Genomic DNA, 72,089 nt, shown 5'->3' on the forward strand with positions numbered 1-72,089 from the left:
TGTATCCTGATCCCAATTACGGGGGAACCTAATGATTTGCCATTAACTATCTACTGGAACCATATTTTCTGGAGGAGCATTACACAATCTCACAAGTGCTGCAGTTTTACTTTTTATTGTCCAACATTCACCCTTTGTACGCCGTTTTCCATGACAAAGATAATGGGCGTGACTGAGTGGACTTGAGTTACAGCCTGCTGAACGGCATGTTTAGCAGGGTGTGTCTTGGAGCCTGCAGTGCCGAGAAATGTCCTGCTATTCAACGGCTCTTTGCTGTTTCTTCTGGTCTTGGTGAGGAACTATTGTGGCCATTCGTTGATTTATTTTCTATTCTGGTGAGCTCAACTCGCTAGTGCAGGAAGACCACTCATGGATTGGGCACCATTTTACCAGGCAGCCTTGATCTTTCAACCCCCTCCCCCCCCCACCCGCCCCCCCCAACCTCACAGTGCGTGTGGCTTCAGGAGCCCCCCCCCCACCAGTTCACCCAATTTAACTCTTCCGGGGCCCTAGAGCCCGACCCACCCCACCCGTTATGGACAGAGGCCCCCCTCCCACCCACCCAGACACAACTCATGACATGGGTGACCGGGCACCTGGGCACCTTGCCCCTGCCAGCCTGGCAGTGCCACCCAGGTATCCTAGGGTGCCTAAGCGGTAGTGCCAAGGTGTCAGGCTGGTGATGCAAGGCGCCAGGGGGAATGGTACCCTGCCCAGTGCTTGGGTCACAGTCTGTGCGGGGTCTACACCTTCTCCCCATGTCTGTTTGGGTTTCCTCTGGGTGCTCCGGTTTTCTCCCACAAGACCCGAAAGACGTGCTGTTAGGTGAATTGGACATTCTGAATTCTCCCTCTGTGTATTCGAACAGGTGACATAATGTGGTGACAAGGGGCTTTTCACAGTAACTTCACTGCAGTGTTAATGTAAGCCTACGTGTGACAATAAAGATTATTATTATTATACCACCCAGGCACCTCAACTCCCCAGTGAGAGCCCCCCAGGTGCCATCATGACTGGTTCAAGATGTTGTTAACCTGTAGCAAACAGCATCTAATGGAGGCCTTGTGATGGAGGCTGGTGAATCCCACGGTCGGGTGATCTGGGCGTAATCCTAATGGGTCATTTAAAAACGCACACTTGGCTCTCACCCAGCAAGAGCGAGATCCAGATTACAACTGCTCACAAAATTCCGTTGAATCCCATTTCGAGCATCGCGAATATCACGAGAGGCCTCTTCTGAGATTAAATGGCCTTGTCCTGACATTAAGTTGGCCGTTGAATTATGCCCAATATCTTCTCACCCTTGCATCAAAATTAACTTCCAGATTTTTCCTTTTGCTTCTCAGTGGAGGGTTTGTTTCTTCCAATCCACCTACGTGCACGTCTTTGGACTGTGGGAGGAAATCTGAGCACCCGGAGGAAACCCACGCAGTCATGGGGAGAATGTGAAAATTCCACACAGTCACCCAAGGCCAGAATTTACCCCAGGTCCCTGGTGCTGTTAGGCAGCAATGCTAACCACTGTGCTACCATGCTGTCCTTTGAATATTTTTAAGGCAGAGCTCTTGTTAAGCAAGGGGGTGAAAGGTTATCAGACATTTGTGGGAATGTGAAGTCGAAGTTACAATCAGAGCAGCCATGATCTTACTGAATGAGGGAGCAAGCTTGAGGGGCCGAGTAGCCTACTGCTGCTCCTAATTTGTCTTTTCAAACATTCGGGAATACATTTTAACTCTCTCCCCACTGAAATTAGGCACTAAATGAAGATTACTTGTCAAATCAAAGCCATTAATTAAATTTGAGTCATGCTTTGGTTTTGCTGCCACTGTTCATGCAACTGAAGTTTTTCTCTGGCTCGATCAAATTTCATTTCTCTCCACTTGACACCCACTCTTCCTCACACACACTCTCCCTCACTCACACACACACGCTCTCACCACACACACTCTCTCTTACCTACACACTCTCCCTCACTCACACACACACACTCTCACCACACACACTCTCTCTTACCTACACACTCTCCCTCACTCACACACACACACTCTCACCACACACACTCTCTCTTACCTACACACTCTCCCTCACTCACACACACACGCTCTCACCACACACACTCTCTCTTACCTACACACTCTCCCTCACTCACACACACTCTCACCAACACACTCTCGCTCACTCACACACACACTCTCTCTTACCTACACACTCTCCCTCACTCACCCACACACGCTCTCACCACACACACTCTGTCTTACCTGCACACTCTCTCTCACCACACACACTCTCTCTTACCTACACACTCTCCCTCACTCACACACACGCTCACCACACACACTTTCTCTTACCTACACACTCTCCCTCACTCACACACACACTCTCTCTTACCTACACACTCTCCCTCAAACACACACGCTCTCACCACACACACTCTCTCTTACCTACACACTCTCCCTCACATACACATGCTCTCACCACACACTCTCTTACCTATGCACTCTCCCTCACTCACCCACACTCTCTCTCACCACACACTCTCTCTCACCACACACACTCTCTTACCTACACACTCTCCCTCACTCACACACACTCTCTCTCACCACACACACTCTCTCTTACCTACAGTGGCAGACTGGGTCTAAAAATATTGGTTGCCAGGATACAAAGGGGGCCCACCCACAACTACAACTATCATTTAATTTTCATAACGAATAAATAAAATTTTCAAAAAATACATATGGAAAAAAGGGTACAATTAAATTTTTTGTGGAAAAAATGTGGGCGCGATTCTCCCAAACCGGGAGAAATCGTAAGGCTGGCGTCAAACCCGGGCGGGTTTTACGCCAGCACCCCCCTTCCCGACCGGGAACCGATTCTGGTCCCCGGTCGGGGCTAGCAGCCCGACGCCGTAAGCTCCGGCATCACGGGCTTAACGAATTTCGTTAAGCCCGCTTGCCCGAGTTAGCGCCGGCTGACGCGTCATATGACGTCAGCCGCGCATGTGCGGATTGGAAGACTCCAACCCGCGCATGACGTCATCGCGTATTTGCGCGAACCCCGCGCATGCGCGGATGACATCATCGCGTATTTGCGCGAAACCCGCGCATGCGCGGGCCGGGATGCCCCTCAGCCGCACTGCGAATGGATACTGCGGGGCGGCGGAAGGACAAATAGTGCGTGGGCATCGGGCCCGCTGCCCGCGATCGGTGCCCACCAATCGCGGGCCCATGGCACGCTTGGCACGGCCGTGGTACTGCCGTGCCAACCGGTGCCATGGTTATAAAATGCGAGTGTTTACGGCCATTTTTACGAACGGCCAGACCAAGTGTGTTTGCCGTTCGTAAAAACAGCCGTAAAGGGCTGGGAACTCGGCCCATCTATCAGCTGTGAATCGCTGCCGGCCGTAAAAAAACGGCGGCAGCGATTCGTGTCGGGAGTTGGGCGTGGGGGGAGGGGGGAAATAGCGGGAGGGCGTCGGAACAGCGTGGCCGTAAAATGTTACGAGCCACGCTATTCTCCGCACCGTCGGGAGTGCGGAGAATCTCGCCCTGTGTATTTCTTAGTAATTACAGTGTACATGTACTGTACATATTACTGGCAGTAGATACCAAATGTAAATACAGAATGTTATAATTGAATTTTTTATTTATTTTTTCAAGTTTTAAGTAATTGGTTGATATTTTTAAATAGTTTACTGCACAATTTACACATTAACAGATAGTTCAAAAGCACAATAGAGCATCGCATGCAGTCCACTTTTTTAAGAGCAATCGTTTGTATTCGCTGGATGATTGTGCGAATCTGCCAATAATTGCTTCTGCATCCAATTCATCTAACAATTCCTTTTCAATGGATAGCAACATGTATGATTCCAAATTCTCCTCAGACAGCGAATTTCTTAACCTTGTCTTTATGATCTTTAGCTTTGAAAATATCCTCTCACATTGGACTTGAGTAACTGATAGTGTGACGATGACTTTATAAAGTTCATAAAGGTTATTATATACCTTGTCATGAAGTCTGTTGGATGCCAGAATTTTTAGTTCACACGATGGGCAAGTGCTGCAAATTTTACAATTGTTGCAACTGGAATCCATATTCTCATCATCATTAAGCAATAGCTTTAATACATCAAAGTTTGAAGCAAAAGAAAACAATTCCAATATTACTTGATCTTTGCTGATTTGTGGAAACAGTTTAATAATACCTTCCAATGCTTCATCTTCAAGGCCCTTCGCTGCAATAGTTTTAAAATTTGCTGGGTCCAAGCAGGACAAATCTTTATACAACTGTTTGTGTTGTACAAAGCGTGATTCTAGTGACTGGACAATGCGATCCATTATTAAGTTAAACACATTTACTCAAAAATCAGCTAGAGAATCGGAGGAATTTCTTTCATCATCAATAAGCTCATCTGCCATTCTTTTCTTCTTCCTCTGCCTCTTAACTAGCAATGCTGTTTCCAATGCATCAATTTCCAATGTTTGATTTTCATCCATATTCATCTGTGAAATCCTGTCATTACATTTATTTACAAATTCCAAAGCCTTGCTGTGAACATTATCAAATGTTCTTGTCTGTTCCTTCAACTTTGTTGTAGCTGAATCTACCAAACTCCATGCAGTAAACATATCTAAACCACTTGTCTGTAGATAACTTGATAACGGGGTTGTAGTTTCAAATATATACAAGTAAGTAAATGCTGTCAATATGGTTTCAAATGTTAGAAGACTTTGAAGTAAAACATTTGTTTCATGTTTTGTTTTTGCATCAAACTTTTCTGAATCTTGTATCATTGATAAGCATGTCAATAGATTTACGAAAGTACTGGCAGCGGCATCATCAAAACGTCCAAATATAGTTGTTGCTGCATTGGATTTTCCTGACCATCTGGTCTCACCAATTAGCTTTAACCGTTTCATTTTTTATTGTCCTAGATGTTTTCCAACAACTTCTATCCATACAGCCATTCTCTTGTATGATGCTTTCACAAAAGTTGCTATATTCTGGAGCAAATTGAAAAAAGAAACTGCAGGCACACAACATTTTGTTGTTTCAGTTATCACCAAATTCAAGACATGGGCCTAGTACCATATATGAACATGTTGATCAGCCACATCAGCAATTTTATATTGTAAACCATTATACTGGCCATGGTAGCTTGCAGCACCATCTGTGCTATCAGATAAACATTTTTGGGGGTCAATTTTAAGATGCTGTAATGTTTCAATCAATCGATCAGAATGTCCCTGTCCTGTACCATCATTACTTGGTACAATTGAAAGTAGTCGCTCACAGATAATACCTTTAAGCACATACCGAATAATAATGCTAAACTGATCGATGGATGAATTATCTTGTGTTGAATAAACCTGAATAGAATAATGTTTTGCTTGAGAAACTTCATGACTAATTCTTTCTTGTATCATATTCTTCATAATTTTGATTAACATGTTTATAGTTGTTTTACTCAGGTATGTAACAAGTCCACCACGGCCTTTACTTTGAGCCTTTCCTTGTTGCTCTAATCGTTTGATTCTTTGTTTAGACTTGTTTTGCACTGCAGAAACGTGAGCTGCCTTAATGGGGTCATATTTTGCCATCAACTGCACTGTAGCTAAAAAATTGCCATGATTCAGAACCTCATTATCTAGAGTGTAGGCCGATTCATTTCTGTGACCTCGAAAAGGAAGTGCTTGCTTGCCTAACATCTTTATGATGTCTATAATCCTCATGATAATACTTCTCTGCTTCAATACTTCTTTCCTTTTAATTAGTGATGCTGCAAAAAATTTATCTAAGGTGCCATCATTAACCACACTGATATATTGCTGAGCTTTCTGACATGTGTTGTTGTCGATTCATGTAAAGTCAAGCTCTGGCTAATATGCCTGTAGTCACTAAAGCCACATACAAAGGGTGATGGATTACAAGTGTTGGGAAACTCAAAGGCTAAGCTGTATGAACAATATAAGCATTTATTTTCTTTGTTATATGTTAGCCATTTTCTTGGGACTGTGTCATTCATAATTTTCGAGCATCGAATGGCAGATTATCAAGTGGCTGAAGTGGATGTTCAGCAAAAAACTGTTTTAGCTTTGCTCGTGATGGATATTGGAAGATTCCAGTAATTGATCTTTCATTTTCTTGTGTAGGTTCATTTCAGGATGTGCTTCAGAAACCAAGTCATTTATGCTTGAAGGAATATCTGATTCCCTGTCACTAGTTGAAGCTATGTGTTCAGATGTTGCAACTACAGGCAGTACAGATACCGTAACAAGGAAGCCAGAAGAAATATTGGGCCTGGTTTGATTCGTAATGGATGCACTTGTATTTGTCTCTACATTCAAAGTAGCTCTTCTCTGTTCTTGTAACTCGCATGTCATTGCATCATCACCATGAGCATTGTTTCTTGCTTCTTGATTATTTGTTGCAGAACTGGATGTTGATGTGGATTGTGCTTGTGGTATCATAAACTCTATAATAGCCTGAATCGCTTGGCTGATTCCTTCCTTTCTGCTTCTTTTTATTCTTTGCGTTTTAGTGACCCAGGTTTATGCTTTTTCTTTTCCATGCTGGTAGGGGTAATATTCCTGAAATAAAAACTTAATTAAAAATAGCCCACATTGGGAAAAATGAATATTGATGATTGCAAGAATAACTTGACGGAACACCAGATAAACCCCTACTTGATAAAAAATATAAAATAACTTACTTACACTTCAATAGGCTATGTTCATTAGTCAATACTACTGTGGTCTATGCAGCTTCAGAAGAGGAGGCAATCCACTGTCCAGTGTTCACACCAGCAAGCAACTGAGACAACTGTTGAAACTTAGAAGTTTGGTCCGACTATGGTAAGACATTAAGAATGGTCCCACGGCCAAAGTTAACATGTCCAGTTTGATACCAGTGTAGTGTTACAAGTCGCAACCCTTTGAGTTTACCGATCATGGCTTATCACTTCAATATCTTTGACCTCATGATTCACGGTCAAAGGTACTGCTTCTCCTTTTCGGTGACCTCACGACCCTATGTACTGCTTGATATCCTTTCAAGTTGCCGACCATCTCAAATCACGAACTGTAACTTTATCTTTAAATTCACACACTCTTGCTGAAAATGTGGATTTCCAACTATGTCCGACCCAGGTGAACCAGCCCGCCCTCCCCCCCCCCCCCCCACTCCTTTTCACATCCGTTTAACACTGCTTCGTTCCTTCATATACTGAGTGATTATTTGTTTGTTTCTTTATTGCATTTTTATTTGGTATTGCTCTTTTAAAAACAATTATATTTCATTAAGTTAGAATACAAATCTCAGGAAAGAAGTTGGAGATTTATTTATCTAATTAATTATAATTTTTAAGGGCCCTTCAGAGATTCACAGGCCCCTTCTTGGCTCTCCGGGCCCTGGACCGATGTAGCGGCTGAACCAAGACTACTGCTTGATGTCCTTTGAAGTTGCCGACCATCTCAAATCACGAATTGTAACTTTATCTTTAAATTCACACACTCTTGCTGAAAACATGGAATTTCCTTTATTATGCCCAACCCGGGCCCCCCTATTGAACATCCTTTCACTACCTCCCCTGCTTCGTTCCTTTTCATGCACTGCTTATTTGTGTCCTGTTCTCTTTTTTTTCTTATTCCTTTTTATTACTAAAATAGTTGTCTGTGTTTGTTTCTTTATTGCATTTTTATTTGATATAGGGGGCCCACTTCATCAGGGGCCCACTTGCCATCGGGCAAGCTGACACCCTGGCCAGTCCATCACTGATCCTCGATCCTTTCCTTTGGTCCCTGTTTAAGTAAAGTCCAATTTGGGCTACCTCTCCCTATGGCCGTTCACACTGCCATTCCAAAGGTTGCAAAGCGCGGATCCTAGTCTCCCCCACACCTCTGCGTGACCCACGTGCGATCTCTGTATGGTTGTGGCATGCTTGCCCATACTTTGACCTTAACAATAAATTAATATCATCAGTGGTTAACCCATGAGCCTCCCGTAATTCGTCCAGTTTATCCCAAAATGAGCCATTATCATCCTGTCGTTTTAGAGAAGGCAGTTCATTCAGGATCATTTTTTATTCCCCAGCTGTGAAAAGTATTTGGATATGCTGCTCAGTGGTTTGCCCCTCCACCATTTTCCTCACTACACGGGGCTACAGTCAATGGTTCATCCTTTTCCTCATAGAACATAGAACAGTACAGCAGAGAACAGGCCCTTCGGCCCTCGATGTTGTGCCGAGCAATGATCACCCTACTCAACCCCACTCAAGCCAACGTATCCACCCTATACCTGTAACCCCCCCCACCCCCACCCCTCCCACAATTAACCTTATTTTTTAGGACACTAAGGGCAATTTAGCATGGCCAATCCACCTAACCCGCACATCTTTGGACTGTGGGAGGAAACCGGAGCACCCGGAGGAAACCCACGCACACACAGGGAGGACGTGCAGACTCCACACAGACAGTGACCCAGCTGGGAATTGAACCTGGGACCCTGGAGCTGTGAAGCATTTATGCTAAGCACCATGCTACCGTGCTGCCCATAATGAGGGGAGATGCATAATCCTCGTACCTTCCCTCCTCAAAACTGTCCCAGTCGTAAACATAGTCACTCTCCTCCATGATACATGGAGCTGTCGGGGTCACAGTCTCTACAAATCTTCCCTGCGGTTTTCTCTTGTCCCCTTCCTGCGCGTGTCTTACAGCTGCTTCTCTTGCCTCCTGCAATTCCTCAATCCCTTGTTTCTTTAAAATCACAGTTGCAATTATTACCCCCTTTTCATACTTATTCCTGGTTTAGTTTATCCACTAGGCCTTCTGCTCAGCTGCGGGTGCGTCTGGGTTGTATCCTTTCTCCCTCATCTTTGCAATTAACTTACTATTGTGGGTTACAATCATCTGAATGATCGATCCCTCAGGTTCCCATCTATCTTGCTCTAACTTGGTCTTGCTGCCTGTTTTATCGGATCCGGCCATCTCTGCCGTTGACTCTCACAAACACACACACACCATTCCTGCGGGGTTCCTCCTCCGTGGCTCTACCCTCTCACGGTTACTCCTGCGGATACACCTTTCTCACAGCAGGTGAGATCCTTCCAACTCTTTTTCCCGTGGTATTTTGTCCTACGGGTTTTTACTTATGACCAGGCACTTCAATCTCCAAAGCAAGTTCCTTAACAAGTTTTCCTTAACTTAACTATCCGAACCCACACCCCGGTATCCCCCAACGATTTTACTCCACTTCAGGCGGTCAGACTCTTCATCCGTTTCGTTCTTTGGAATCGCAACTTACAGTCGGCCAACGACTAACGTGAAATTGCTCCCTAACTATGGGTGGTAGATAAAAACACTCACCCGATTTTGAGCCACATAGTCGGCCGTCGTCCTGTGCCGATACCCTTGCTCACAGCGCTAAGTGTTTGAGGGAGCTAATACTCAGAGTCTTTTCTCGACCGTGTGGGGTTGTAAAAGTTGCGTTTATTCGGAATCGCTGTATGCACACAGGAGAGGCACGTTCTGCTGCTATCCTTAGCTCACAAAAGTCAGCTCTGATCATGGTCAGAGTTACATGCATATACATTTAAAGTTCTTTCAGAGTTACAAGTAGGCATTGACGTCATCAATTCATTTGTAACAATACAAGGTGATCGGTGTGCATATTTTCTGGGCCCTTTAATGGGAAAATGATCAACTAATACAATGCTTCTTTACAATCTCCTGGAATCTTTTCCACATATTTCCCTTAACCTTAACTTCTTAATGTGTTTTTATCCCCTGCTCTGGGCTAGATAATGAATCTCTTACAGACAGGCTGGAACCATGATTTCTGTGATGTGGGTCCCCTTTCTTATCCTAATGCCCTGTAGTATGATTGAATTATTTCAAGTTTAGGTGACTTTTTTCAAGGTTCAACATTTTAACCCCTTGTCTACTGGTTTTTCCCTTGACCTGTGCTGCTATAATACTTGAGACATCTTTATTATTACTTATATCAATTCTGTGACACACATAGCAATTTCTTCCGCTAACATAGTGTGCTTGACTGCAGTGGTCATGTTACAGAAGGGATTTTGTTTCGTAAAGCCCTGAGAGCTTTGAGGAGCCAGTAGGTGAAATTGATAAAGGATTGTTGGCTTTCAGTCTGGACTAATGCACTGTAATTTGACTGGGGAAAGTCCCGGTGGAGTTAATGTGCTTTCAGTCTGCAGAGGTCATTCGTTTTCCAGCTTGGGGAGATGATGTTGTCGCTGGGTGGAGCCAAGGAATGCAGAGGGTCAGTTTTGGAGAAGGCTTCGGCGTGATCAGAGGTGAGGTCTGATCTGTCTGACACTAAGTCCACAATTCTCGCACAGCAGGACAGTTATGAAAGACTCACAATATTTGAAGCGGAGCAGTCTTGTCTGGGGACAAGGAAGAAGCTGAAACATGCCAGGTAATGTGTTGTTTCAAGGGTAATTATAAGCTGTTCTTTTCGGGTGTGAAGTTAAAAAGTTTAATATTGTATGCATAATAAAGTTCTGCTTTAAATATATCAAAACCTGATTTCTTTGTGAAATTACTCTTTCCACACAGTCTAACGAAACTAAAATATTGGGGTTTCAGTCCAGTATCCTAGCCACTGTTGGGGCCTGGTCTTGAATCGTAATAGTGGTGACAAATAAATACTCAGCACAAACATGAGGTGAAGAGTTTAGCATTTATTGTAACATTACATGGTGTGTGGATGTTACCTGCCTGAGTTGGGACAGTATTGTCTCAGCAGCAATGCCGACAACACCTGGTTTCCAAAGCAGAGATACTTGAGCAAAAGACACCATATTCATGTTTAGAATGTTACAATGGCATTGTTCGTAGGTTTCACTTGATTATATTTCCATCTGTCCTGGAAATCATTTAGAGTCAGAGAGTTATCGAGCACAGAAAAAGCTCCATGGCCCATCAAGTCTTCGCTGGTCAAAAACCACCACCTAACTATTCTAATCCCATTTTGAAGCATTTGGCCCATATACCTTGTATGCCCTAGGTCGCAATTTCACATCTGAATACTTCCACTCTGGGTGAAAAACGTTGTTCTTCACATCCCCTCTAAACCTCCTTCCCCTTACCTTAAATCTATTCCCCCTGGTCATTGATCCCTCCACCAAAGGGAAAGGTTTTTCCCAGTCTCCTGTCTCCATGCCCCTCACAATTTCATACATTTCAATCATGCCCCCCCCCCCCCCCCCCCCCCTCAGTCTCCTCTGCTCCAAGAAAAACAATCCTAGTCTACTTAATCTCTTTTCATAACTAACACTCTCCAATCCAGGCAACTTCCTGGTAAGTCTTCTCTGTATCCTTTCCCGTGCTATCACATCTACCCGGTTATGTGGATTCCAGAACTGCACACAATACTCTAGCAGCGACCTAACTAAACTTTTATACAGTTGCAGCATAACTTCCTGCTCTTAAACTCTATGCCTTGGCGAATAAAGACAAGCAGGCCATATACCTTCTTAACTACTCTATCTCCCTGTTCTGCTGCTTCAAGGGATGGGTGTACATGCACACCAAGGACCCTCTGATCCTTGGTGCTTCCCAGGGTCCTGCCGTTTATCATGTATCCCCTTGCCTTGTTTTTCCTGCCCAAGTGGTAGATATAGGACAGATGTCAGAGGCAGTTTCTTTACTCAGAGAGTGGTAGGGGTATGGAACGCCCTGCCTGCAACAGTAGTAGACTCGCCAACTTTAAGGGCATTTAAGTGGTCACTGGATAGACACATGGATGAAAATGGAATAGTGTAGGTCAGATAGGCTTCAGATGGTTTCACAGGTTGGCGCAACATCGAGGGCTGAAGGGCCCGTACTGCGCTGTAATGTTCTATGTTCTATGTTCTATGTTCTATGTTCTAAGTGCATCACCTCATACTTACCTGGATTGAATTTCATTTGTCACTGATCAGCCCATCTGACCAGATCATCTTTTTCCTCCTGTAATCTAAGGTTATCCTCCTCAATATTTACCACCCCAACAATTTCCCGATCATCTGCAAACTTACTGATCAACCCTCCAACAGTCATATCTAAATCATTTCTATAAGCCACAAACAGCAAGGACCCCAACACTGATCCCTGTGGGCTCCCACAGGACAGATAAACATTAATTCACAATTGATTTACCAAAAGGTTCACCAGAGCCTTTATGTTGAAAAATGTATATATTTATCATCAGCTAACAAGAAATCATACATATGGATAAATGATAATTAAATTCAATTACTCCAAGAAAATCACAATACAGATTAAAAATACAAATATAACACATCAATAACATCACCCCATTGTACATATCAAGTGATATTGCAGAACAGTAGGCTCGTGTGTTGGTGTAAGACACTCCCACACCTCTCCCCCAGCAGAAACTGCTCTTCTGCTGCTATTTCGGATCATTTTCCTCTCCCTTTTTCCAGCCAGCTGGAACTGACATGGTGGTCATCATTCTGACAGTGTTTCATTCACTCTACTGATGAATGTGTTGTCAATACCATGATGGGTGTCGGTGATCTCACCATTGAGTAATGGAAGGTACTGGCTGTTTTGGAGGATACAGAGAGATACACACCCCAGCTGCTCCACATCCACTCTGTCCATGCCCCACATAATCCTATACACTTTGATCAGGACTCCCTTCAGTCTTCTCTGTCCCTGCAAAAATAACCCAAGCCTTTCCAACCTCTCTACATAACTTAAATATTCCATCACAGGCAACATCCTGGTGAATCGCCTCCGCACCCCTTCCAGTGCAATCACATCCTTCCTATAATGTGGCGACCAGAATTGCACGCAGTACTCCAGCTATGGCCTCACCAAAGTTCTATAAAACTCCAACCTGACCTCCCGCCTTTTGGAATCTATGCCTCGATTGGTAAAGGCAAGTGTTCCATACGCCTTTTTCACCTGCCTTTTAACCTGCCCTTTTGCTTTCAGAGATCTATGGACAAATACACCAAAGTCCATTTGTTCCTCAGAACTTTCCAGTGTAATGCCATTCATTGAATACTTCCTTGTCACATTACTCCTTCCAAAGTGTATCACCACACTTTTCAGGGTTAAATTCTATCTGCCACTTTTCTGTCTATTTGACCATCCCATCTATAACTTCCGGTAACCCAGGACATTCAACATTACTGTTAACCATCTAGCCAACTTTTGTATCATCCGCAAACTTACTGATCCTACCCCCAACATCGTCATCAATGTTGTTTCTCTAAATGACAAACAATGGGGACCCAGCATAGACCCCTGTGGTACGCCACTGGACACTGGCTTCCAGTCACTAAAGCAGCCATCTGTCATCACCCTCTGTCTCCTACACTCACTGAGGGTCAAGCACCAATGCTGCTTGGTGGCAGAAAGTGCAGCAAACTTTCTGTTTATCCGGTTAAATAACCGGAATTCTCCACCAACCGAAATTGTTGATGTTCCCCGAATGCAAATTCTCACTTTACAAACTAGAATTTGAAACTATCGGAACGCATTGTATTGTATTATTTTACACTTTATGTTTAAATGCACAGTTGAATGTTAGAAGTAAAAATATAGTTCTTTACTTCATGAGTACTTGCATATTCAGTAATTTACAGGTGTTGTGCTGATAATGAAATTCCTCATTAACCGGAATGTTTGATGGACAAGCAACACCCATTCCCTGATTACGCTGGAAGCAAAGAAGAGCGATATTGGAGTTGAAGCATTAACTCTGTGTCTTCCTCCACAGATGCTGCCAGACCCATTGGGTTTCTTCAGCACTTCTGTTTTCCAAATTCCCAGCATCTGTAGTATTTTGCTTTTTTCTTATTGCGATTCATTGCCTTTCTGAACAAAAGTTAACATATTTCCCCACATTCCCAGAGCTTTTCCTGTTCATGGCTATAAACTTTTCAACAAATTAGGATGGCCTGAATTAGGGACGGTCTGTGTGAGGGATGGTCTGTGTGAGGGATGGTCTATCTGACGGATGGTCTGTTTGAGGGATGGTCTGTGTGAGCGATGATCTGTGTGAGGGTTGGTCTGTATGATGGATGGTCTGTATGAGGGATGGGCTGTGTGAGGGATTGTCTGTGTGAGGGGTGGTCTGTCTGAGGGACAGTCTGTGTGAGGAATGCTCAGTGTGAGGAAGGGTCTGTGCGAATGATGATCTGTGCGAGGGATGGTCAGGATGACTCTATATGACAGATGGAATATATGATGGGGAGTCTGTATGCTCAATGTTCAACAACCGTCTGATCCTGACTGTCTCAATCTTGGATTCTGCTGCTTCTCGGAGAAAACAGGATTTATTGGAACTGTAGAGAATTGATCCCTTTTCAGACAGACATTGTTTGATGCAGCAATGGTTCTAAAGACAGAATTGAGAGGGATGTCCAGTGAAAGTGGTTAATGGTTAAATCGCATTGGGAAATGGGTTTCCTCTTAATAAATCCCTATATCGTGTTCAGTGTATGCTGGAAGAAAGACTGCACAGTTAACCTAGGTATCATACTTGCTGTAAATCACACATATGAGGTCGGAAGCACCGAGCAATTACTGTCAAAAAGGAAATAAAATATATCTTCCCAATGGTTTTCACTCCATTGTAAACCCGTGAATCAAATGGAAAATTCACAGAGAAGGAGCTGGACATGGGGACTGAATCCATCACTATCATTCAGAACACAGAGATTTCTGACACAGGGATGATGGGCTGAATGGGCACGAGTTGTGTCATATGATTCTATGGGAAGGTTTCTCCGCTTGTTCACGGCAGCGGGATTCTCCAGTCCCGCTGCAGGGAATGGGAGATTTGGCAGAGCACCAAAATTACTTCCTCGTCACAGCGGGACGCACTGGCAACGGAGAATCCCGGCCTCTGATTCTAGGGACAGGACAAATTTCCTTGTTATTGTGTTTAATGAAGGGAATCGCATGGGCCTCGTGTGTGATATTAGGTGGGCTCTTTTAAAATTCAGATTACACCGAGACAAAACCTTTCACTAAACACCATAGCATGAAATTCCTTCCACAAAATGGGTCAGGAATATGTCCAGGAATTAAGTAGGTAAAAAGGGAATATGGTAGAAGAATCTGTAATGTCCAGTGTTAGAGATCTTTAATATATCAGTTGCGCCATTGGTTCACTGGGTTGGTGTTTGCTCTGAATCATTTTAGTCAGTCCCAAATGCAGCCTTCACCACTCTCTTTGCATTCACTGTTAGATCATCCAGTACACCAGTCAGCAGTTTGTAGGTCATAAGAAATGATGATCCTGCCCCAAAGATGGAACCAACAACTGGAATGATGTCAAGTGCAATCTCAAGACCAGACATGACAATAGCAGCGGTACCCCAGGCTAATCTGTTTATTATATCGGGAGTTATTTCACCCAACAGGGGAGAGTTCACCACGGCTTTCAGATCTCCCACAGGTTTCCCTGCCATCTTCGCCAGTCTTTGAAGAGAGGCATCATCCAGACCCATATATTTACGGAAATCTATTATTTCTCTAATCAGTATCGCAATGTCACAACCAAGGGAAACTCCAGGAACTGGCACAGCTCCCACAACTCCGGAAAGTGATGCCAACATCCAGACTTGATTCTTTAGCTCTTTCTTTTTCCTCTCTACAATTTCCAAATTTAGGTTTGGAAGGGACAGGATGTAAATAGTTTTCTTTATACTGGGAAGATCACCTTCAAGAGCTTTATTTAACAGATTAAAATCATACCGATTCAGATCAAAGCTTGATATCAGGAAAACCCGGGGTGATTGTATCCCTGCCTCTTGCAGGTTCCTGATACAATAATTCCTGATCTTTTCCAGTTCTTCTTCTTCATTAAAGTCCCCCTTTTCCTTTTTCTTTGCATGGAGATCATTATCAATTTTAGATCGAACGAAGTAGAAATTCTTCTTCAGCCGCTTAATCTCTTTGGCGAGTTTTACATCATTTTCTGTGAATCGACAGCCAGAGATAATGATGAAAAAATCATATTTTTCAAATTTCATTTGTTTCAGGTATTTATTCGCTGGGAATTTAATTGTTCCCATTCCTGGCAGATCCCACAAACAAACATTGGGCAGGGTGGGATGTCTGTATCCGGTTGGCTCCATTGTACCTTCTGTGGTTCCAGTTTCAGCTGCTCCATCATCATCTTTGTCAAGTCCTCTCATTGCATTGATGAAGGTGGATTTCCCTGCTCCTGATTCTCCTGTCACTGCGATGTTAAGCTCGGTGTTCTCCAGATCATTTATTTTTCTCTGTATCAGTAGTTTTGCCTTTTCCATCCCACCCGTTTCATATTCAGATTTCAGATTCCTCAGTTCATCCTCAGTGAAGAATGAAGAGTTTGAAGTTTCAGTAGGTTGATCACTGAAAGGAAACATTTTACATTTTTTACACCAGTGGAAAATAATTCCGATTCATACCGCACATTGTCACATCCTCAAAACCTCCTTACACATCTCATGAATTCCTTTTGGAAACAATCATGTAGCTGATTATGATAGCTAATTTATGCACAGCAAGATACCACAGTTAGCAATTGGATGAAGGAGCAGTAAATTTGATTTTTCTTGAAGGTAACCATGTTATTTCATAGTATTTACAGTGCAGAAGGAGGCCATTCGGCCCATCAAGTCTGCACCGGCTCTTGGAAAGAGCACCCTACCCAAGGTCCACACCACCACCCTATCCCCATAACCCAGTAACCCCATCCAACACTCAGGGCAATTTTGGACACTAAGGGCAATTTATCTTGGCCAATCCACCTAACCTGCAAGTCTTTGGACTGTGGGAGGAAACCAGAGCACCCGGAGGAAACCCACGCAGACACGGGGAGAACGTGCAGACTCCGCACAGGCAGTGACCCAAGCTGGGAATCGAACCTGGGACCCTGGACTGTGAAGCAATTGTGCTAACCACAATGCTACCGTGCTGCCCCTTACATTTTGATCATGAGGTGGCACAGCTAAGGGCAATCATCTCCTGTCTCTCCAGACAGGAGTACTGCAGCCTCATTGATCCACAACTGATTTCTATTCGCCACTCTGTGAATCACCATGTGATCTGTCCTCAATCTGACTGGGCCATCCTGATTGGATGTCACTCACTTAATGTTTGTGAGGCTCAGATGCAGTGATAGGGTTGGTGAAGTGAGGGTTGGCTTAAGCCCAAACTGAGGGCCCTGGTTCTTGAGGCTTCTCCTCCTCTGTTGTAGAGCTGAACAAGAGGACAGGTTAATGGAGGTACATATAGAATTGTTCAGTACACTCTCATTACAAGTGGTTACATTATGCAATGGTCATAGAACATAGAACAGTACAGCACAGAACAGGCCCTTCGACCCTCAATGTTGTGCCGAGCCATGATCACCCTACTCAAACCCACGTATCCACCCTAAACCCGTAACCCAACAACCCCCCCTTAACCTTACTTTTTCTAGGACACTACGGGCAATTTAGCATGGCCAATCCACCTAACCCGCACATCTTTGGACTGTGGGAGGAAACCGGAGCACCTGGAAGAAACCCACGCACACAGGGGGAGGACGTGCAGACTCCACACAGACAGTGACCCAGCCGGGAATCGAACCTAAGACCCTGGAGCTGTGAAGCATTTATGCTAACCACCATGCTACCCTGCTGCCCCAATGATTTGTTACAATGTGTTACATGTGTTACAATGACTTGGTGTGCTGGAAGAGAGGAACTGAAGAGACACAATATGGGGATTTTCTTGACCAACCTGGAGCTGGATCCTCCCATCCTGCTTCTCTGTCGCGGCTTTCCCCGTGTGACTGTCCAGCGATCTCAGAGATTCCTCCTCAGAAAGGGGGAGAGGGCAGAGGCGTGTGGTTCTCTTCTTTCTCTTTGGTTGTGTTGGGTTTTCTCCTTTGAGAGGAAAGTAGAGAGTGTGAGTGGCAGCTCTTTATTTACCATCAGATAAAGTACAATGCTCCCGTGTATCCCTCTTAATATTTCAGCGAAGTAGCACCTCATGTGGATCAGTGAGAGAGTGCAGACTGAGTGTAAATGGAAAATGTGACCTCCCATGATCTTCATGAAGTTGTTACATTAATTGGCCATTAATCAAACTACAATTGAAATTGGGAAATGGCTGATTTGCTAAATACTCATTTGACATCACAACAGAGAATAAAGTACCAGAAATAGGATGAAAGTTAAAAGCAAATCAAAGGAAAAGCTTTATGACTTAATGGAAGTTTGAAATAGTAATAGAAAAATAATGGTACTAAAAAAAGAGAGAGAGAGAGACAAAGTTCCAGGACTTGATGGTCAGGTTATCAAAAGGGTGAGACTTCAGCAGAGTGAGATTTGTGCATCTGGGAATTTTCTATCTAGGAATTGTGACTGAGAGCAGTATGAATGAACACACTTTATCAACTGAATACAGCTAATTTCTCATATTTATACTGAATATTTCTGTGTCACTGTGTACTGTATAATTCTTTGTATTTATCTGTGTTCTGCCATTGCCTCTAGCATCGGTATATCTACTATTTGATATAGTAGAGTTTCTCCAATATGTTGTGCAAATAGGAATTACAGGTTCCATATCGGTAGGGATAAAGTTGGGGAATTAAAGGGTCATCTTTAAACAGTGTGGGAAGTAAGTGAGCAGTGAACTGGCTGAAGTTTGAATTTGCAGGTCAATCAAAAGGACCAGGATTTATGTAATTCCCACTGCCCTCTTAATCGGAAGGAATGGAAAACCTGGGTCTTAACGAAACAGCTTCAATGAGCTGTGTCCAACTGCACCTGTACAGTAACATTAGATTAACAATGGTGTCGAGCATTATGAGACTTTCACTTCAACACATAATATTCAGGATTTGTCTCTCAAGTGGGAATCTGTCTGTGTAAAACAGCTTAAACAACTAGCTAACGTACTTCATGAATATTGACGGCCTCCCGCTCCTCCCCCGACAGCTTAATTTTTCTCAAAGATGTCAATAAACAGCTGCCCCTCCAGGAAAACCCCTGCACCGAACCCCTCAAGGCAAAATTAATTTTCTCAAGTCTGAGAAACCCATCCATGTCCCGAACCTACACCCCCGGCTTCGGGGGTTCCGATTCCCTCCATCCTGGTACGATCCGTCTCCAGGCCACCAGGAAGGCAGAGGCCAGGGTGTCATCCTCTCTCACCCCCTGGGCTCCCGGGCCTTCCAACACATCAAAGGCCGACACCTTTGGACTCGGCACCACCCTCACTTGTAAGACCTCTGACATGATGTCAGCAAAGCCTTGCCAGAAACCCCTCAGCCTCGGATATGCCCAAAACATATGGACATGGTTCGCAGGTGGTTCAATTCAAGGTGGTTCACACCGTCCACACCTACCCTCCACACCCTCAAAGAACCTGCTTATCCTGACCACTGTCATGTGTGCCCTTGAATTGTATCAGGCTGAGCCTGGTGCACAACGAGGAAGTGTTAACTCTCATCAGGGCCTCCTCCCTTAATCCGGCCTCCAAGCCCCCACCCAGCTCTTCTTCCCACTTTCTCTTCAACCATATTACGGCTCCCTCCCACTCCATCAGCTCCAAATAGATCTCTCAGACCTTCCGCTCTCTTACTCCTGTTCTCAACACCATCCTGCAGTCCCCGGTCGGCAGGTGCGGCAAGGTGGAAACTTGCCTCCACACAAAATCCCTCACTCGTATATACCAAAACCCATTCCAACCTATCAACTCAAACTCCTCCTCCAGCTCCACCAAGCTTGGGAAACCCTCATCAATAAAGAGGTCTCCAAATCTCTCAATCCCTGCCCGCTGCCACTTCCGAAACAACCCCTCCTGACAGTAATATTATTGGATTTTTCATCTCTCTGAATCCTCTTGCTTCTTCAGATAGCTTTGCCCTGCTTCTGGATCAAACACTATATTGATATCAAAGAAATAGTAAGGGAATGGTCAGAAGGACATTGTTTGGGGTCGTCGAGATTGATAGAATTTTGGAATGTTTGGGGAGTCAAGGACTGAAAAATAAGTTGTAGTCAAGTTTCAGCCATAATATTGAAGAGCAGAGCTGGTTTGAGGGACTGTATGGTCTACTCCTATTTCTTGTGTTATGTTCCAAGCGATCAAGTTGATCCCCTCAGCCTTCTCTATTAGAAAACAGCCACAACCTGTTTGATCTTTCCTGCAGTGTATTTGCTCTACTTTGGTATCAACCTTGTGGATCTATTTTGCACGTTCTCCAGGGCCAAAGTACTGGAAAATGGGATTGGAATGGTCAGGTGGAATGGCCTTTTCTGAGCTGTATTATTCTATGATCTCTATAATTTTTCAGTGTCCAGTGCTTGTAGTGTAATCAATCCAAGGCGCTCAATATAATTACCTTGCTTTTTAATTCCATTCTTCAAGAACTTGGCGATTCTCCGATATAGAGCCCAAGCCGTCGTGAACATTGTTGCGTTTCATGACGGCGCGAACCAGGCCCTGGCACGACCACAGGGGGCCAGTATGGCGCTGGAGTGGTTCACGCCACTCCAACCTCCTTTCGCGGCGATAAATGGCCACCAACGTGCACGTGTGCGGGGGACTTCTTTCGCGCTCTGGCTCCAACTCAACATGGAGCCAGTATTCAGGGGCCGGCACGCCAGAAAGTTGGCCCCGGGGGGGGAAAGAGGTCGGCCCGCCGATCTGTTGACCCCGATTGTGGGCCAGACCCCATCGGAGGCCCCCCCCCACCAGTGAAGGAGACCCCCTCCACCTCACCACTGCCCCCCCCCACCCCTGACCATTCCCACAGGCAGCGACCAGCAGCTCGGCCCATTCGGACCGGAGAATCAGCGGCCCTACCAAATCCAGCGGCCCGCGGCCGGCACCGTGCCAAATGCACCAGCGCAAATAGCGCCAATTCTCCACACTTCAGAGAATCGCGCTCCACCGTTGGGGTGTTGTGGCGTGGTTGCGCCGATTCTCCGGCCTCGCGCGGGGCTCGGAGAATCTTCCCCTTAATGTCAGTGCATCATTTGCTTTATTATGATATAATTAACTTTATAATAATAACAATCTCTGCTATCACAAGCAGGCTTACATTAACACTGCAATGAAGTTACTCTGAAAATCTCCTCGTCACCACATTCGACCACCGTTCGGGTACCCAGAGGGAGAATTCAGAATGTCCAAATCACCTAACAGCACGGGAGAGATTCTCCCCTACCGGGCGGGGTGGGGGTCCCAGCGGTGAGGAGTGGCGTGAATCACTCCGGCGCCAGGCCGCCCCAAATGTACGGAATCCTCCCCACCTTCAGGGGCTAGGCCGGCCCCAGAGTGGTTTGCGCTGTGCCGCTCGGCTGGGAAGGGTCTTGGCGCCATGCCAACCGGTGCCGAAGGGCCTCCACTGGCCGGCATGAGTTGGTGCATGTGTGGGAACACCAATGTGCGCTGGCATCAACCCAGTGCATGCACGGGGGAGGGGGGATCATCTCCGCGTCGTCCATTGCAGAGGAATAGCAGCCAATGCGAGGAATTGCTGGGCGCGATTCTCTGCACCCCACGCTGGGTGGAAGAATCGCAGGAGGGCTGGGTGAATCATGTCACCCCCCCAAAAATGGCGTGTCGCGTTTTTCGACAGGCGCTCGGAGAATCACCGCTCACCGTTTCTCACGGCGACCGACAATTCTCCGGCCTGGATGGGCCGAGCGGCCTGCTGAACCCGACTAGATCATGCCGGCGCCGACCACAGCAGGTTGCTGCTAGCATGGACAGCGCACGACCAGTGAGTGTGGGGCCTGTGGGGGGGCGGAAGGAGGATCAAGCACCACGTGCATGCTCAGCAGATGCCTGGCCCGCGATCGGTGCCCACCGATCGTCGGGCTGGCGTCTCTTTTCCCTCCGCCACCCCGCAAGATCAAGCCGCCATGTCTTGCGGGGCAGCGGAGGGGAAGCTGGCAACCGTGCATGCATGGGTTGGCGCCGGCCAACCTGCGCATGCGCGGCTGACGTCACTTCAGCGCTACTTGCCGCGTCATTCCTGGTGCGCCGCATTGACGCAAGCATCAAGGCCATGCGCTTCGAATTCACGCGCCGCCGCTCCTAGCCCACCCGGGGGAGTGGGGGGGAGAATAGGGGCGAGGAGTGACCTCCGACGCCGGAGTGAAACCCAGAGTGTTTCACTCCGGCATCGGCACTTAGTTTCCCATTGGGAGAATCACGGCCAGAGTGCCCCAATGGCACAGGCCCTCCCGCGGATCGGTGGGTCCCGATCGCGGACCAGGTCTCCGTAAACAATAAACAGGACAAATGCAACAAAAGCCAATTACCATCAGTCTTTTCTCAATCATCAGCAAAGTGATGGAAGGAGACATCAACAGTACTATCAAGTGGCACTTACTCAGCAATAATCTGCTCATGGACACTCAATTTGGGTTCTGCCAGGGGCACTCAGCTCCTGACTTCATTATAGCCTTGGTTCAAACAAAGAGCTGAATGCCAGAGGTGAGATGAGAGTGGACTGTCTTTGACATCAAGGCAGCACTTGACTGAGTGTAGGATCAAGGAGCCCGAGCTAATGGGATTCAATGGGAATCAAAGGGAAAATTCTTTGCTGGTTGGAATCATACCTGGCACAAAGTTGGAGGTATACCTGGTTGGAGGTCAATCATCTCAGCTCCAGGACATCACTGCAGGAGTTCCTCAGGGTAGTGTCCACACTCAACCGTCTTCAGCTCCTTCGTCAATGACCTTTTTTCCTTTAATGGTCAGAAGTAGGGATGTTTGCGGATGAGTGCACAATGTTCAGCACCATTCACAACTCCTCAGATAATGAAGCAGTCCATGTCCAAATGCAGCAAGGCCTGGACAATATCCAGGCCTTGGGCTGACAAGTGGCAAGTTAAATTCGTGCCACACAAGAGCCAGGCAATGACCTAGAAGATGATCTCCTATAAGAGAGGATCTAACCACCATCCCTTGTCATTCAATTGCATTACCGTCGCTGAATCCCCCACAGTCAACATCCTGGGGGTTACCATTGACCAGAAACTGAACTGGATGAGCCACATTAATACTGTGGCTGCCAGGGCTGGTCAAAGACTAACAGGGCAGGTTAAAGGCCAATCAATGGACACAAAACCAATTGGCTGAGGCACATGGCATACCTGGGCCAATGGGCAGCGAGTCCTCTGCACCAATGGCAGCTCACACTCCCAGGTACCGTAATACCCCTAGTCATACTACCACATTCACCCCCTGTTGAGAAAGGAACCGGGGGGGAGGGGGTGCGTGTCCCGTGAATGCGTGAGAGACTGGTAATATGACGAGAGATGTTAGATCGTACCATTGCATTGATGTCTGCCCACTGGCCCGCAGCTATTTACAAAATACAGAACAGTAACTATGTACAGTTTGGAAAAAATGGGGGGGGGAGACAAAAAATGGAGACCAAGCAAAACAAGAGTCCATCAGCAGTTCACATGGATTCGATCAGCCGATCGAGTGCCTTGGATTTCCTGTGCGACCTGCGTAGCTGTGCCGGCGACGTTGGAGCGTTGGTCGTCCGTGACTCTGGGAGCAATGATCCTGGTCTTGTGTCCGTACCCCTAGTCGGAGCTAGCGGGGGCCAGGCCGGGGGAGGATCTTCCTTTCCACTGGGCAGCTTGTGCGTAAGTGTCGGTGGGGCCGGGGAGGGGGCGCCTTCCGGGGGCAGTTGGGGTTGGGGGGGGGGGGTTGGGGGTTGCTGGCACCGAAGGGAGGGGTGGCCGGGATCCGGCGGGTGCCAAGTCCCGAAGGGAGACCGTGTCCTGTCGGCCGTCGGGATACTCCACATACGCGAATGCGGGTTTGCGTGGAGTAGCTGGAACTCTTTCGACCAACGGGTCAGACTTGTGCACCCACACGTGCATCCGGAGCAGGATGGGCCCGGGGTTAGCCAGCCAGGTCAGGAGCGGGGTCCCTGAGGAAGACTTCCTGGGAAAAACAAGATGGCGTTCGTCAGGCATTTGGTTAGTGGAGGAACAGAGGAGTGACCGGATAGAATGGACGGCGTCTGGGAGGATCTCTTGCCAGTGGGAGACTGGGAGATTTCTGGACCGCAGGGCCAGCAGGACGGTCTCCCAGACCGTACCGTTCTCCCTCTCGACCTGTCCGTTACCCCGGGGGTTGTAACTGGTCGTCCTGCTGGAGGCGAGCAGGAATTGACGCAGCTCGTCACTCATAAAGGAGGACCCCCTATCGCTATGTATGTAAGCGGGGAATCCGAACAGGGAGAAAATGCTGTGCAGGGCTTTAATGATGGTGGTGGTGGTCATGTCAGGGCACGGGATGGCGAAAGGGAAACGGGAGTACTCGTCAATCACATTGAGGAAGCACGTGTTGCGGTTGTTGGAGGGGAGGGGAGCACTGAAGTCCACGCTGAGACATTCAAAGGGGCGGGAAGCCTTTATCAGATGCGCTTGTTCGGGGCGGTAGAAGTACGGCTTGCACGCCGCGCAGATGTGGCAGTCCCTAGTGACTGTCCTGACCTCCTCGATGGAGTAGGGCAGGTTGCGGGTCTTTATAAAGTGGAAAAAGCGCGTGACCCCCGGATGGCAGAGGTCCACGTGGAGGGTTCGAAGGCGGTCCACTTGTGCGTTGGCACAGGTGCCGCGGGACAGGGCATCGGGAGGCTCGTTTAGCTTCCTAGGACGATACAAGATGTCGTAGTTGTAGGTGGACAGTTCTATCCTCCACCTCAAGATCTTGTTGTTCTTTATCTTGCCCGTCTGTGCGTTGTCGAACATGAAAGCCACTGACCATTGGTCTGGGAGGAGGGTGAACCTCCTGCCGGCCAGATAGTGCCTCCAATGTCGCACAGCTTCAACTATGGCCTGTGCTTCCTTCTCGACCGAATAGTAGCAGATGTCGGAAGCGTGGAGGGTACGGGAGAAGAAGGCCATGGGTCTGCCCGCTTGATTGAGGGTGGTTGCCAGAGCTACATCGGACGCGTTGCTCTCGACCTGGAAGGGAAGGGACTCGTCGATAGCTCGCATCATGGCCTTTGCAACGTCTGCTTTGATGCGGCTAAAGGCCTGACGGGCCTCCATCGACAGGGGAAAAGTGGTTGATTGGATGAGTGGACGGGCTTTGTCGGCATAATTGGGGACCCACTGGGCGTAATGTGAAGAGAAGCCCAAACAGCGCTTGACGGCTTTGAGGGAGTGGGGGAGGGGAAGCTCCATCGGGGCGCATGCATTCAGGGTCGGGGCCTATTACTCGGTTACGCTCTACGTAGCCAAGGATGGCTAGACGTTCGTTGCTAAACACGCATTTGTCCTTGTTGTTGGTCAGATTAAGGAGTTTTGCGGTTTGGAGGAATTTTCGGAGGTTGGTGTTGTGGTCCTGCTGATCCTGGTCGCAGATGGTGACATTATCGAGATACGGGAAGGTTGCCCGTAAACCGTATTGGTCGACCATTCGGTCCATCTCCTGTTGGAAGACCCCGTTTGTAACACCGAAGGGGACCCTTAAAAAGTGGTAGAGTTGCCCATCCGCTTCGAACGCATTGTACTTTCGGTCACTCGCGCGGATGGGGAGCTGATGGTAAGCGGACTTGAGGTCCACCGTGGAGAAGACCTTGTACTGCACGATCCTGTTGACCAGGTCGGAGATACATAGGATAGGGTACGCCTCCAGCTGCGTAAACCTGTTGATGGTCTAACTGTAGTCTATGACCATCCTATTTTTCGCCCTGGTCTTTACCACCAGCACTTGTGCTCGCCAGGGGCTGTTGCTAGCCTCGATGACCCCTTCCTTCAGTAGCCGTTGGACCTCAGAACTGATGAAGGTCCGGTCCTGGGCACTGTACCGTCTGCTCCTGGTGGTGACGGGTTTACAATCCGGGGTGAGGTTTGCAAACAAGGATGGGGGATTGACCTTGAGGGACGTGAAGCTGCAGGCAGTAGCTGGGGGTGTAGTCTTGGTTCACCGGCCGTATGAAATGTCTTTTAAGTAAGTCCATGGCAGCATCGTAGTCTGTTGTGTCCTCTATGAGCGTGTACATGGCGGTGCCGACGCACGAGTGAAGGACGTGCAATTTCTGTTCCCTCGTTGGGACGTTTGCGGCTGTACTCAGGTAGCTATTGAAGCAAGCCAGCCAATGCTTAAATGCTGCTGTTGCATTCGCTGCGTGGGGGCTGAGTCGAAGACACTCTGGCTTGATGCGAAGCTCCATCCTTTAAAATCTTGTGTATTAAATTGATGCACAATCAATGGACACGAAACGTAAATAAAGTCCGAATGGTAGACTTTAATACACAAGAAGTGGACCCAGCAGCAGACGTACAGAACAATGGCAGACTGCCGGGGAACACGGGTTCTGATACCCCGCCTTGTAGGCGGAGCTACCTACCTCTCAGCCAATCGGCTGAGAGGCACATGACATACCTGGGCCAATGGGCAGCGAGTCTTCTGCACCAATGGCAGCTCACACTCCCAGGTACAGTAATACCCCTAGTCATACTACCACAACGTGTAACTCACCTCCATCGCCAAGGTGCAATGGGGAAAGGCCACTGTACAAGGCCTTTCAGCAAATGTACAGAGAGCTGGTAACGATGTAAAACCCTTCGGACTGTGCACTTAACTCTAATCGTATATAACTGTATTAAAGCACTTCATTGAGTTCAATGTGACTGATGTACATAGTTTGAATAGAATTACATTCTTTGTCATGAAAATATTGAAATGCTTGTCCTGAATTGAAGCAACTCAGAGAACATCTTAACCTCTGGTGGAGGGGGTAGGGCTTCAGATATATGGATCACCGGATGCCTTCCAGGGAAGATGGGATCTGCACAAGTAGATCGGGTTGCACCTAAACTGGAGGGGCACCAATTTCCTGGCCAGGTGGTTTGTTCATGTAGTTCTAGAGGGTCTAAACATCGAATGGCAAGGGAGTGTGAACTGGAGCATCAGACCAGCAAGTGAAGGTACTGGGGAAGAGATTGAGACTCAGACAAATATAGCTGAGAGGGAGAATACGCAGAGGGTGGTCACTGAACACAGTGGGTCTGGGGGTCTGGAGTGCATTTGCTTCAACACAAGAAGTGTAACAGGTATGACAGATGGAGTTCAAGACAAGGGAGGTTATGCTTCAATTGTATAAGGTGTTAGTGAGGTCACACCTGGAGTATTGTGTTCAGTTTTGGTCTCCTTACTTGAGAAAGGACGTACAGGCACTGGAGGGTGTGCAGAGGAGATTTACTAGGTTAATTCCAGAGGTGAAGGGGTTGGATTACGAGGACAGGTTGAGTAGACTGGGATTGTACTCGTTGGAATTTAGAAGGATGAGGGGTGATCTTATAGAAACATATAAAATTTTGAAGGGAATAGATGCGGGCAGGTTGTTTCCACTGGCGGGTGAAAGCAGAACTAGGGGGCATAGCCTCAAAATAAGGGGATGTAGATTTAGGACTGAGTTGAGGAGGAACATCTTCACCCAATGTGTTGTGAATCTATGGAATTCCTTGCCCAGTGAAGCAGTAGAGGCTCCTTCATTAAATGTTTTTAAGGTAAAGATAGATAGTTTTTTGAAGAATAAAGGATTCAGGGTTATGGTGTTCGGGCCAGAAAGTGGAGCTGAGTCCACAAAAGATCATCCATGATCTCATTGAATGGCGGAGCAGGCTTGAGGGGCCAGATGGCCTACTCCTGCTCCTAGTTCTTATGTTCTTATGATGGATGAACTTAGAGCCTGCATTAATGTGGGGAATTATGATATTGTTACTGTTACGGCGACATGGTTAAAGAGGGACAAGTCTGGCAGCTTAACGTTCTAGAATATCAATGTTTTAGATGAGACAGAGTGGTAGCAGAAAAGGTGTAGGAGTTGCATTCCTGGTTAGGGAACATATTACCGCTGTGGTGAGGGAGGACATCTTGGACGGATCCTGCAGGGAGCATTATGGGTAAAGTTCATGAATAAGAAGGGTGCAATCACAATGTTGGAATAATACTATCGGCCTCCCAACAGCCAGCAGGTTACAGAGGAAAAGATGTGAAAATAGCATGGTTCTTGTGATTTTAATTTCCCCCATATTGACTGGGACTCCTTGAGTGCCAGAGGTTCGGATGTGTTAGGTGTGGTAGGCTTTTTTGAAACAGTTTGTTGATAGTCCAACCAGGGAAGGGACTTTACTGGACCTGGTATTGGAGAATGAGCCCAGCCAGGTGACCAACGTTTCAGTATGGGAACGTTTTGGGAATAATGATCATAATTCCGTAAGTTTTCGAATACGTACAGATATGGACAAGAGTGGTCCTCGAGTGGTCCTCGAGTGAGGGTGATAACTGGGGAAAATCCAACCACAATACAATTCCACGTCCTTCCTATAATGAGGCGACCAGAACTGTACGCAATACTCCAAATGCGGCCGTACCAGAGTTTTGTACAGCTGCAACATGACCTCATGGCTCCGGAACTCAATCCCTCTACCAATAAAGGCCAACACACCATAGGCCTTCTTCACAACCCTATCAACCTGGGTGGCAACTTTCAGGGATCTATGTACATGGACACCGAGATCCCTCTGCTCATCCACACTGCTAAGAATTTTACCATTAGCCAAATATTCCGCATTCCTGTTATTCTTTCCAAAGTGAATCACCTCACACTTATCTACATTAAACTCCATTTGCCACCTCTCAGCCCAGCTCTGCAGCTTATCTATGTCCCTCTATAACCTGCAACATCCTTCCACACTGTCTACAACTGCACCGACTTTAGTGTTGTCTGCAAATTTACTCACCCAACCTTCTGTGCCCTCCTCTAGGTCATTTATAAAAATGACAAACAGCAACGGCCCCAGAACAGATCCTTGTGGTACGCCACTCGTAATTGAACTCCATTCTGAACATTTGCCATCAACCACCACCCTCTGTCATCTTTCAACTAGCCAATTTCTGATCCACATCTCTAAATCACCCTCAATCCCCAGCCTCCGTATTTTCTGCAATAGACGACCGTGGGGAACCTTATCAAACGCTTTACTGAAATCCATATACACCACATCAACTGCTCTACCCTCGTCTACCTGTTCAGTCACCTTCTCAAAGAACTCGATAAGGTTTGTGAGGCATGATCTACCCTTCACAAAACCATGCTGACTATCCCTAATCATATTATTCCTATCTAGATGATTATAAATCGAATCTCTTATAATCCTCTCCAAGACTTTACCCACAACAGACGTGAGGCTCACCGGCCTATAGTTATGCGTAGTCAGAGGAAGTGGGTGAGATCTTTAATGAGTACTTTGCATCGGTATTCACCAAGGAGAGGGATATTGTGATGATCTTGATGGATGGCCTGATTTATCACAAGAACACTTTTAGATAAAGTTATGAATGATTTATTAACATTAACTGTTGGTGAACTATAACATCAGATGTATAACAGTAAAATCATCGACAAGCAACCTCTGTCTTCAGCTTCCTCCAGCCAGTCTGAGGTCAGCTGACTTTAACATTCACTTATATACTAGTTAAGCCCCTAGTAGTCAGTCAGAGAATTACAACACAACCATGATATCCCTTCCGATATGATGGATATTAAGTTGAGAGATGGGTGTCTGAATACTTTAGGACATGTCAGCATAATGAAGGAGGAAGTGTTGGATATTTTAAAATGCATTAATGTAGACAAGTCTCCTGGGCCGGATGGAATCTATCGCAGTTTCCTTTGGGAGGCAAGAGAGGAAATAGCTGGGCCTGAACAGATATCTTTGTTTAAGAAGGGAAATGGGATCATCCAGGTAATTATAAACTAGTGAGCCTAACGTCAGTGGTGGGGAAGCTGTTGTAGAAGATACTGAGACAGGATTTATTCACATTTGGAAACATGAGGCAACAAGGTTTTGTGGGGGGAAGATCATTTCTTACCATCTTGATAGAATTTTTTGAGAAGGTGACAAAATTAATTTATGAGGGAAAGGCTGTGGATGTCATCTGGTACTGTTGGATGGTATTCGGAGTATGCTAGCTAGATGGATAAAGAACTGGCTTGTCAATAGGAGACAGAGAGTAGCAGTGGAAGGGAGTTTTTAAGAATTGAGATCTGTGACTAGTGCTGTTCCAAAGGGCTGGCCTCTCTGTTGTTTGTAATATATATATAAATGATCTGGAGAAAAATGTAGATGGTCTGATTAGCAAGTTTACAGATGACACTAAAATAGGTGGATTTGCAGATAGTAAAGGCAACTGTCAGATAATACAGCAGAATATTGATACAGATTGGTGAGTTGGGCAGAGAAAAGGCAGATGGAATTCAATCTGGACAAAAGTGAGGTGGTGCAGTTTGGAAGATCAAACTCAGGTGTGAATTATGTCGTAAAAGACAGAATCCTTAAGAGCATTGACATACAGAGTGATCTGGGCATTTAGGTCCATAGTTCCATGAAAGTGGAAATGAACATGGAAAAAGTGGTCAAGAAGGCATACAGCATGCTTGCCTTAACCAGTCGGGACATTGAATACAAGAGTTGGCAGGTATGTTACAGTTGAGTAGAACTTTAGTTTGGCTGCATTGGAATATTATGAGCAGTTCTAGTCGTCACACTACCAGAAGGACGTGGATGAAAAATGAAAATCACTTATTGTCACGAGTAGGCTTCAATGAAGTTACTGTGAAAAGCCCCTAGTCGCCACATTCCGGCGCCTGTCCGGGGAGGCTGGTACGGGAATCGAACCGTGCTGCTGGCCTGCTTGGTCTGCTTTAAAAGCCAGCGATTTAGCTCAGTGATCTAAACCAGCCCCTCTTTGCTTTGGATGCTTTGGAGAGTGGAAAAAAGGTTTACCAGGATGTTGCTTGGTCTGGAGATTCTTAGCTATGAGGAGAAGTTGAATAAACTGATTATTTTCATTGGCAAGATGAAGAGTTAGGGGATTCCTAATTGATGTCTACAAAATTACGAGAGGTATAGACAGACTGAATAGTCAGAATTTTTTCCGAGGATGGGAGACTCAATTATAAGGGGGCATAGGTTCAAGGTGACAGGGGGAATGTTTAGGGGAGATGTGTGGTGAAAGAGGGTGGTGGTTGCCTGGAACGCATTACCAGTAGAGGTAGTGGAGGCAGGCATTACAGCAACATTTCAGATGGATTTTGATAGACAGATGAACAGGGCAGAAATGGAGGGATACAGAGCGTTTGGACAATAAATAGCAAGTCTAAATCAGGAATCTCAATCAGTGCAGGCTTGGTGGGTCAAAGGACCTGTTCCTGTGCTCATAGAATTTACAGTGCAGAAGGAGGCCATTCGGCCCATCGAGTCTGTATCGGCTCTTGGAAAGAGCACCCTACCCAAGCCCACACCCTATTCCCGTAACCCAGTAATCCCACCCAAACTTCTTGAACACTAACAAAAATTCAGCATAGCCAATCCACCTAACCCGCACACCTTTGGACTGTGGGAGGAAACCGGAGCGCCCGGAGAAAACCCATGCACACACGGGAAGAACGTGCAGACTCCGCACAGACAGTGACCCCAGCTGGGAATCGAACCTGGGACCCTGGAGCTGTGAAGCAATTGTGCTAACCACTATGCGGCCGTGCTGCCCCAATGCTGTAATGTTCTTTGTTCTGGAGAAAATCTGAATATCATTGCACTTCCTTGTTTTGATGATTTGAAATGTTTTGAAATTTCACTTTCAGATATTTTATGAAAGAAGTATAATTTTGCCAAAAGACAGTTGTGTGTGAGACCTGGGTGGATGGGCTGTGTCAGTGATTTGCTGTGGCTCTGGTCAGAGCTAGTCGAGGGTCAGTGATTTAGTGACTGTTGCCCATAGATGTAAGTACGTGGCCATTTTAAAACTTTTGAAAACAATTTTCAAAAAAAATGTTAACAAGAGGTTTAGACATCCATGCACTAATATCGAACAGTGCTTTCTCACATAGAAATAGAAATAGAACATTACAGCGCAGTACAGGCCCTTCGGCCCACGATGTTGCGCCGTCCTGTGAAACCCCTCTAAAGTCCCTCTACACTATTCCCTTATCGTCCATATGCCTATCCAATGACCATTTGAATGTGTTTAGTGTTGGCGAGTCCACCACTGTTGCAGGCAGGGCATTCCACACCCTTACTACTCTCTGAGTAAAGAACCTACCTCTGACATCTATCCTATATCTATCTCCCCTCAATTTAAAGCTATGTCCCCTTGTGCTGGACATCACCATCCGAGGAAAAAGGCTCTCACTGTCCACCCTATCTAATCCTCTGATCATCTTGTATGCCTCAATTAAGTCACCTCTTAACCTTCATCTCTCTAATGAAAACAGCCTCAAGTCCTTCAGCCTTTCCTCATATGATCTTCCCTCCATACCAGGTGTTGCTCGTTCTACTGTTAGTGTGATTAACACGCCTCCATTTAAAGGACATGTGCTTAACACTGGTTTGGCTCTGTATCTGTATCTATGCTCAGGAGTCGCCAGGTGCCGTAACAGAGACACCGTCACAAGTTATCAAGGTCAAGTTCAAAGCAATAAGTCTTAACACCGATCAGTAAGTCTAAACAATTAGTGTTTATTACAACAGATATAATAAATACTCATGCACACGCTGAAAGACTAATACTTATTTCTACTATTAAACGACTAAATACTTATCTAAGTAGGAACCAGCAAGGTCAGGGAACAAGGCCTTTGTTCCTTTCTGGACTTGAGTGGGGTGATCATGGCTCGGCACAACATTGAGGGCCGAAGGGCCTGTTCTGTGCTGTACTGTTCTATGTTCTATGTTCTATGGACTGCACCTTCTGTTCACTAATAGTCGGCAAGAGTATAAGCAATGCCGGGGTCACGTAGCGATCGTTGTTTTGGCACTTACTGAAAGATGGCTGATGCTCAACGGCCGGTGATGAAAGACAGGATCTGGAGGCTGGGTTCGGAGTCAGGATGCAGCAGCCTAGGCTGGAGTCTGGAAGCAACAGACCGAATCATGTGCTTGACCTTCGTTTTATAGGTCCTAGAGGTCCGTGCCCCTTGGGGCGGGCTCTTTCACCTGCTAGGTATCGATTGGGTCTTTCCCAATCGATATCATTCGAATTCCCCATCCTGGAGTCGTTCCTCGATGGCGGGGGCGGTTCCTAGGGGTCATTGACCTGGGTTCTCTGGCGCCATTCTGGCTGGGTAGCTATAGAAAAGTATCCATTGATACTTAAACTGTTTCTATTGTATCTGGGACTGGGCCGGTATCATCTCATTAATATGCAGATCGCTTTCCTATTTGCACCTTTGGCTGAGTCTCTGCACCTGCCTTAAAACCGTGTCTCACTGTTGAAAGCTTCTGCAAGCTGTTTGTCCTTACTATGGTTGTTTTTCCCTGCAGTCTTAGCAGTTCTCCATTTTGTAGATTGGTGTCCATTTTAGAGGGCTACATTCCCTCCTTGTGATCCTCACGAGAAATTGTGAAGGATCACCTATGTATGTTTTTTCTATGTTACTTTGATTTCCTTTGGGTTCCTTTTCGCGTTCCCTGACCTTAGCAAGTTCCTGGGCGTCTACTCTGTCCTTAACTATGGCAAGAAAATTTTAACTCACATTTTCTACTTGGCCCTATGTCAAAGGGGACATGCATTACCCATATTCGGGAACCTCTACCTATCACAATTCCTATTCTCATCTTACTTTAAACATTTCATCAGATTCTAAAGTCTTATCCATTCACACCACATTACATGTCGCTTTCTGACTCGGCAGTCGAGTTCAGAACCATATAATACATCAGTGTCTCATTTTTATTTACATATCGCTATCAATACACCTATGCATCAAGGGGTTGGGGGGATTGGTGAAAACCGAAAATAGGGGATTGAACTCCGTAAATGGTTGAGGGGCAGGAACCGGAGGCTCTCCTTTTCCATTTCCTCAACCTGAGGGTCTGTACTATGATGCAGAGAATTGCAATCACCAACAGTGATTCAATCACATACGACATCGAGTACCAGGTCATGAATTTCGTGCACCAGGTCTGAACCTCACTGATCAGTGCTAGGCACGGAGAAGTCGGTGTGTGGGAAACATTAACGGCGGGGGTCGTGGGGGAAACATGATTTGCTTCTACATGCAAAAATACAACATTTAATAGTAATAGGTAGGCTTCCATCATGGTCTTCTTTGTTCTCTTCCTTCTGTTCCTTTGTATGGCCGACCCTTGCCGTGAACCCTCCTTAGACTTTTCGAAAGCTATGGGATCAAGCACAGTATCTGTCAATACACAGTTTAATATCTGTACTGTTAGTGTATCTGTCCTCTCATTCCAATTGACCCTTAAATGAATGGCCAAGTCACACCCTGTGACTCCCCTCATTTTTTTTTCAAATGCGAATTTAGGAGCAGATATACACCTAACAACTTTTCTACTGCGAGCCGTCTCGCAGGCTTTGCAATTTACCATCCAAATGTTCCTGGATGCAAATAGCATGTGGGATGGCTGCCGGAGGGCTACCTAAAGAAAAATGAAACAAAGTTTGGAACGAAAAGGTCGAATGAGTTGCATATGGGCCGCTACGGGTAAGATTTGAATGGGATCCCCGGGTAAGGCGTGCTGTGCCGTACCCGAGCTTGGCTGACCAAAGGGGGGTTCTCAGACAGGGCGGGTCCTCAATGCCGTTTCTCCACTGCCTGAGCAACCTGAGATGAATGGGTAGGAATGTATTCATCGTGGGATTGCAGCCACTATTCACAGAATAGAGGGGCACCTGAAAAACAAGGGAGGAGCCAAGATGCTCCAACATCTGAAAACAGGGGACAAGTCGTGAACTTTGTCGGTTCACCAGAGGATACCTAACAGAAGTTCTCAGAGGTATCTGCAGACAAGCTAACGTGCGTGCAAGGCGGTCACAAGCTTTTCAGCTGAAAAGAAGATGGCCAACCTCCAATCAAACTGTTAACAAACAACAAAGTGATCTGATCTCCAATCAAACCCTTAATATATCAACAAGCAAACGAACAAACACAAACAAACAAAACATACGTGCAGGTTCCATCAGTGGTGGCATGGGGCTCTGAAAAGCTGTTTAAATTTAAACACTGAACATTTAACAAAAACAGACAAACAAACATGCAACGAATATTGTACAGGTTCCATCAGAACAAGGATACTGTAAATTACATTTGGCTTGGGGTGTAACTAGCATATGGAGTCAGTGAAGTGTGACCGAAGAAGAGGGGAAGGAGAGAAACAAAAATGAACTGGCATTGCTGAGGTATCCCTGCCATGAGAAGTGGTGGGTAAGCGCTCATAGTTTGCATGGGGCAGCTGGGACCTTGTAGCTGCTGTGGGTGGTGTTCTCTTTCCTATCTGGGGGCAGGTCTAGATGGTGCTGGGGGTCTCCTGCAATCTCGGGCGAAGTGTCCTGGCTGCCTACAGTTGTAACATGACCCCTGAGGCACATAAGGCGGAGCAGGCACTCTGGTGCATTGTTCCCTTGTGTATTGTTCCCTGAGAGGGGGGTCTGGGCTGTTGGTTTCGTTGCTGCTTCGGGGGGCATTGGTGAGCTGATTCTGTTGCTGTTTCGGGGGGGCTTGACATTCTCGAGCGTAATGTCCTAACTGTCCAGTTAAAACATTCCTGTGACTTGGTCTGCTGTGGGCTGTTCCTTCCCTCATTTACACATGCAGGGTTCTGATGTGTTTTAACTGGATGCATGTCTGCATCTGCCTGCTCTTCGGGATTTATAAATGCTGTTTTATTGTGGACGGATTGCTGCCAAACGCGGGACAATCTTTTCAAGACCCATTTTTCATTATGGGCCTCTTCTGAGGGGTCATAATTGCTGCAGACATTCTGTCCTGCATCTGTGGCATGGGAGATTATGGTGCGCATCCATTTAACCATGTTGTCACGGTTCAAATACGCTCGGTTTAATTCGCCAAAAACTGCAGTGAAATGGATCCACAGCCTTCCTGCAAATGCTGTGGGATGCTCTGTTCTCTTTTGTCTGCATTTATTTAGTCCTTCAACTGGGTCTCCTCTGTTATACCCTATTGCATCTAAAATGGAGGTGTGCATTTACTCTAGTGTGCCTCCTCCAACGTTCTGTGGGTCGGGGAGGGCTGCTACTACGGATGGGTCTAAGCTCAGAACCGTGAACTTAACCTGCTCTCTATCGTCCAGGCCGTACATGGTAGCCTGCTGTTTAACACTTGCGAAAAATTGGTGGGGGTCTGCAGTGGGCAGAAACGGAGTGATTTTCTCACACGCGTCCCTGAGTTGCGTTACAGTTAAGGGGGTGGTGTAGGTGATTTTGGGTGCGCCGTCTGTGGTTGCCTTTCTTTGGGTGGTGACTGGATTCATGGGTACAGGTGCTATCTGATCTGTGGGGGGTTGGGGTGCTTTCCTTTTCTGTTGCGCTGCTGGCGCACATGTTCCCTGAACACAGCGCTGCGCTGTCTCACTCAGTTCCTGCCAGTCTGGGGCATTCTCCTCATCTAACTGCGTTCCAAAGGTGCTTTGGAACCCATTTTGAACTGAAAGCAGCGATTGCAGCTCCGCAATCTGCTTCCTACATTTTGCATGGTCTACTGTGCTCTGTCTTTGCTCAGTAGTGGCAGCGTGGAGTGCTCTTAAAGCTGCCTTTAGGTCAGAGCATTGCCTCTGCAATGCCTCTACCTGCTTTTCCGATTCCTCTCTTATCAGGACTGCACGTTGCACATCCTGATAGGCTTTTTCGTATTGTGTCTGGGAACTGCTCAGATGGGCTAGACACGACTGATGTGCCCTCTTGGCATCATCCACCTCTCTACCCTTCTCTGCCAGCTTCCTTCTTAGTTCTAAGTTTTCCTTCTCGATGTCCCTGACATCCACTTTGCTCATTCTATTGCGTTCTTCTAATTCTGCTCGGAGCGTCCGAACGACCTCCTCAGTGCCTCGCAACTGTGCCAAACAGGACACGATTGCCATCGGCTTGCGTGATTTACTTAAATTCTTTTTATGAATTTGAGAGAGGTTTTCCCACCAAGTATGTCCTATACTCCCGGGACCTGTCTCCTCATTCATACTGAACTTGTTCTAAAGGGGCCATCCCTTTCCTTTCAGATACTTGTGTAGTTCCAGCTCCCACACGGGACACTGACCTACTCTGCTACTGCTGGTCGCTGCGACCAAGAACTGCTCTGGATTCATGAGGCGTTCCATTGCCTGCATGGCCATTTTCTCTTTCTTACTTAAATTTGGAACAGGGGGTGTTGAAGTAATGTTTTGAAAGACGGGTAAGACTTTCGCTATGTTCCGCTTACAAAACTCCCGACAGTTCGTCGCAACAAAAAATCTCTCAGGTTAACCTTACAACCCTGTTAGTACGCATGCACAAAACACACTTCCGAATTATCGTTATTGGTTTGAACACCTTGACCACTTGTGATTTTTTCCTTTATTTTTCCAATCAGATTTCTAATTCAAATTTCTAGGGTTCTCACGGAGTGGGGGTGCCACTTCTAATCGCGTCCCGTCAGGATGTCGCCACTAAATGTTGCTCGTTCTACTGTTAGTGTGATTAACATGCCTCCATTTAAAGGACATGTGCTTAACACTGGTTTGCCTCTGAATCTGTATCTATGCTCAGGAGTCGCCAGGTGCCATAACAGAGACACCGTCACAAGTTATCAAGGTCAAGTTCAAAGCAATAAGTCTTAACACCGATCAGTAAGTCTAAACAATTAGTGTTTATTATAACAGATATAATAAATACTCATGCACACGCTGAAAGACTAATACTTATTTCTACTATTAAACGACTAAATACTTATCTAAGTAGGAACCAGCAAGGTCAGGGAACAAGGCCTTTGTTCCTTTCTGGACTGCACCTTCTGTTCACTAATAGTCGGCAAGAGTATAAGCAATGCCTGGGTCACGTAGCGATCGTTGTTTTGGCACTTACTGAAAGATGGCTGATGCTCAACGGCCGGTGATGAAAGACAGGATCTGGAGGCTGGGTTCGGAGTCAGGATGCAACAGCCTAGGCTGGAGTCTGGAAGCAACAGACCGAATCATGTGCGTGACCTTCTTTTTATAGGTCCTAGAGGTCCGTGCCCCTTGGGGCGGGCTCTTTCACCTGCTAGGTATCGATTGGGTCTTTCCCAATCGATATCATTCGAATTCCCCTATCCTGGAGTCGTTCCTCGATGGCGGGGGCGGTTCCTAGGGGTCATTGACCTGGGTTCTCTGGCGCCATTCTGGCTGGATAGCTATAGAAAAGTATCCATTGATACTTAAACTGTTTCTATTGTATCTGGGACTGGGCCGGTATCATCTCATTAATATGCAGATCGCTTTCCTATTTGCACCTTTGGCTGAGTCTCTGCACCTGCCTTAAAACCGTGTCTCACTGTTGAAAGCTTCTGCAAGCTGTTTGTCCTTACTATGGCTGTTTTTCCCTGCAGTCTTAGCAGTTCTCCATTTTGTAGACTGGTGTCCATTTTAGAGGGCTACACAGGCAACATTCTTGTAAATCTCCTCTGTACGCTTTCCAATGCTTCCACACCCTTCCTATAATATGGCGACCAGAACTGCACACAATACTCCAAATGCGGCCGCACCAGAGTTTTGTACAACTGCAACATGACCTCATGGCTTCAAAGCTCAATTCCTCTACCAATAAAAGCTAACACACCGTACGCCTTCTTAACAACCCTCTCAACCTGGGTGGCAACTTTCAGGGATCTATGGACATGGACACCGAGATCTCTCTGCTCGTCCACACTACCAAGAATCTTACCATTAGCCCAGTACTCTGCCTTTCTGTTATTCCTTCCAAAATGAATCACCTCACACTTTTCTGCATTAAACTCCATTTGCCACCTGTCAGCCCAGCTTTGCAGCTTATCTATGTCCCTCTGTAACTTGTAACATCCTTCTGCACTGTCCACAACTCCACCGACTTTAGTATCATCTGCAAATTTACTCACCCATCCTTCTATGCCCTCCTCCAGGTCATTTATAAAAATGACAAACAGCAACGGCCCCAAAATAGATCCTTGTGGCACACCACTAGTAACTGGACACCAGTCAGAGCATTTTCCATCAACCACCACTCTTTGTCTTCTATCAGCTAGCCAATTTCTGATCCAAACTGCTAAATCACCCTGAATCCCATGCCTCTGTATTTTCTGCAATAGCCTACCGTGGGGAACCTTATCAAACACTTTACTGAAATCCATATACACCACATCAACTGCTTTACCCTCATCCAACTGTTTGGTCACCTTCTCGAAGAACTCAATGAGGTTTGTGAGGCACAACCTACCCTTCACAAAACCATGTTGACTATCTCTAATGAAATTATTCCTTTGCAGATGATTATACATCCCATCTCTTGTAAACCTTTCCAAGACTTTTCCCACAACAGAAGTAAGGCTCACTGGCCTATAGTTACCGCGGTTATCTCTACTCCCCTTCTTGTACAAGGGGACAACATTTGCTATCCTCCAGTCCTCTGGCACTATTCCTGTAGACAAAGATGACTTAAAGATTAAAGCCAAAGGCTCAGCAATCTCCTCCCTAGCTTCCCAGAGAATCCTAGGATAAACCCCATCTGGCCCAGGGGACTTATCTATTTTCACACTTTCCAGAATCACTAACACCTCCTCCTTATGAACCTCAAGCCCTTCTAGTCTAGTAGCCTGTATCTCAGTATTCTCCTCGACAAATTTGAATACTGACGAAAAATACTAATTTGGCACCTCTCCCATCTCCTCGGACTCTACGCACAACTTCCCACTACTGTCCTTGACTGGCCCTACTCTTACCTTAGTCATTCTTTTATTCCTGACAGACCTATAGAAAGCTTTAGGGTTATCCTTGATCCTACCTGCCAAAGACTTCTCATGTCCTCGCTTGGCTCTTCTTAGCTCTCTCTTTAGAGCCTTCCTAGCTAACTTGTAACTCTCAAGTGACCCAACTGAACCATCATGTCTCATCTTCACATAAGCCTCCTTCTTCCTCTTGACAAGTGGTTCAACTGCTTTAGTAACTCATGATTCCCTCACTCGACCCTTCCTCTCTGCCTAACAGGTACATACTTATCAAGGACACGCAGTAGCTGTTCCTTGAACATGCTCCACATTTCCATTGTGTCCATCCCCTGCAGTTTTCCTCTCCAGGCGATGCATCCTAAGTCTTGCCTCATCACATCATAATTGCCTTTCCCCCAGCAATAACTCTTGCCCTGCGGTTTATACCTATCCCTTTCCATCGCTAAAGTAAACGTAATCGAATTGTGGTCACTATCACCAAAATGCTCACCTACCTCCAAATCTAACACCTGTCCTGGTTCATTACCCAGTACCAAATCCAATATGGCTTTGACTCTTGTTGGCCTATCTACATACTGCATCAGGAAACCCTCCTCCACACATTGGACAAAAACGGATCCATCAAAAGTACTTGAACTAAAGTGTTTCCAGTCAATATTTGGAAAGTTAAAGTCCCCCATAACAACCCAGTTATTTTCGCTCCTATCCAGAATCATCTTTGCAATCCTTTCCTCTACATCTCTGGAACTTTTCGGAGGCCTTTAGAAAAGCCCTAAAAGGGTGACCTCTCCTTTCCTTTTTCTTAACTCAGTCCATACTACCTCAGTATTCAAGTCCTCATCAAATGTCCTCTCAGCCACCGTAATACTGTCCTTGACTAACAATGCTCCCCTCCCCCTCTCTTACCACCTTCCCTGAACTTACTGAAATATCTAAACTCCGGCACCTGCAACAACCATTCCTTGCCCTGCTCTATCCATGTCTCCGAAATGGCCACAGCATCGAAGTCCCAAGTACTAACCCATGCCGCAAGCTCACCCATCTTATTCCGTGTGTTCCTGGCATTGAAGTAGACGCACTTTAGATCATCTTCCTTCCTGCCGGTACACTCCTGCAACTTTGAAACCTTACTCATGACCTCACTGCTCTCAGCGTATTGTGTACTGGAGCTACAATTCAGGTTCCCAATCCCCTGCTGAACTAGTTTAAACTTATTCCAAACATTTCATCAGCTCTGCAGTGGAATGACAAAACGCATCAGCTGATTTGCATGTACTGAAAACAATGAACAGTCTGTTGAACTCCTCTATTCACTTGATCACTACATCATGTTATTGCATCATTTCACAACCTGATAAACAAATGACTTGTTATTCCCTGAAGTTTTGTTTCTCTTTTCAGTTTTGTTTACACTTGCCCTCTGAACAATGAATATAAAGCTTGCTTTCAGTAATTTTTTGAGTTTGAACACAGCCAGAGCTTAAAAACAAAAGGAGACGGACAGAGTCAAACGCGCGAGTGCAATCTTTAAAGTTGTGCGATAACTCTCATTAAACCGGCGCAGTGGGTTAGCCCTGCTGCCTCACGGCGCCGAGGTCCCAGGTTCGATCCCGGCTCTGGGTCACTGTCCGTGTGGAGTTTGCACATTCTCCCCGTGTTTGCGTGGGTTTTGCCCCCACAACCTAAAAATGTGCAAGCTAGATGGATTGACCACGCTAAATTGCCCCTTCATTGAAAAAAATTAATTGTGTTCTCTACATTTATTTTTAAAAATGTCTCGTTAAACCTGTTGAATAAAATTCACCCTGAATTGTGACAACCGCTTTGTTTCAATTCTCCATTCTTACCTGTACAGCTCCCTGGCATGAGCAGAGTGTTTACTCAGTGAAGTTTTCGCACTGCTGACTTCTCTATCCAGAGTGAGTATTTCAGTGTCGAGTGAGTATTTCCATGTCGAGTTCGCACAGGGAGTGCCGTCACAATGAACAGATTGACAGCTTTTGAAAAAATCATTGGGTAGATTGCTGCATACTATCCAATGACAATCAAAACCCTGTATGGTCACTTGTTACTGGGGAGATTTTGCTTTTCTATTTCAAAACTGGGAGTATAAATCACAAAAGGTGGTTCTCACTCACAATGTTGGGAAATTGTGGGTGCAGAGTCTGAATTTCTAGCTATGGCGAGATACATGTTTCAAGCAATTCCTACCTCCCAAAGGTTTTGTTTAAAAATTCTCCTTGTGTTATAACCCTCATGAAGATCATGGGGTATGTACTACTCGGTTCCCTGTGAGCTCGTCAGAATACGAAATCCACCATTAAGGGGGTGGGGCTTCCCCTTAACAAGGGTGTAACAATACGTGTCTTGTAAGGAATACAAATGGTTAACAATAAGATAGTAATACTTCTCACCGCCAGATGGTGTTCTGGGAAATTTACATTAGAGGTTATTCATTTAATCTCTATTTTATTATGTTTAATTATTAGCTTATGCCTGCAATAGTGTAGACTGCTGAGACATTCGACACTAGCTTATGCCTGCAATAGTGTGGACTGACAACCACGGCAATCTAATTCTGCAATGACCTGGTAAGTTGGCTTAGTGGCGAGTCATTCTCTAACTGACCTACTCACACATCTGTAATGTTCCGATTAATTGCTGAGTCATTCTGTAGCTGACAAACTGACCGTTATCAATTGAGACACCTGTTATCCTTGTGTGGTCAATGTGATTCACACCGGATTATAATCTGTATCTACATGTGTCTGTATTGTAAGTGCAGTTGCACTACTTGTCCTCCAGGGGGAGTAGCTCTGGGAATGCTCGAGTTGTACACGGCTTCTCCCTTGGCTCTGCCCAGGACTCCTCCCCCTTGAGCTGCTGTATAAAGATCAGTGCCACATGGTCAGCCGGCCAGTTCACCGAAAGTTCAAAGGCTAATAGGCTGGCTCTGTTGTGAGTATATTAAAACCGCTATTCTAATCCTACAAGCACGTGTCCGTAGAATTGTTGGTTCCAACAATTTAATATACTCAGGAAACAGTTGAAGAAATCATGGAAGCAGCCCTCAAGCCCGGATGCCTGGAACTCGACCCAGAGGATGCAGATGTTAAGGAAATATTTTCCCATTGGCTGAGATGTTTTAAAGCCTACCTGGCAGAAGCCAGCACCGCCGGAACAACGGAGGAACAAAAACTCAGCCTACTGCACGCGAGGGTAAGCCACAGAATATCCACACAGCTGAATCTGGCCGGATCTTACACCGCAGCGCTGGCAATATTGGACAAAATGTACGTTAGGCCCATTAACGCCGTCAGCGGCCTACAGAAACGCTAGCCGAGTTTGTACGGGAATTGAACAATCTTTCCAATGACTGTAATTATCAAGCCGTTACCGCGGCTGAACATAGGGAGCTTGCTGTGCGGGACGTTTTCGTGGCGGGCCTTAGGTCTAACTATGTGCGCCAAAGACTGCTAGAAAAGGGGGCCAGGACTTAGACACTACCGTGGAGGCTGCTACCACTATGGAAGTTTCCTTCCACAGCCTCACCTCGTTTCCCGCGGACCCCGCAACCTCATCGTGGACCCCCCGACCAACAGTCCCCCCAAGCCTGTGCCGCACGGCCCCCCAGCTACAGCGCTGCCACAGCCAGTTACTCTGCTGCCCCAGCCAGTTACTATGCTGCCCCAGCCAGCTACTCGGCTGCTCAGGCCTGCCATTTCTGTGGCCAAAGCCAGCACACACGGCAGCACTGGGAATGCTCGAGTTGTACGGGGCTTCTCCCTTGGCTCTGCCCAGGACTCCTCCCCCAGAAGCGGCTGTATAAAGGTCAGTGCCACATGGTCAGCCAGCCAGTTCACCGAAAGTTCAATGGCTAATAGGCTGGCTCTGTTGTGAGTATATTAAAACCGCAATTCTAATCCTACAAGCACGTGTCCGTAGAATTGTTGGTTCCAACATCTTGTAACTTTGAACAAGGAGTTGCGAGCATTAGATAACGAATGGTTTCAGAGGAATGTGATTGGAAGCTAATTGTTGCTAGGGGGGCCTAATTGGTCATGTATATAAACCCCCAAGCTAATTAGGAACTAACCCATGTACATGTCTAACAGAGGCTATTAGCCATTGTACAATTGAAAAGGTGACCATGAGCACTGCGGAGTGCCTGGCTTTCTCCCAAAAGCTTTAACCAATAACTCAACTCTTTGGTATGAGCAAGTTATTTTCCACTTCAATGGAGATAAGGAACAGTGACATAAATATCATGTGACTTCTGGGAGAAGGTTGTAAGGCGTTGGAGCGATTAGGTGCCTTGCATAGAGTTCTGTTGTAAGATATATCATCTTGTTTTATTTAATAACTTATTCCTTGTTGAGTGGTTGGAATATTTAATTTAGTAGTGTAAATGAATCAGCTTTCTTCAATAACTCAGCTTGATATTCTTTGTGAACACTCCTGAATAGACCCAGAGACCATCACAAAGGGAAGCCTGGCAGATATAAAAATCCTGATCCCCACGGGGTCAGTTAGGACACTTTGCACGAGAGTGCAATGCGCCACAGAAACCACAAAGAGCCCAACAGACAGGCACCCTAAATAGGAATAGGGTAAAGCCTATTCATAGTGTTAGCAACCGTTCAGACCAGGGAGACATGAACGGCACAGACTGACGGTGTTCGGGCTGCCTAACTTGGGTCTGCTACACCCTTTGGGATAAGTCCGGCCGACCGGTCGTAGCAGCCAAAGTCCGAGGTCAGCCCGTTGAATTTCTTTGGGACACAGGAGTGTCCCGCACCACACTCAATTCCTCCACAATCTTTCAGAGGGACACGTGGCCCACAACAGACACCATCACCCTCAGCGGCTTTACAGGCCACTTACAGCAGGGACACATCACAGTCCCTGTATCCGTACAAATCGACAACATCACCACAAAGCACCCCATAGTGTTAGTTGATCTGTCCCACACAGCAGAGCACATTTTAGGAATCGACTTTGAGCTCCCACAACCTTTCCTTTGATGCAGTCAACAAATGTGTCTGGAAAATGGCAAAAGCAGCACGAGCCCCCGCCACGCTCACAGTAGGAGAATATGCAGATAGAATCAGCTCAGTTGGAGACTACTGGTTTGACCCGAGAACAATTAGTACAGACAGACAGGTTAGGGCAGTCCTGCAAGAACACAAAGCAGCATTTGCACAGCACAAGCATAACTGTGGCCGAATGGCTGGCTCTGTGCAGATTACAGGTCCTGACCCCAGACCCCAGAAACAGTACGGATTTCCCCAGGAAGCAGAGGGAGAAATCTCAAAAGTGATAGATGGCTTGTTAGAACAGTGCGTACTGAGATCAGTAGCCTCCACTAATAATGCCCTGATTTGGCCCTTCAGGAAACCAGCTTGGATCATGGCGACTGACCATTGATTACTGGGAACTGAATAAAGTAATCCCAGCAGCAGCCCCCACCATAGCCACAAGTCCCGACACCATGCTCAAGCAGAGACTCCAGTCACGATTCTTTATGGTTTTGGACATTAGTAACTGCTTCTGGTCCATTCCATTGGCTAAAGCGTGCCAGTACAAATTTGCCTTCACCTTTAAAGGACAGCAGTACAGGTGGACGTGCCTTCCACAAGGCTTCCACAACTCCCCCTCCATTTTCCACCGACAGCTGGCAAATGGATTAGCTAAATTTTCCCGCCCCGAATGTCTGGTCCAGTACGTAGACGACCTGCTACTACAGACAGATACAAAGGTAGAGCACATTTCACTTCTAGCAGAACTCTTAGGACTCCTAAAAGAATTTGGATGTAAGGTTAACCCCAAAAAGGCCCAGATCTTGGAAGAAAAAATGATATACTTGGGAACAGTTATCACACATGGTAAACGCGGAATCAAGCAGAAAAGGATTGACTCGATCATCAAATTGCCCCTTCCCCACAACGTCTCAGCCTTCCGGTCATTTTTAGGACTGGTTGGCTACTGCCAAAACCACATTGATGGTTTCGCCACTAAAGCAGCTCCCCTATCCGACCTTCTTAAGAAAAAGGCACCTAGGGAATTGCTTCTCCAGCATACAGATGCCGTGGATGCTTTAAAAAGAGCACTCAGCACTGCCCCCGCACTACACGTCCCAGACCCACTTTCCCCGTACGCTATCGAAGTAGCAAGCATCGACCGAACCCTTTCGGCCGTTCTCCTCCAGGAACGCCATAACCAGTTACGACGTGTAGCATATGCATCCCGAGTATTAGACCCTGTCGAGGAAGTATTTTCTGCCTGTGAAAGGCACCTGCTCGCAGTTTTTTGGTCAGTACAATACTTTTCATACATAACCGGACTCAACCCCATCACCATCCTCACAGAACACACCCCAACACAGCTTTTGTTAGACGGCCGACTTAAAGATGGCACAGTCAGCCAAATCCGAGCAGCCCGCTGGACCCTTCTTTTACAGGGACGGGACATCACAGTTAAATGAACAAAGACACACACTTTCCTTGCAGACAATTTACAGTACCCAGGCACCCCTCATGAATGTGAGATTATCTCCACCCAGCACAACACAGGCCCATTCATTCCAAAGACATCTCCCAGGAAGATAAGTAGTTCACCCCGGAGACCCCAGCCCACAGACACGTGCGCACCCCTGAAAATCTATGTGGATGGCTCCTCCACAGTTTTAGATGGCAAACGCATAACAGAAGGCGGTATTTATGGGGCTGGTTTAGCTCACTGGGCTAAATCACTGTCTTTTGAAGCAGACCAAGCAGGCCACCAGCACGGTTCGATTCCAGTACCAGCCTCCCGGACAGGCGCCGGAATGCGGCGACTAGGGGCTTTTCACAGTAACGTCATTGAAGCCTACTCGTGACAATAAGCGATTTTCATTTCATTTCATTTCATAGAAGAGATTTCCCTAAAGTTGCCAGGGCACTTAGGCTCACGCAGCAATAGTGTATCTAGTAGACCACCCCGACTCGTTCCCCACTCCAGCAGACATCTATTCAGCCAGTCTGTATGTCTGTAATAGTTTAACCGAATACCTACCCCTGTGGAAGACAAGAGGATTTGTTTCCACAGATGGAAAACCCATACCATCAGCCCCGTTACTCAACCATATTTTAAAGCAGGCAAAGGACAGGAAATACCGCATTGTGAAAGTTCGCAGTCACCACCGTTCTTCCCCCCTTGGAAATGTTAAAGCAGATGCCCTAGCAAAGGCAGGTTCTAGGCATGGGTATTTTTCTAACCCCCCTGAAAGCACCCCAGTATACGCAGTTCAGGTCTCACAGACCAACATACAGGATTTAGCCCAGGCACAGAAACAGGATGAGAAGCTCAGGGAAGTTTTAAAGGGAACGTTCCCAGCCCCTTATGACAAATTGAAGAATTCCATAACCACACATGACGGTGTGATTCTAAAAGACAGCCTTTATGTAGTTCCAGAGCAGGATAGGAACCAACTCATTTGTTTGTTCCATGACAATCATGGACATCAGGGAATTGAACCCACTTTAGCCCACCTCAGACCGTTCTGTTTGTGGCCAAATTTAAAAGCTGACGTGACACACTACGTTGAGAATTGCTTGATCTGTGCCCAGAACAATCCGGACAGATACGCAAAGAAGGCTCAATTTAGCCACACCCGCCCGTTAATGGCCCATGGACTAACCTCCAGATAGACTTTATTGGACCCCTAACCCCTTGCAGAAACGGATATAAGTATGTGTTGGTGGTCATCGACACCTTCACAAAACGGGTGGAAGCTTTTCCATCGCGCACCAATACGGCAAAGACCACAGCCAAAATACTAACCCAACACATCTTTACAAGATGGGGACTCCCCCGCAGTATAGAATTCAATCAAGGCTCCCACGTTACAGGACGAGTTATGAAAAACGTCCTCACAATTTTTGGAATTACTCAAAAGTTTCATATCGTGTACCAACCCCAGTCAAGTGGTATTATCAAACGCATGAATAGGACACTAAAAGCCACCCTTAGGAAAATGGTTCAGCAGAACAATAGCACCTGGGATTCAGTCCTCCCATTTGCATTAATGTTTTTGAGAAACACAGTATCCACGTCCACAGGATACACCCCCCACACACTCATCACCAGACGCCCCATGAAAGGAACGGAATATTTATTAGGCTTAGACTTGACCAGCCCCGCAGTGACAGCCCTCACACACGAAAACGCTGTACAGCAGTTAATAGCAAATGTGAAGGCGGCCCAACTCGCAGCCGCTTTGAGAATGGGCACAAGGAAAAAACAAAGCAAGGCTTGTTTCGATAAGATGGTGCATGCCACTGAGTTTGAAGTAGGGCAGCAAGTACTGCTTTCCCTATACAATCCCCTCACATTCCTGTCACCAAAATACTCAGGTCCGTACTCCATTTCGGACAAAGTAAGCCCCTCTGTCTGCAAGATAAAATACCCTAATGGAAAGTCTGCATGGTTCCACATAAACCAGCTCAAGGCTTATGGATCGCAGAACAACCACACACACCACATCCTGCTCGCAGTAGCAGACAAGCTCGCCCCACCCACAGAAAACACATTCCTACCCTCCGCCAGCCAGTCCAGCCCGTCCTCTGACTCAACTTTGACTCCACCCCCTGACCCATGACTCTGCCTCTCCCTGCCCCCAGACAGCAGCGACAGCGACAGTGACTGCGAAAGCACTGACGGCAGCCACAGCACACCATGATACTATCCCCGTGCACCAAGCCCCACTCCCAGCGACTCCGAGTACAATTCAAGTGATCCCTTTGAGATCACATACGTTACAGCCCCTGACCCAGACCCATCGCCCGACGATTACGGACTGAACTCCAGTAGCTCCAACCTAGACACATGAATCTGGCACCGCAACAATTCATTCAGGTTCATCAGGAACGATGAGATGGACCCCATGTCACCCCACGCAGCTTTGGCAGGACTTCTGCAGTCAAGATTATAGCAGCCGGGAGAAGATGATGACATTGAGTCTGACTCCCACCACACAAATCCCTTTGCGACCCTGTTTACAACTGAAAACTAAGGTGGCCAGATGATGTTAAAAGGAACCGTTAGAGAGATACGGTGTCCTTTCTGATGGAACCTGCACGATATTTGTTGCATGTTTGTTTGTATGTGTTTGTTAAGTGTTCAGTGTTTAGAATTTAAACAGCTTTTCACAGCCCCACGCCACCACTTCTTTAACGCCCCCTGGCAGTTAATGGAGCAAGTTTGTCCACGGACAGCTGCCTAGTTTGTCCGCAGAAACATCGGAGAATTTGCCCAGACGCCAATTCGTAACTGCTCTTCTAATTTGAGGGTAGAAGAGACATTACTGCAACCCACCACAACGACTACATTCTTGCCGGTTACTCAGGAAGTGGAGAAACGACACTGGTCCCCGCCCTGCCTGAGGACCCCCCCCCCTCCCCCACCCTCTGGTCAGCTGAGCTCGGGTAGAGCACATCCCGTCCTACCCAGGGATTCCATCCAAATCGTACCTGCTGCGGCCCATACACACCTCATTTTGGCTCTTTCATTTCAAAAAAGTTTTGTTTTGTTTTATAGTGACCCTTCGGTTGCTTTCCTCATGCTATTTACATCCTCAAATATTGGGATGGTAAATCGCACAGGCTGCGAGACTGCTTGCACTGTGTCAGTATTTTTCAAGAATGTCTTGTCCAGAAATTCGGTTTTTATAAAATAATGAGGGAGTCACAGGTGGTGACCAATTATAAAGGGTAATTGGCAATAAAGAACAGACAGACAAACACACGAGATCTTAAGCAAGATGACAGATATTATGCTTGTGTTCACAAGATTCCAGAAGAAGACAAGAAGAGAAGGAAGACAAGAAGAGAAGAAAGACAAGAAGAGAAGAAAAGATGAAGATGGCCTCCATCTTTGCTAAATAGACTAACAGGGTCACATTGGTTGCGCGTGAACGCTAACCACCTCACCCCCACCCCACAGGCCATCAATGATTCACTCCCCCACAGTACACAGAGCCCAGTAACAGTCAACAGTACCCCGACCTGGTGTGATAAATTTATCACTTGGTATTCCCTCTCATATGTCATTGAAGTACTTGTAGCACTGGCGATACTGTGCAGTATCGTGCAGACCATTCGAATGAAGAAATGGTGAAGGAGAGCCTACCGCTCTAGCACCCCGGTATACAGAATTAGATCCCCTATTTTCGGTTTCCATCAGGCCACCGAACCCCTTGACATGGATTAAAGTACATTCGTTTTTTTGTTTTGTGTGTTTTCGTTTGTTGAATAAAGAAATGTGAACTCTGTGTTTGACTGCCAAACCAAAGAAATTTGAATGCTGCTATTTTTGTACAGTTAACATATTAGGATATTTTTGAGTGATGATAGTTTATAGAGAATAGTTAGAGGTTCCACTTTTTTATTTTGTAATGCATGTCCTTAATGACATAGCGCCCCCGTAAGGTGATGTGTGTATGTAAAATTGTTTAGTTCAAAATATGTTGCATAGTTAGGGTCAGAGTAGAGCCTAGTCATGGGTGCCCGCTTGGTCAGGGAACGAAAACATCACAGTAAGGTGATCCTTCACGCTTCGCGTTGAGGATCACAAGGAGGGAGTGTAGCCACCTGGGGTGGCCACGTCCCGATTCCAAAATGGACACTCGCAAAGAGTACAGGGAAAAATGGACAGCACTAGAAAAATGAGAAGGTACAAGGATTCCTGTGGATTAGAACTTGCAGAGCCCAGACAGAACTAAAACTACAAGCCATTAGCATAGTAATGAGCTATCTCCGGGGACAAAAGTAAACATTGAAACAATCGGAACCAGGACAGACTCCCCGGCGCCAGTGGAGACTAAAACAAAGGCAGGCCAATGGTTACCTAGAGCCCGCCCAGCGATTGGGGAACGACCCCATTATTGAAGAGAATCGATACAAACGATTGGGACATGGTCCAATTAATTGGGGCCAAGTCCAGGGTCCGCCCAGAAGGGCGTGAAACCCTGGGGACTGTAAAGCAGAGTCCCCAAGGTCAGTTCGCTCTCTTATTCTTCTTCGTCACCTTCATCTTGGCCTTTGTCTCTCAGCGATGAGAGGCCCGCCAAGCACCAGCCAAGTAAGTCAAAGGTCAACGCACGCTACGAGATAGGCACTCCTAGCTACTATTCTATACCAGCCCGAAGCCAGCTGTATCAGAACCGGACAACGGCCATTGTTCCTCTGACTCAGTGTGCCCCCCCGAAGCTAAGTATAGGCTTTTAGTAGTAGTTGTAGTTTAGCGAATAGAGTTTATGCATGAGTAATAATTGACTGTGTATGTAAATAAATGTGCATTGATTTCAAACTTACTAACTGGTGTATCGAGTCATTGATCAGTATTCGGTTTTGAACCTTGTGGTGGTATCAGAAAGATACCTGGCGACTCTTGAGCAAAGGTAATTAAAACAGAGCAAATTAAGGGAAGGCATAACGAGCAACAAGATGTATGGTGAAAGAGGGTGGTGGTTGCCTGGAACGCATTGCCAAGTCTAAATAAGGAATCTCAATCAGTGCAGGCTTGGTGGGTCAAAGGACCTGTTCCTGTGCTCATAGAATTTACAGTGCAGAAGGAGGCCATTCCACCCATCGAGTCTGCATCGGCTCGTGGAAAGAGCACCCTACCCAAGCCCACACCCTATTCCTGTAACCCAGTAATCCCACCCAACCTTCTTGAACACTAAGGACAATTTAGCCTTGCCAATCCACCTAACCCACACATCTTTAGACTGTGGGAGGAAACCGGAGCACCCGGAGGAAACCCACGCACACACGGGGAGAACGTTCAGACTCAGCACAGACAGTGACCCAAGCCGGGAATCGAACCTGGGACCCTGGAGCTGTGAAGCATTTGTGCTAACCACTATGTGGCCGTGCTGCCCCAGTGCTGTAATGTTCTTTGTTCTGGAGAAAATCTGAATATCATTGCACTTCCATGTTTTGATGATTTTGAAATGTTTTGAAATCTCACTTTCAGATATTTAATGAAAGTATATATCTTCCAAAAGACAGTTGTGTGTGAGACCTGGGTGGATGGGCAGTGTCAGGGATTTGCTGTGGCTCTGGTCAGAGCTAGTCGAGGGTCAGTGATTTAGTGACTGTTGACCCATAGATGTAAGTACGTGGCCATTATAAAACTTTTGAAAACAATTTTTTTTAAAAATGTTAACAACCTCCATGCACTAATATCGAACAGTGCTTTCTCACTTATTCCAAACTTTTCATCAGCTCTGCAGTGGAATGACAAAACACATCAGCTGATTTGCATGTACTGAAAAAAATGAACAGTCTGTTGAACTCCTCTATTCACTTGATCACTTCATCCTGTTATTGCATCATTTCACAATCTGCTAAATAAATGACTCGTTATTTCCTGAAGTTTTGTTTCTCTTTTCAGTTTGCCCTCTGAACAACGAATATAAAGCTTGCTTTCAGTAATTTTTGGGTTTCAACACAGCCAGAGCTTAAAAACAAAAGGAGACGGACAGAGTCAAATGCGCAAGTGCAATCTTTAAAGGTATGCGATAACTCTCATTAAACCAGGGCAGCACGGTGGCGCAGTGGGTTAGCCCTGCTGCCTCACGGCGCCGAGTTCCCAGGTTTGATCCCGGCTGTAGATGTCATATATATGGACTTCAGTAAAGCATTTGATAAAGTTTCCCATGGCAGGTTGATGGAAAAAGTGAAGTCGTATGGGGATCAGGGTGTACTAACTAGATGGATAAAGAACTGGCTGGGCAATAGGAGACAGAGAGTAGTGGTGGAAGGGAGTGTCTCAAAATGGAGAAAGGTGACTAGTGGTGTTCCACAGGGATCCGTGCTCGCTACCACTGTTGTTTGTGATCTACATAATTGACCTGGAGGAAGGTATAGGTGGCCTGAATACCAAGTTTGCAGATGATACTAAGATTGGGGGAGTTGCAGATAGCGAGGAGGACTGTCAGAGAATACAGCAAAATATAGATAGATTGGAGAGTTGGGCAGAGAAATGGCAGATGGAGTTCAATCCAGGCAAATGCGAGGTGATGCACTTTGGAAGATCTAACTTGAGCGCAGACTATATTGTCAATGGAAGAGCCCTGGGGAAAATTGATGTACAGAGAGATCTGGGAGTTCAGGTCCATTGTACCCTAAAGGTGGCAAGCAGGTCGATGGAGTGATCAAGAAGGCGTACAGCATGCTTGCCTTCATCGGACGGGGTATTGAGTACAAGAGTCGGCAGGTCATGTTACAGTTGTATCGGACTTTGGTTAGGTCACATTTGGAATACTGCGTGCAGTTCTGGTCGCCACATTACCAGAAGGATGTGGATACTTTAGAGAGGGTGCAGACGAGGTTCAATAGGATGTTGTCTGGTATGGAGGGTGCTAGCTATGAAGAAAGGTTGAGTAGATTAGGATTGTTTTCATTAGAAAGGTGGAGGTTGAGGTGGAGAACTGATTCAGGTATACAAAATTATAGAGGTATGGACAGGATAGACAGCAACAAGCTTTTTCCAAGAATGGGGGTGTCAATTACAAGGGGTCACGATTTCAAGGTGAGAGGGGGAAAGTTTAAGGGAGATGTGCGTGGAAAGTTTTTTACACAGAGGGTGGTGGGTGTCTGGAATGCTTTGCCAGCGGAGCTGGTAGAGGCGGGCACGATAGCATCATTTAAGATGCATCTAGACAGATAAATGAATGAGTGGGGAACAGAGAGAAGTAGACCTTGGAAAATAGGCAACAGGTTTAGATAAAGGATCTGGATCGGCGCAGGCTGGGAGGGCCGAAGTGCCTGTTCCTGTGCTGTAATTTTTCTTTGTTCTTTGTTCAGGGTCACTGTCCGTGTGGAGTTTGCACATTCTCCCCGTGTTAGCGTGGGTTTTGCCCCCACAACCTAAAAATGTGCAAGCTCGATAGATTGGCCACGCTAAACTGTCCCTTCATTGAAAATAATGAATTGGGTACTCTAAATTTATTTTTAAAAATCTCTCGTTAAACCTGTTGAATAAAATTCACCCTGAATTGTGACAACCGCGCTTTGTTTCAATTCTCCATTCTTACCTGTACAGCTCCCTGGCATGAGCAGAGTGTTTACTCAGTGAAGTTCTCGCACTGCTAACTTCTCTATCCAAAGTGAGTATTTCAGTGTGAATGTTTGCACAGGGAGTACAGTCACAATGAACAGATTAACAGCTTTTGATTAAGTCATTGGGTAGATTGCTGCATACTATCCAATGACAATCAAAACCCTGTATGGTCACCTGTTAATGGGGAGATTTTGCTTTTCTATTTCTATTTGCCTTTTATCCTTCATCTCTTTTGCGCCCTTTTGGGCAGTCCTTACTCCAGGTCCAATGGATCAATAGGGTTTAGATCACCCTCATCGATATTAGCCAATTAGGGGCAGATACCGTGATGGCTGGGCGGGTCCTAGCTAACATTGTCCCAGGCACATAGGCCTTTCCAAATAAGGTGAGTGGCGCCGGTTAGGCTGCTATTGTTGATGGTTTTTAATGCGAATGCTATTGTCTGGCGGGAGCAAGTGATCAGTCTTTAATGAACTGTGAGTTTCTCCCAGGTCTGGTTTCTTTGCACAACACACAGAGGCTGTGTACCTGTCTGTGTCCTAAATTGACCACAGTTCCCATTGTCCTTTGCAAGTGGCCATTTTACATGGCTGCACAGGCATCTGCAACGCGGCAACCCAGAGGAAAATATTGGCCAACCCACAATTGGACCTGAAGAAGCCCATTGAAATAGTTCTTTCCCGCGTGAGTGCGGAACAAGGAATACAGGAGCTACAGGGCAAGGTGGTCCTCAATCTGAGAGGCCCAACCACCCACAGAGCACCGCCTTCTGGAACCGATTATTCCAATTTCCGCTCTTGGCAGAATTAGGATGCCCGGCAGGCGCATTCCCCCAACCCGCAGAACATGGATCGGAGTGACCGGTATATGTATGGCTACCGGGACTGGGCAGAGAGGCACCAGAGAGAAGGCCCATCCACCTGCCAGCACGCCAGCCAGCCAGACACGACAACCCCGCCATCCCGCACCCCCACCCGAACCAGACGTATTTTTTGGATGAAGTTGTTGACTGCCAGCAACTGCACTGCATTGCTGCACCAAAGGTAGCACGGATATAGGGACTGGTTTAGCACAGTGGGCTAAATAGCTGGCTTTTAAAGCCGATCAAGGCAGGCCAGCAGTGCAGGTTCAATTCCCGTACCATGGTTGACCTTAGCTGATCTTGGAACCGGTATCAAGAAAATTTGTGACAGTAAATACGCACCGTGGGTTGTATGAATATACGAGACCACCTTTTGGGGTATCATTGGCTTACGCAATATTCTAATGTGTCAAGGAAAACATATTACAAGGGTGGCCTTGCGACGTCAGACCAGGAACACTTAAGGAAACTTAATGAGCTTCTCACCGCTGCTTTTCGGCTGCAGGGTGTTGCTCGTTTTACTAAGTGTGCTTACCACTTAATTTGCTCTGTTTTATTACTTAGTTCTGGAGTCGCCAGGTATCCTTATGATACCGCCACGAGGTTCAAGTCCAAGATCAGATCAATAACTCAATACACCAGTTAGTAAGGTTCAATCAAACACATTTATTATTTACACAGTAAATCGATACTCATGCAACTAATACGAGCGGACTAAACTATTCCTACCACTATGAGCCAATACTTATCATCGATAAGGGAACCCACTGGATCAGGGAACAATGGCCTCTTGTTCTGTCCTGAGACTGCAGGCTTCCCAGTTGGTATAGGCTAAGCGGTCAGGAGTGTCTATTCTCGTTGCATGAGTTGACTGGACACTTACTTGTCGATGTACCTGTTGGCCACGCCTCTCCTTCTCACGGTCAAGTTTTTAAAGAGCTGCTAGGATGTTCTGCTGGGAGGGCTGGTGAAGAGAGAGAGTGCTGGGATTGGGGTCTCTGCCTTATAGGCTTTAGGGGTTTCGCACCCTTCTGGGTGAACCCTATGCTTGCTTTCAATCGATTGGATCTCATACCAATCGATTGGTTTAAATCCCCCAATACTGGGGTTGATGCTCGATCGCTGGGCGGTTCTTGGGGCCTGTTTGTAACTTATTGTCCGGGACTCCTGCTGGCGCCGAAGAGTCTGGATGTGTTCCGATTATTCGCGATTGTTTCCATTGTGCCCGGGAAATCGCTCAATTAATATGCGCAACAGCCAGCTTCAGTGCTGTCTGGTTTCTTTGCAGTCAGAATACACAGGGAGATTCTGCAACCTGCTTGTCTTCCTTACATTGTCCAATTTTCCCTGCATGCATTTTAATCCACCATTTTGTGTTCGGGCAGTGGCCAACTTCGGTGGCTACAAGGGAGACGTGCGTGTTCCACATCCGGGAAATTACGTACGTCGGTTCCCGTATGGAACACCGTGGCCTTCACCGGGTTGTAACGGGAAACTATTACAGGAAATTTATCCCGACCCTCGCAACACTGCTGGCCCCTCTTACACCAGTTTCTGAAGAAGGTTCAGGAATGAACATGGCGTCCACCATAGCAGGCCGTGTTTGCCGAGGTAAAATAGTAACTCTCATCCTTGTGGTTGCTCACCTACTTCGACTCCGCCAAGCTACTGATGAGCCGGATACTTACTGCATCGGAGCACCCTTAGCCCACAGGATGGACAACGGCACAAAACGGCCCATCACCTTCACTTCTCAGACTCTTGCAACAGCCGAGCGAAATTACGCCCAGATTGAGGAAGAGGCTTTGACCATAGAGTTTTGCATTGAAGAAATTCCATCAATATGTCTCTGGCCACGCCTTCAAGATTCTGACAGATCACACTCCAAGGAAGACAGGGCAATCCCTCCCGTCGCACCCGCACAAATTCAATGATGGGCTTTGCTGCTGGAAGCTTATGAATATATAATGGACACCGGCCTGGGATGGAGATCCCTCATGCAGACGCTCTAAGACGTCGTCCCCTGCCGACCAGGCCACTGATGCCCACTTGAACCGACAAAATCATTGTTACTTTGCATTTTATGGAAACATTGCCTGTTACCACATCTCAACTCAGGATCTGGATCCACACGGATCTCCAGTTAGCCCGTATCCGGCACATCACATTGGACAGGACTCAGCACCGCGCTTTGCCTGATGGTCACGGACCTCATCATAGAGGACAGGGTCTTCCTATGGGGGACATGCATCTTGGTTCCAACAAAAGGTTGCGGCACCATTTTGAAGAATCTCCACAGTGACCATCCTGTGGTCTGGAAAATGAAGATTCTGGCTTGCAGCTATGTGTGGTGGCCTGGTATTGACAAGGACATCAAAAAACTTGCCCAGCAGTGCGGCCTGAGCCAGCAGCACCCGAAATTTCTGCCGGCAGTGCCCCTCCACCTGGTCGCGGCTTCATGCCGATTTTGTCGATTTAGGGCGGCACAATAGCAGAGTGGTTAGCACTGTTGCTTCACAGCACCAGGGACCTGGGTTCGATTCCTGGCTTGGGTCACTGTCTGTGCAGTGTCTGCACGTTCTCCCTCTTCTGGCGGTGAATTGGACATTCTGAATTCTCCCTCAATATACAAGAACAGGCGCAGAGTGTGGCGACTAGGGGCTTTTCACAGCAACTTCATTGCAGTATTAATGTAAGTTTATTTGTGACACTAATAAAGATTATTATTATTATTATTATTATTATTATTAGTTTTCCAGGCCATTCTAGGGATTGATGTTCTTGATCCTGGCCGACACCTATTCCAAGTGGATGGATATGAACCGAATGATACTGACAACGTCCAAGCCCACAATCGGGCGACTCCGCCAGACGTTCATTACACACGGCATACCAGAAATCATTGTCCCCGACAATGAGAGGGCGTTCACTAGCTCGGAACTTGGGACTTTTTACGAACCAAATATCTGGTGTTAGAGTCTACATCGATGATGTTATAATATGGTCAACTACACCAGAACAACATTATTCAAGACTCATGTAAACAATGATGAGAATTGACTTGCATGGCCTGAAATTAAACAAAGACAAATGCCAATTTGGCATAGAGAAATTGAAGTTGGAATTTCGAAAGATGTGTACAACCAGATCAAGATAAAGTAAATGCAATTGGTCAAATGCCACATCCAAAAGCAGACACCCAGAGAGCAGAGATAACTCACCACACTGAGGGTCTATGAGCACGTCTCCTATTTGCACGTGAATGAGAGGCAGTGCAGGGCTAATCTGTGATTACCCTGATATTTTGCACACCCCCTCTGCCACATTCTCCGAGAAGACCTGACGCCATGTGAGTTTGGTGGCTTCCCTCTGTTCGTGGCCCTGAAGGTGATAGCAGCACTCAATTTCTTTGCCTCTGGGTCTTTCTAGGGATCAACAGGGCACCTGGTGGGAATTTCACCATCAGAAAGACATTGATGCATCCAGGAGGGCTTTACAGGAGGTCCCATCATTATGTGAACTTTTCTCTGGATGAGGATAGCTAGGCTCAGACATTTACAGACTTCACAGTTATCTCTGGGTTCCCATGTGTGCAGGGTGCAATAGACTGCACCCATGTGACTTCAGTGACTCCATGGCAACAGCCCATGATGTTCAGCACCTGAAAGGAGACCATCAAAAGCGCATCCTGCAAGCCTGTGCTCTGTTCCCTGGGAATTTCCATGACTCCTACCTTCTCAGTCACTAATGGATGGTATGTTCGATGAGGCAGGTGTGATGATATGCATGAAGCAATTCTGTAGATAATATTGTACATGATCTCTGACCAGCAGGTGGCAGTGTGGCAGGGTAAGTCTATCATGTGGTTCTGTGCCCCGAGACAATCGGGAGTAAATCGTGTTGGTTGATAGACTTATTTTGCAGTAGCTCTATAACAGTTAGTTAGTGTCAGTAGTTTATTGGTTATTTATTCCAGGTATCTTTACCACACAGTTGTTTCATAATAAATTATGTAAACTAGATATTCTATAGTGCATCATTCATATTAGCCAGTCTACAAAACATGACATGGTAAATTAAAAAAATTACCCATTGTTAAACTAATTAAACATAATTACTTAATTATAATTTGGAGGGTATCTAAGAGAGAGATTGAAGTGTACTGTATTTAGCTTTCACATTTATAGTAGAGATATAGTGCCAGGAAACATATAGTTAACAGTAACTTAAAAAAAAATTTGAAAATGTAATTTACGAATTAATTGACACAATGTCAATTAGAGGGGTGCAGTGCTCTGACTGTGAGATGTGGCAGGTCCGGGAAGCTCCCAGCGCCCCGGATGGCTTCATCTGTAGAAAGTGCACCCAACTAGAGCTCCTCACAGACCGCATGGTTTGTTGGAGCATCAGTTGGATGCACTTAGGAGCATGCAGGAGGCGGAAAGCGTCATAGATAGCAGTTATATAAATGTGGTCACACCCAAGGTGCAGGCAGAGAAATGGGTGACGACCAGAAAGGGCAGGCAGTCAGTGCATGAATCCCCTGTGGTTGTCCCCCTCTCGAACAGGTATACCCCTTTGGATACTGTCGGGGGGGGGGGGGGCGGGGGGGGAATAGCCTATCAGGGGAAAACAGCAGCAGCCAGAGCAGTGACACCACGGCTGGCTCTGATGTTCAGCAGGGAGGGTCAAAGCACAGAAGAGCAGTAGTCATGGGGACTCTATAGTCAGGGGCACAGATAGGTGCTTCTGTCGACATGAAAGAGACTCCAGGATGGTATGTTGCCTCCCTGGTGCCAGGGTCCAGTATGTCTCAGAACTGGTAGCAGGCATCCTGAAGGGGGAGGGCAAACAGGCAGAGGTTGTTGTACATATTGGTACTAAAAACATAGGCAGGAAGGGGCATGAGTTGCTGCAGCAGGAGTTCAGGGAGCGAGGCAGAAAGTTAAATGACAGGACCTCTGTGGTTGTAATCTCGGGATTACTGCCTGTGCTACGTGCCAGTGAGGCTAGAAATAGGAAGATAGAGCAGCTAAACACGTGGCTAAACAGCAAGTGTAGGAGGGAAGGATTCCATTATCTGGACCACTGGGAGCTCTTCCGGGGCAGATTTGACCTGTATAAGAAGGACGGGTTGCATCTAAACTGAAGAGGCATAAATATCCTGGCCGCGAGGTTTGCTGGTGTCACACAGGAGGGTTTAAACTAGTATGGCAGGGGGGTGGGGACCGGACCAATAGGTCAGAAGGTGAAAGCATTGAGGGAGAACTAGGGAATAGGGCCAGTATAGAACATAGAACATAGAACATTACAGCGCAGTAAGGGCCCTTCGGCCCTCGATGTTGCGCCGACCTGTGAAACCATCTGAAGCCTATCTGACCTACACTATTCCATTTTCATCCATGTGTCTATCCAGTGACCACTTAAATGCCCTTAAAGTTGTCGAGTCTACTACTGTTGCAGGCAGGGCGTTCCACACCCCTACTACTCTCTGAGTAAAGAAACTGCCTCTGACATCTGTCCTATATCTACCACCCCTCAATTTAAAGCTATGTCCCCTCGTGTTGGTCATCACCATCCGAGGAAAAAGACTCTCACTGTCCACCCTATCTAACCCTCTGACTATCTTATATGTCTCTATTAAGTCACCTCTCAGCCTTCTCCTCTCTAACGAAAACAACCTCAAGTCCCTGAACCTTTCCTCGTAAGACCTCCCCTCCATACCAGGCAACATCCTAGTAAATCTCCTCTGAACCCTTTCCAAAGCTTCCACATCCTTCCTATAATGTGGTGACCAGAACTGCACGCAGTACTCCAGGTACGGCCGCACCAGAGTTTTGCACAGCTGCTGCATGACATCATGGCTCCAAAACTCAATCCCCCTACTGATAAAGGCTAGCGCACCATATGCCTTCTTAACAGCCCTATTAACCTGGGTGTCAACTTTCAGGGATTTATGTACCTGGATGCCGAGATCTCTCTGTTCATCTACACTACCAAGAATCTTGCCATTAGCCCAGTACTCTGCATTCCTGTTACACCCTCCAAAGTGAACCACCTCACACTTGTCCGCACTAAACTCCATGAATAATGAATAATAAAAAAAATGAATAATAAAAATTTTTTTTTAAAAAGATGCTCGGAGTTAATCATCTGACCTGATGAAGTCCCAGGGGGTTTCGGTCAGTTAGATGATTTACTGCATCATTCGGAGAGTTAGTATAGGTGTGATACTGATTGGAATATATCAGAGAGTTAGTATAGGTGTGATACTGATTGGAATATATCAGAGAGTTAGTATAGGTGTGATACTGATTGGAATATATCAGAGAGTTAGTATAGGTGTGATACTGATTGGAATATATCAGAGAGTTAGTATAGGTGTGATACTGATTGGAATATATCAGAGAGTTAGTATAGGTGTGATACTGATTGGAATATATCGGAGAGTTAGTATAGGTGTGATACTGATTGGAATATATCAGAGAGTTAGTATAGGTGTGATACAGATTGGAATATATCACAGAGTTAGTACTCAGCGCTGATGCTAGCCCCTCACCGGTACCGGAATCGGTGGTGAGGGGTTCGTTACGATTTTCCTGTCATGAAAACCCACACATGCGCTGCTGGCGTCCACACTTAGTCTCAGAAACAGGGCAGCACGGTGGTGCAGTGATTACCACTGCTGTCTCATGGCACCAAAGTCACAAGTTCAATCCCGGCTCGGGGTCACTGTCCGTGTGGAGTTTGCACATTTTCCCGTGTTTGCGTGGGTTTCACCCCACAACACAAAGATGTGCAGGGTAGCTGAATTGGCCAAGCTAAATTGGCTCTTAATTGGATAAACAGAGAACCAAGCCCAGGGTTTTTACACTGTATTGGCGAATAACAATGTCCTTGCTCCTTATTAGCTGATAATAAAGAATAGATCGAAGATCGGAGAGGGTATAAACCCAACTGACTGGCTTTCTCTTTCCAGGAAATGTGCCTTCCTGGGCCAGCAGGTGTATTGCACAGGTGAGTTTGAAAGCAGTGATTTTTTTCACTGCCTCTCTCTGGGCTGTTCTCTAGCTTTCAGGAAGGGGGTCACTCTTTTGGAGATGGAGTCACTAGTGTGAGTATTTCTGATTCCAGGGTCTCTGGTGGGATCTCTCTAATTAGGTGGTCTCCAGTAAGGGCCTCTCTAATTATGGGGTCTCTGGTGGGGCTCTGTTTAATTAGGGGGTCTTTGCTGGGGGAGCGGTAATGTTCTGGTGAGGGTGAGCCGGGCATGTCTTGCATTGTGGGAGGGTTAGTGTAAGGGTTAGGGTTACGGTTGGGTGAGGGTGATGGGCTTTCGGAGCAACTTGCTAAAAGAGTTACCCCCTTGGCCCACTGCGAGGTCCATCACATCAGGGCCATGCTTGTCGAGACCTGAACCAATTCTCGCTCACGTGATTCCCGGCCCAGAGGGCCGGAGATTCACGAGGGCCCAGAGAACATGGTGACCCATTTATTTTCCTGCTAATGAGGGGCCTGAACCACAATCCAGACACCAGCAAGAGAACTGGAGCATCGGATAGGGACCAGTGCTGACGTGGTATTCTCCACTGCCGGCAGCAGGGCTTCCTATGCGGCTGAGAATCCAGCCCCCTGGTTCCATATCCCTTTCCTTGACGTATCTTTCTCTCCTATTTTTAAATGTCGACTTGGTTTTAATTATCAACTCATTGTGCATTCCATAGCCTCACAAATCTTCGTAAAATAAATGTCTCCCCCTCTTTATAGTACAGACAAATTAGGAGTAGAGATCGGCCATTCTTCCCCTCAAGCCAGCTCAACTATTCCATAAATCTGGCCTCATTGTCTTTCAAGTTCCACATTCTCATCTACCCTCATAACCTTTGATTCTCTTGACTAACGAAAAACTATCTACCTCCACCTCAAAAAAATTTGATGACCCCCGTCTCCACCACCGTCTCAGGCAAATAATTCCAAAGTTGCACAATCCTCTGAGAGAGATCTCTGTCCTAAATCTGTCATATTCAATCTTATCTATATTCCCTTTTACAACTACAATGCTATCATTTAATTTTCATAACGAATAAATAAAATTTTCAAAAAATACATATGGAAAAAAGGGTACAATTAAAAATTTTGTGGAAAAAATGTGTATTTCTTAGTAATTACAGTGTACATGTACTGTACATATTACTGGCAGCAGATACGAAATGTAAATACAGAATGTTATAATTGAATTTTTTATATATGTTTTAAAATTTTAAGTAATTGGTTGATATTTTTAAATAGTTTACTGCACAATTTACACATTGACAGATAGTTCAAAAGCACTGCATTGCATGCAGTCCACTATATTAAGAGCAATCGTTTGTGTTCGCTAGATGATTGTGCAAATCTGCCAATAATTGCTTCTGCATCCAATTCATCTAACAATTCCTTTTCAATGGATAGCAACATGTATGATTCCAAATTCTCCTCAGACAGCGAACTTCTTAACCTTGTCTTTATGATCTTTAGCTTTGAAAATGTATTCTCACTTTAGACTTGAGTAACTGATAGTGTGCAGATGACTTTATAAAGTTCATAAAGGTTATTATATGCCTTGTCATGAAGTCTGTTGGATGTCAGAATTTTTAATACACACGATGGGCAAGTGCTGCAAATTTTACAATTGTTGCAACTGGAATCCATATTCTCACCATCATTAAGCAATAGCTTTAATACATCAAAGTTTGAAGCAAAAGAAAACAAATCCAATATTACTTGATCTTTGCTAATTTGTGGAAACAGTTTAATAATACCTTCCAATGCTTCATCTTCAAGGCCCTTCTCTGCAATAGTTTTAAAATTTGCTGGGTCCAAGCAGGACAAATCTTTATACAACTGTTTGTGTTGTACAAAGCGTGATTCTAGTGACTGGGCAATGCGATCCATTATTAGATTAAACACATTTACTCGAAAATCAGCTAGAGAATCGGAGGAATTTCTTTCATCATCAATATGCTCATCTGCCATTCTTTTCTTCTTCCTCTGCCTCTTAACTGGCAATGCTGTTTCCAACATATCAAGTTCCAAAGTTTGATTTTCATCCATATTCATCTGTGAAATCCTGTCATTACATTTATTTACAAATTCCAAAGCCTTGCTGTGAACATTATCAAATGTTCTTGTCTGTTGCTTTAACTTTGTTGTAGCTGAATCTACCAAACTCCATGCAGTAAACATATCTAAACCACTTGTCTGTAGATAACTTGATAACGGGGTTGTAGTTTCAAATATATACAAGTAAGTAAATGCTGTCAATATGGTTTCAAACTTTAGAAGACTTTGAAGTAAAACATTTGCTTCATGTTTTGTTTTTGCATCAAACTTTTCTGAATCTTGTATCATTGATAAGCATGTCAATAGATTTACGAAAGTACTGGCAGCGGCATCATCAAAACGTCCAAATATAGTTGTTGCTGCATTGGATTTTCCTGACCATCTGGTCTCACCAATTAGAACATAGAACATAGAACAGTACAGCACAGAACAGGCCCTTTGGCCCTCAATGTTGTGCCGAGCCATGATCACCCTACTCAAACCCACGTATCCACCCTATACCCGTAACCCAACAACCCCCCCCCCCCCAACCTTACTTTTATTAGGACACTACGGGCAATTTAGCATGGCCAATCCACCTAACCCGCACATCTTTGGACTGTGGGAGGAAACCGGAGCACCCGGAGGAAACCCACGCACACAGGGGGAGGACGTGCAGACTCCACACAGACAGTGACCCAGCCGGGAATCGAACCTGGGACCCTGGAGCTGTGAAGCATTTATGCTAACCACCATGCTACCCTGCTACCCGCTTTAATCGTTTCATGTTGTATTGTCCTAGGTGTTTTCCAACAACTTCTATCCATACAGCCATTCTCTTGTATGATGCTTTCACAAAAGTTGCTCTATTCTGGAGCAAATTGAAAAAAGAAACTGCAGGCACACAACATTTTGTTGTTTCAGTTATCACCAAATTCAATACATGGGCATAGCACCATATATGAACATGTTGATCAGCCACATCAGCAATTTTACATTGTAAACCATTATACTGGCCATGGTAGCTTGCAGCGCCATCTGTGCTATCAGATAAACATTTTTGGGGGTCAATTTTAAGATGCTGTAATGTTTCAATCAATAGATCAAAAAGTCCCTGTCCTGTACCATCATTACTTGGCACAACTGAAAGTAGTCGCTCACAGTAATACCTTTAAGCACATACCAAATAATAATGCTAAACTGATCGATGGATGAATTATCTTGTGTTGAATCAACCTGAATAGAATAAAATTTTGCTTGAGAAACTTCATGACTAATTCTTTCTTGTATCATATTCTTCATAATTTTGATTAACATGTTTATAGTTGTTTTACTCAGGTGTGTAACAAGTCCACCACGGCCTTTACTTTGAGCCTTTCCCTGTTGCTCTAATCATTTGATTCTTTGTTTAGACTTGTTTTGCACTGCAGAAACGTGAGCTGCCATAATGGGGTCATATTTTTCCATCAACTGCACTGTAGCTAAAAAATTGCCATGATTCAGAACCTCCTTATCTCGAGTGTAGGCCAATTTATTTCTGTGACCTCGAAAAGGAAGTGCTTGCTTGTGTAACATCTTTATGATGTCTATAATCCACATGGCAATACTTCTCCGCTTCAATACTTCTTCTTTCCTTTTAATGAGTGATGCTGCAAAAAGTTTATCTAAGGTGCTATCATTAACCACACTGATATATTGCTGAGCATTTCTGACATGTGTTGTTGTCGATTCATGTAAAGTCAAGCTCTGGCTAATACGCTTGTAGTCACTAAAGCCACGTACAAAGGGTGATGGATTACAAGTGTTGGGAAACTCAAAGGCTAAGCAGTATGAACAATATAAGCATTTATTTTCTTTGTTATATGTTAGCCATTTTCTTGGGACTGAGTCATTCATAATTTTCCTCTCATACAAACGAGCATCAAATGGCAGATCATCGTGGCTGAAGTGGATGTTTATTTATGTTTGAAGGAATATCTGATTCCCTGTCACTAGTTGAAGCTATGTGTTCAAATGTTGCAACTACAGGCAGTACAGATATCGGAACAAGGAAGCCAGAAGAAATATTGGGCCTGGTTTGATTAGTAATGGATGCACTTGTATTTGTCTCTACATTCAATGTAGTTCTTCTCTGTTCTTGTAACTCGCATGTCATTGCATCATCACCATGAGCATTGTTTCTTGCTTCTTGATTATTTGTTGCAGAACTGGATATTGATGTGGATTGTGCTTGTGGTATTATAAACTCTGTAATAGGCCTGCATTGCTTGGCTGATTCCTTCCTTTCTGCTTCTTTTTGTTCTTTGCGTTTTAGTGACCCAGATTTATGCTTTTTCTTTTCCATGCTGGTAGGGGTAATATTCCTGAAATAAAAACTTAATTAAAAATAGCCCACATTGGTAAAAATTAATATTGATGATTGCAAGAATAACTTGAAGGAACGCCAGATAAACCCCTACTTGATAAAAAATATAGAATAACTTATTTACACTTCAGTAGGCTATGTTCATGAGTCAATACTACTGTGGCCTATGCAGCTTCAGAAGAGGAGACAATCCACTGTCCAGTGTTCATACCAGCAAGCAACTGAGACAACTGTTGAAACTTAGAAGTTTGGTCCGACTATTGTAAGACATTAAGAATGGTCCCACGGCCAAAGTTAACATGTCCAGTTTGATACCAGTGTAGTGTTACAAGTCACAACCCTTTGAGTTTACCGATCATGGCTTATCACTTTAATATCTTTGACCTCATGATTCACGGTCAAATGTACCGCTTCTCCTTTTTGGTGACCTCACGACCCTATGTACTGCTTGATATCCTATCAAGTTGCCGACCATCTCAAATCACGAACTGTAACTTTATCTTTAAATTCACACACTCTTGCTGAAAACGTGGATTTCTAACTATGTCCGACCCGGGTGAACCAGCCCGCCCCCCCACCCCACTCCACTCCTTTTCACATCTGTTTAACACTGCTTCGTTCCTTCATACACTGAGTGATTATTTGTTTGTTTCTTTATTGCATTTTTATTTGGTATTGCTCTTTTTAAAAACAATTATATTTTATTAAGTTAGAATACAAATCTCAGGAAAAAAGTTGGAGATTTATTTATCTAATTAATTATAATTTTTAAGGGCCCTTCAGAGATTCACGGGCCCCTTCTTGGCTCTCCGGGCCCCGGGCCGATGTACCGGCTTAACCAAGACTACTGCTTGATATCCTTTGAAGTTGCCGACCATCTCAAATCACGAATTGTAATTTTATCTTTAAATTCACACACTCTTTCTGAAAACATGGAATTTCCTTTATTATGCCTAACCCGGGCCCCCCTATTGAACATCCTTTCACTACCTCCCCTGCTTTGTTCCTTTTCATGCACTGCTTTTTGTATCCTGTTCTCTCCTTTTTCTTATTCCTTTTTATTACTAAAACAGTTGTCTATGTTTGTTTCTTTATTGCATTTTTATTTGATATAGGGGGCCCACTTCATCAGGGGCCCACTTGCCATCGGGCAAGCTGACACCCTGGCCAGTCCGCCACTGATCCTCGATCCTTTCCTTTGGTCCCTGTTTAAGTAAAGTCCAATTTGGGCTACCTCTCCCTAGGGCCGTTCACACTGCCATTCCAAAGGTTGCAAAGCGGGGATCCTAGTCTCCCCCACACCTCTGCGTGACCCACGTGCGATCTCTGTATGGTTGTGGCATGCTTGCCCATACTTTGACCTTAACAATAAATGAATATCATCAGTGGTTAACCCATGAGCCTCCCGTAATTCGTCCAGTTTATCCCAAAATGAGCCATTATCATCCTGTCGTTTTAGAGAAGGCAGTTCATTCAGGATCATTTTTTATTCCCCAGCTGTGAAAAGTATTTGGATATGCTGCTCAGTGGTTTGCCCCTCCACCATTTTCCTCACTACATGCAATGGGGCTAGAGGCAATGGTTCATCCTTTTCCTCATAAGGAGGGGAGATGCATAATTCTCGTACCTTCCCTCCTCAAAACTGTCCCAGTCATCCACATAGTCACTCTCCTCCATGACACATGGAGCTGTCGGGGTCACAGTCTCTACAAATCTTCCCTGCGGTTTTCTCTTGTCCCCTTCCTGCGCGTGTCTTACAGCTGCTACTCTTGCCTCCTGCAATTCTTCAATCCCTTGGTTCTTTAAAATCACAGTTGCAATTATTACCTCCTTTTCATACTTATTCTTGGTTTGGTTTGTCCACTAGGCCTTCTGCTCAGCTGCGGGTGCGTCTGGGTTGTATCCTTTCTCCCTCATCTTTGCAATTAACTTACTGTTGTGGGTTACAATCATCTGTATGATCGATCTCTCAGGTTCCCATCTATCTTGCTCTAACTTGGTCTTTCTGCCTGTTTTATCGGATCCGGCCATCTCTGCCATTGACTCTCACAAACACACACACACCACTCCTGCGGGGTTCCTCCTCCGTGGCTCTACCCTCTCACGGTTACTCCTGCGGCTATACCTTTCTCACAGCAGGTGAGATCCTTCCAACTCTTTTTCCCGTGGTATTTTGTCCTACGGGTTTTTACTTATGACCAGGCACTTCAATCTCCAAAGCAAGTTCCTTAACAAGTTTTCCTTAACTTAACTATCCGAACCCACACCCCGGTATCCCCCACGATTTTACTCCACTTCACGCGGTCAGACTCTTCATCCGTTTCGTTCTTTGGAATCGCAACTTACAGTCGGCCAACGACTAACGTGAAATTGCTCCCTAACTATGGGTGGTAGATAAAAACACTCACCCGATTTTGAGCCACATAGTCGGCCGTCGTCCTGTGCCGATACCCTTGCTCACAGCGCTAAGTGTTGGAGGGAACTAATACTCAGAGTCTTTTCTCGACCGCGTGGGGTTGTAAAAGTTGCGTTTATTCGGAATCGCTGTATGCACACAGGAGAGGCACGTTCTGCTGCTATCCTTAGCTCACAAAAGTCAGCTCTGATCATGGTCAGAGTTACATGCATATACATTTAAAGTTCTTTCAGAGTTACAAGTAGGCATTGACGTCATCAATTTATTTGTAACAATACAAGGTGATCGGTGTGCATATTTTCTGGGCCCTTTAATGGGAAAATGATCAACTAATACAATGCTTCTTTACAATCTTCTGGATTCTTTTCCACATATTTCCCTTAGCCTTAACTTCTTAATGTGTTTTTATCCCCTGCTCTGGGCTAGATAATGAATCTCTTACAGACAGGCTGGAACCATGATTTCTGTGATGTGGGTCCCCTTTCTTATCCTAATGCCCTGTAGTATGATTGAATTATTTCAAGTGGAGTTGACTTTTTTCAAGGTTCAACATTTTAAACCATTGTCTACTGGTTTTTCCCTTGACCTGTGCTGCTATAATACTTGAGACATCTTTATTATTACTTATATCAATTCTGTGACAGATATAGCAATTTCCTCAGCTAACATAGTGTGCTCGACTGCAGTGGTCATGTTTCAGAAGGGATTTTGTTTTGTAAAGCCCTGAGAGCTTTGAGGAGCCAGTAGGTGAAATTGATAAAGGATTGTTGGCTTTCAGTCTGGACTAATGCACTGTAATTTGACAGGGGAAAGTCCCTGTGGAGTTAGAACATAGAACAGTACAGCACAGAACAGGCCCTTCCGCCCTCGATGTCGTGCCGAGCAATGATCACCCTACTCAAACCCACATATCCACCCTATACCCGTAACCCATATCCACCCTATACCCGTAACCCAACAACCCCCCCCCACTTAACGTAACTTTTTTTAGGACACTACGGGCAATTTAGCATGGCCAATCCACCTAACTCACACATCTTTGGACTGTGGGAGGAAACCGGAGCACCCGGAGGAAATCCATGCACACACGGGGAGGACGTGCAGACTCCGCACAGACAGTGACCCAGCCGGGAACCGAACCTGGGACCCTGGAGCTGTGAAGCATTTATGCTAACCACCATGCTACCGTGCTGCTCCCCAATGTGCTTTCAGTCTGCAGAGGTCATTTGCTTTCCAGCTTGGGGAGATGATGTTGTCGCTGGGTGGAGCCAAGGAATGCAGAGGGTCAGTTTTGGAGAAGGCTTCGGCGTGATCAGAGGTGAGGTCTGATCTGTCTGACACTAAGTCCACAATTCTCTCACAGCAGGATAGTTATAAAAGAGTCACAATATTTGAAGCGGAGCAGTCTTGTCTGGGGACAAGGAAGATGCTGAAACATGCCAGGTGATGTGTTGTTTCAAGGGTAATTATAAGCTGTTCTTTTTGGGTGTGAAGTTTAAAAAGTTTAATATTGTATACATAATAAAGTTCTGCTTTAAATATATCAAAGCCTGATTTCTTTGTGAAATTACTCTTTCCACACAGTCTAACGAAACTAAAATATTGGGGTTTCAGTCCAATATCCTAGCCACTGTTGGGGCCTGGTCTTGAATCGTAATAGTGGTGACAAATAAATACTCAGCACAAACATGAGGTGAAGAGTTCAGCATTTATTGTATCATTACATGGTGTGTGGATGTTACCTGCCTGAGTTGGGACAGTATTGTCTCAGCAGCAATGCCGACAACACCTGGTTTCCAAAGCAGAGATACTTGAGCAAAAGACACCATATTCATGTTTAGAATGTTACAATGGCATTGTTCGTACGTTTCACTTGATTATATTTCCATCTGTCCTGGAAATCATTTAGAGTCAGAGAGTTATCGAGCACAGAAAAAGCTCCATGGCCCATCAAGTCTTCGCTGGTCAAAAACCACCACCTAACTATTCTAATCCCATTTTGAAGCATTTGGCCCATAAACCTTGTATGCACTGAGGTCGCAATTTCACATCTGAATACTTCTTAAATGTCATAGGGTCTCTGCCTCCACGACCCTTTCAGGCAAACTCCCACCACACGCTGGGTGAAAAAAGTTGTTCTTCACATCCCCTCTAAACCTCCTTCCCCTTACCTTAAATCAATTCCCCCAGGTTATTGATCCCTCCACCAAAGGGAAAGGTTTCTCCCAGTCTCCTCTCTCCATGCCCCTCACAATTTCATACATCTCAATCATGCCCCCCCCCTCAGTCTCCTCTGCTCCAAGAAAAACAATCCTAGTCTATCTAATCTCTTTTCATAACTAACACTCTCCAATCCAGGCAACTTCCTGGTAAATCTTCTCTGTATCCTTTCCCGTGGTATCACAGCCACCCGGTTATGTGGATTCCAAAACTGCACACAATATTCTAGCAGTGACCTAACTAACCTTTTATACAGTTGCAGCATAACTTCCTGCTCTTAAACTCTATGCCTTGGCGAACAAAGACAAGCAGGCCATATGCCTTCTTAACTACTGTACCTCCCTGTTCTGCTGCTTCAAGGGATGGGTGTACATGCACACCAAGGACACTCTGATCCTTGGTGCTTCCCAGGGTCCTGCCGTTTATCATGTATCCCCTTGCCTTGTTTTACCTGCCCAAATGCATCAACTCACACTTACCTGGACTGAATTTCATTTGTCACTGATCAGCCCACCTGACCAGATCATCTTTTTCCTCCTGTCATCCTAGGCTATCCTCCTCACTATTTACCACCCCAACAATTTTCGGATCATCTGCAAACTTACTGATCAACCCTCCAACAGTCAAATCTAAATCATTTCTATAAGCCACAAACAGCAAGGACCCCAACACTGATCCCTGTGGGCTCCCACAGGACAGATAAACATAAGTTCACAATTAATACACCAAAAGGTTCACCAGAGCCTTTATGTTGAAAAATGTATATATTTATCATCAGCTAACAAGAAATCATACATATGGTTAAATGATAATTAAATTCAATTACTCCAAGAAAATCACAATACAGATTAAAAATACAATATAACACATCAATAACATCAACCCATTGTACATATCAAGTGATATTGCAGAACAGTAGGCTCCAGTGTGTTGGTGTAACACACTCCCACAATTCTCCCCCAGCAGTAACTGCTGTGCTGCTGCTATTTCGGATCATTTTCCTCTCCCTTTTTCCAGCCAGCTGGAACTGACGTGGTGGGCATCATGTAGCCCTCTAAAATGGACACCAGTCTACAAAATGGAGAACTGCTAAGTCTGCAGGGAAAAACAGCCATAGTAAAGACACACATCTTGCAGTAGCATTTTGCACGTACAAAACCGGTTTTAAGGCAGGTGCAGAGACTCAGCCAAAGGTGCAAATAGGAAAGCGATCTGCATACTCATGAGATGATACCGGCCCAGTCCCAGATACAATAGAAACA

The 72,089-nt window shown here is 45.7% G+C and overlaps 1 protein-coding gene across 2 annotated transcripts; it reads right to left on the bottom strand.

Annotated features, from left to right (window-relative positions):
• Positions 1–11,964: 11,964 nt before the first annotated feature.
• On the bottom strand, positions 11,965–41,736 carry LOC119952351 (interferon-inducible GTPase 5-like). Of its 2 annotated transcripts, none has more exons than XM_038776043.1 (3): positions 41,625–41,736; positions 17,766–17,911; positions 11,965–16,391 (listed from the first exon to the last, which is right to left on the bottom strand). In XM_038776043.1, exons 2-3 carry the CDS (start codon positions 17,783–17,785, stop codon positions 15,191–15,193), a joined length of 1,221 nt encoding a protein of 406 aa, XP_038631971.1. In that variant the 5' UTR covers positions 17,786–17,911; positions 41,625–41,736; the 3' UTR covers positions 11,965–15,190. The 2 variants fall into 2 exon arrangements, with proteins under 2 accessions (XP_038631971.1, XP_038631973.1); XM_038776045.1 differs by lacking the exon at positions 41,625–41,736 and adding an exon at positions 40,816–40,836.
• Positions 41,737–72,089: the final 30,353 nt, after the last annotated feature.

This window comes from Scyliorhinus canicula, chromosome 17, assembly GCF_902713615.1.
Source record: "Scyliorhinus canicula chromosome 17, sScyCan1.1, whole genome shotgun sequence".
Lineage (NCBI taxonomy): Eukaryota > Metazoa > Chordata > Chondrichthyes > Carcharhiniformes > Scyliorhinidae > Scyliorhinus > Scyliorhinus canicula.

What these genes read in the sequence shown, in the direction of transcription:
- LOC119952351 (XM_038776043.1), bottom strand. Translation starts at nt 17,785, where the DNA reads ATGGGAGGATCCAGCTCCAG. An exon ending in ATGGGAGGATCCAGCTCCAG is followed by an intron (nt 16,392 to 17,765) that starts GTTGGTCAAGAA and finishes GTTTCCTTTCAG; the next exon opens with TGATCAACCTACTGAAACTT.